Consider the following 72,089-nt stretch of genomic DNA (forward strand, 5'->3'; position numbering starts at 1 on the left):
TTTTCTTTTCAAGTTTCTTAACTATTTCTTGCTTGAGCAATTCTTCCTGAATTTTATGTAATTCTGCATGAGTTTTTGAATGGAGACCTTGAAGATGTCTAGTACTCAATGCAGTGACTCAAAGCTGTGTCTTGAAATCATCATTAATTAACATCTGATCAGCTTTGTCCAAGTGCTCAGCAAGAATCTTTTCAGATGGAACAAAGGTAACTGAGTTCCATTCCTTAGTCCACTCCTGTCCTCTAGGAGTTTCACTCCAAGGTACTGGTGCTTCTCCTCGTACAAACTTCTTGACTAGTTCAGATTTAGAAACAGTTTATAGAGGTGCATGTCCTGAAGGACCAGATTCATCAGCATCTGCATTTGGAGCAGCATCACCAGTATCATCAGCATTTGCAGCATCAGAACTTACAGAATCAGCATCTTCCTTTGGAGCAGCATCACCAGTATCATCAGCATTTGCAGCATCAGAACTTACAGAATCAGCATCTTCTGATAAAACAACAGTATGAGAAGCAATCGAGGCTTCAGCATCATCCTCTAAGTGCTGATCTATTTCCAAGTTCTGATCAACAGCCATATCCTGATGCTCACCTATATTCTGATCATCAGCATCTAGATGCAGAGAAGGTGTGGTAGACAATTCTGGAGTTTGAGTAGCATCAGTAACTGGTGTTGTTGATGGATTAATTATTGTTGGAGCTTCTAAGTAGAGAACCTCAGGCACAACCAGGTTTTGAATATCAATTTCAGCACTTGTGCCTGGGTCTACAGGAGATACAGTTTCATGTACAGGAGACACAGTAAATTCTGGTTCTTTTGAGATCAGAGATTCCTGATCTTCTTCCTTAGCTGCTGCTTCCTCATCATCTGAAGCTGGCCTTTTTGCTCTCTGTTTCTTGTATCTCTTTGAAGGTGGAGATTCCTTGGGAGGTTCAGCAGAAGTCATTCTTCTAAGCCTTTTGAGAAGCTTAGATCCCCCAATTCCAGAATCCTTCTGAGAAGAAACCTTCTCAGCTTCTGAAACCATTCCAAGTTTATTTACCAATCTTGTAAAAGTAGCTTCACACAGTGGTTTTGTGAAGATATCTGCTAGTTGTTGATCTGTTGGAACAAAGTGCAATTCCACTGTACCTTCATCTACATATTCCCTTATAAAGTGGTACCTAATGCTGATGTGTTTTGTCATTGAGTGTTGAACTGGATTACCTGTCATAGCAATAGCACTTTGATTATCACAGTATATAGGGATTTTAAAATATGTTAACCCATAATCCAGTAACTGATTCTTCATCCAAAGAATCTGTGCACAACAGCTTCCTGCAGCAATGTACTCTGCTTCTGCAGTTGATGTGGAAATTGACTTTTGTTTCTTGCTAAACCAACAAACCAATCTACCTCCAAGAAATTGGCAGATTCCACTTGTACTTTTCCTGTCAATTTTGCAACCTGCAAAATCTGCATCTGAATAACCTATTAGTTTAAAATCTGATTCTCTGGAATACCACAATCCCATATTAGCTGTTCCCTTAAGATACTTGAAAATTCTTTTCACAGCTGTTAAGTGAGGTTATCTTGGATCTGCTTGAAATCTTGCACAAAGACATGTAGCATACATGATATCAGGTCTACTAGCAGTTAGATAACGTAGAGAGCCAATCATACCTCTGTAATCAGTAATATCTACTGATTTACCAGTATCCTTATCTAATTTTGTTGCAGTGGCCATGGAAGTAGATGCACTTGAACAATCTTGCATTCTAAATTTCTTCAGCAAATTTCTGGTGTACTTGGTTTGACAAATAAAAGTGTCTTCTGCATTCTGCTTGACTTGAAGGCCCATAAAATAGCTAAGTTCCCCCATCATACTCATTTGATATCTTGACTGCCTCAGTTTGGCAAACTTCTTGCAAAGTCTATCATTTGTAGAACCAAAGATGATATCATCAACATATATCTGAACCAGAAGTAATTCCTTTCCATGGTTGAGGTAGAACAGTGTTTTGTCTATTGTTCCTCTGTTAAATCCACTTTCCAGAAGAAACTGAGCTAAAGTCTCATATCATGCTCTTGGAGCTTGCTTAAGGCCATAGAGTTCTTTATCAAGCCTGTAGACATGATTAGGATATTTGGGATCTACAAAGCCTGGATGTTGTTCAACATATACTTCCTCTAATTCTCCATTGAGAAAAGCACTTTTCACATCCATTTGAAAGACAGTAAACTTTTTGTGAGCAGCATAAGCCAAAAATATCCTTATGGCTTCCAATCTAGCAACTGGTGCAAATGTTTCATCATAATCAATTCCCTCCTGTTGAGAATATCCTTTTGCAACCAACCTTACCTTATTCCTTGTAATTATGCCATCACTATCAGTTTTGTTTCTGAATACCCACTTTGTACCAACAACAGATCTGTTCTTTGGTCTTGGCACTAGGGTCCAGACTTTGTTTCTTTCAAATTTATTTAACTCTTCCTGCATTGCTTGCACCCAATCAACATCTTGAAGAGCTTCTTCCACTTTCTTTGGTTCAATCTGAGAAAGAAAAGAATTATAAAGACATTCACTTGAAGTAGATGTTCTAGTTCTGACACCTGCATCAGGATTTCCAATTATTAAGTCAGGTGTATGTGATTTAGTCCACTTCCTTGCAGATGGAATGTTTTCTCTAGAACTGGATGTTCCCCCATGATCCATGCTATCTTCATCAACATTTTCTGATGCTCCCCCTAAATCTATGCTCCCTGAGTTGGATTCTTCAGAATTTAAGTTTTCAGAATTATCAGAACTTGGCTTATCAGAACTTGATGAATCAGAACTTGAAGAGCCAGATGTATGTTATGATGCTTCTTGAGATGTGGTTGTATCTTGAGTATGCTCCCCCTGCATAGGTGCATCTTCCTTTGGCGTAGTCACCACAGTTTCAATAACATCAGAGTTTAATCCATCAGAGTTTGCGGTATTAGGATTTAGACTGTCAGGATTTTCAGTATCAGAATTTAAGTCTTTATTTTCAAATCTCAGCTGATCATGATCATGAAATCTTCAAGTCCAGTAATCTTCTTATCATCAAAAGATACATTGATAGATTCCATGACCACTCTTGTTCTCAAGTTATAGACTCTGAAGGCTTTTGTGGAAAGTGGATATCCAACAAAGATTCCTTCATCAGCTTTTAGATCAAATTTGGATAGCTGTTCAGGATGAGTCTTAAGAACAAAACATGTAATAACCCCAATTTTTGGGAAATTTTTGAAACCCTTATGAATAGTGTTTTTGCTGAATGAGAAAACTTTTCATGCCACACTATGTAGGGGTTCTGATATGAATATTCTGAGATTTTATTAGTACTTTATATGGGATATAAGTGTATGTAAAGATCGTCAGAATCCAAATCCGAACACTTTGATTTTTCCCGGAAATACACTAGATACGGAAAGATTTGAGAAAAAGGTAACAGGATAAAAAGGATTTAAATTAAAGGATTATAGGAGAGGATCATAAAAGGAATATAATATATTGAGAAAGGTTAAGGGAACCTAAGTAATAAGATCCCGGGTATGATCCTTCAAACGATAAACGAAAACAAAAGTTAAGCGAACCGTATAACAGATCAGCGGTCATTAGGCAAACAATTAGGAAGTTAATCAAAGGGATTAGAGAGGATGATGTCACCCAACCAATGAGAAGAGGACAAGGAGGGGAGGATGACATCATGAGGATGACACAAGCATGACATGGGAAGGAAGGAGATGTGGTGGCTTTTTAACCACACAAAATCAAGGGCAACTAGGTAATTTACTAAAACAAACACAAAAATCAAACCAACCAAGCCAAGCAAATCATTTTTCATCAAAATCAAAAAGAAACCAAGGCATTGTTCTTCATGCTCTCGGCCAAAACAGAACCAGAACACTAAAACTGCTGTATCTCCTTCATTTCTCACTCAAATATTGTGTTCTATAGCTCATTGGAAAGGTATTAAGATGACCTACAACTCTTGTTCACAAGTCTCGTCCAAATAATCATGGTAAGACCCTCATTTTTACAGTTCTTTAAATCGTACTTTTAGAAACTTCAAAGCCTAACTTTGTGTTCTTGATTTCTTTGGAAAGATCAAGCTTGTAGGAGGCTCCCTAAGGCTTCCTAGCAACTTAACACCTCCCAAGGAAGGTATAAACTTCAAACCCTAGCCTTTACTTTATTTGTTAGTAAGTTTAATGGTTGGTGTTGTGAAATGAGAAGCATGGATTGTGATTATTAGTAGTTTGGTTTGATTTGGAAGTGTTTTTGGTAATTGAAGCTTGATTATAGTTCATAGGTCTTGATTGTGGTTGTTTGAGTTGAAAACCTTGGAGATTATGGAATGATGTGGTATGGTTTAGGTGAAGTTTTGTTGTATTGATGGTTATGAGTTGGTTGGTGGTTAATTGGAGTAGTTTAAACATTGGTAATCGCGTAAATATAGCCGTCGTAATGTCCGATTTACTTTAGACTGCTTTTGTTCATAACATTTGGACCCGAGAACTTCCTGCTAGATTATGACCATTTCCATGTTTAGATAGTTCATGTTACGAGCTTCGTTTTGATATGTAGTTCGTTTGATTCCGATGTACGGTTTAGGAGAAACGACCGTTTTAAGTAACGGCGTTTCGCGAACGAAACTTTTCCCCTCGCCTTACTTTGAAACATAGGTTAAAGACCAAAAAGGGTTAATTAGTTTATGAAACAATTATGGTAAGAGTGTTAGGCAGTTGGTAAGACACTCGCGAAGGAATCGCCTTAAAACTTGTAATGGTTAAATTATAAAAAATGGTGGAGCCGAGGGTACTCGAGTGACTTAAGAGAATCAGTAAGCGCAAAACGAGTGTTAGAGTCTGAGTTGGTTAGAGTATAGATTTACAAGTGACTTTGGTTTAATTCCAACTTACTTGTTGTTTATAGGTTACCAGACTCGTCCTGAGCCATTCGTAACCCCCAGTCGCTCAGGCAAGTTTTCTACCCGATATACTGTTGTTGTGATGTAAATATATGTATATGCATTATCTTGTGATAGTGCATGATTGTTATTAGCAAATTTTGCGATATATTGGAGCATGCTGATATGGTATATATGCATGTCTGTTTCGTAATCTGGTTATCTATCTGTTGATTTCAATGCTTATAGTTGCATAATACCTATGCTAGAAATAAGCAAGTAGTTGCGTATACCCTTAGTATAGGGGATAAAAGGTGAACATATTTCTAAACCGGGAGTCGATGTTCCCGAGTATATTATATATATATATATATTTATATATATATGGATATAGTTTTTAAAACTATGGATCGAATAAGGTTTATTCGATACCTTTATTTTACTTAATTGAATATTAATTTGAGTATTCATTCGAGGGCTTATGACTCAGTTTATATTATTATTGAATATTACTTGGATATTCATTTGAGGATGTATGACTCCTTTATTTTATGAATATTATTTATAGTATTCATTCGAGGTATTATGACTCCGCTTATTACTTAATAATATTCTTTATTGTATTAAAGAATAAGGTGTCGATAATCAAACTTACTTTTGATTATTCAAATAAAGATATTACTTTCGTATAAGTATATCTTTGATTATTTGCTATTCATTTCAAGTATAAGTTTTAATACTTCTACTTCAATTATTTTATAAAGATTATTCTTTATGGGAATATTATTTAAATAATAATATTCAGACATTTTCTAAATATTCTGGGGACTGATTTACTTCATTAAATCAGCTTCACTCCAAACATTCTTAAAAATGTTTTGCGAGTCTTCAAAATGATTTTTTTAAAAGTTAGAGCGGATCCCAAAACTCATTTTTTTAAGATCCTCCTTTCGAAGGGGATTTAAATACTCGCTCAAAACCTGAGGGATCCGGCTCTGTGGTGTGTTTTATATTCGCAACAAGGTTGCTGTTTTGATAAATGAATTGATTACTTACCCAATACTCGGGAAGTAAAATTCTTGGAACAAGTTAATCCATTAACAGGCATCGCCTGGGAAATATCGGTGAGTTCTCCTTTCCAAATAGATACGACTTCTTGGTGGAGCCGTATCAACAAGTTTCTACTTGGGGAAAGTGGGGACAAGCTTTACGTTTCAGAGTCATGGATTTCATCTGAACTAGGAGTGGCGTAAGTGGCCGAGTAGCGCCGGCCCAGCCTTATTATATTGGCCCAAATGGCCTGGAAGTTCCGCTAAGGCGGTCCATTCCTTAGGAGTTCAGTGTTCGGTTGACAAGTAAATCCGACAGGTTCTCCTCTACATGTAGAAAATGGTGGGGTTGTACTACTACGACTGATCATCGTAAGTGGTCTTCCTGGCGCGGCAAACTCCCGTAATGAGTTCATCATCCAATTGGATATTTCTGCAACATTACCCAGAGCACTTCGATAGAAAGGCTACGGTTGGGCGATTGTTGAGTATTGGCAGGGTCAAGTTTTCAAAATGATGTTTGCATCAAATGAAGTATCTCGTAACTTCATTTTATTTTGATGATATTTTAAAGATTTAATCTATTCAAATCTGGTCTTGTAGTCTCATCTACGTGATGAACTTTTGAAACTAATTATAACTTGAACGGTGGTAGTTCAAGTAGTATTTGGAAAAGATATAAGTATATTGGAGTATCTTGTAACTTCATCTTTTAAACTTATATCTAGTAAATGATTATCTTATGCATGACAAAGATTTTCAGAAAAACGTTGAGACAAGGTTAGATATATGAGATCACCTTGCAACAATATTTTTATACAGTTATACACTGGAACTCTGTGTATATTATGCATGGAAGAGGACTTCCAAGATTTTGAAAAGTATATATGTATATATACTGAATACTTTGCGACTTCATCGCATTAAGATATCAACTTGGTTCATTTCTTTTGACCAAGACTTTCATGAGTACTATGAGAAGGCTCATATATTGTTAATCATTATACATATTATTTTGGTGGGCTTGCTGCTCACCCTTGCTTTCTTCTTTCATCACACAACATCAGATAGACAAGATGAACAGGACCAAGCTCCCAATTCGCGAGCGGATAGGAAACGTTCTGCAACTTCCTATAGGCATTGAAGTCGCTGTAGCTAAGGTGGGAACTACTAATAGACTAGGCTTCAACTTTTGATGTACCAGATTTATGTATACTTATGAATTGTAATAATGGCAAAGAAAATGTAAATTTATTCAGAAAACCTTTAAAGGTGTATTGGCAGATAATTGTGGAATAAAATGACTTGTGATTATTTTTGGATGTTCATCTCTGAGACTATAACGTGTGGTGTGTGTGTTTATTGTGGGGTCACAGTACAGAGTAGTTGATTAATTATTAAGATTGGGTATTATTAAGGGAAATGGAACTCGTGACAACCCGGATCCCCGACCCCGGATTTGGGGGTGTTACAAAACACTTGCATCCAAATACGTGAAAATACTTCAGATTTGGCTTCTTTTTCTTCACCATCTCATATGGTGTCTTTCCATGCTTGTTAATTAGTGTTGCATTCTGAGTAAAACAAGCAGTCTGCACAGCTTCAGCCCAGAAATAGGTTGGAAGCTTTGCTTCATCAAGCATTGTACGTGCAGCTTCAATGAGAGTTCTATTCTTTCTTTCAACAACTCCATTTTGCTGTGGAGTTCCAGGAGCAGAAAATTCCTGCTTGATTCCATGGTTTTTGCAGAACTCTTCCATTATCAAATTCTTGAACTCAGTACCATTATCACTTCTTATTATCTTCACAGAATCTTTGACCAACTTATCCAGTTGCCTGACATGATCAATCAAGATAGATGCAGTTTCACTTTTTGTGTGCAAGAAATACAACCATGTGTATCTGGTGAACTCATCCACTATGACCATAGCATATTTCTTCTTTGCAATAGACATGACATTTACTGGACCAAATAGATCAACATGTTGTAGGTGATAAGGCTCAAGAATTGATGATTCAGTCTTGCTCTTGAATGAGGATTTCCTTTGTTTAGCCTTCTGACAAGAATCACAAAGGCCATCAGGAGCAAATACTGACTTTGGCAGTCCTCTCACAAGATCTTTCTTGACTAGTTCATTTATATTGTTGAAATTTAAATGAGAGAGTTTCTTATGCCAATTACAGCTTTCTTCAATTGATGTTCTACTCATCAGACAGATTGTAGAACCATCAGTACTTGTTGAAAGCTTGGCTTCATAGATGTTACCATGCCTATATCCTTTCAGAACAGCTTTGCCTGTAGATTTACTTACAACTTCACAGTGTTCTTCAAAGAAATCCACATGATAACCTCTGTCACATATTTGACTAACACCCAGCAGATTGTGTTTAAGTCCTGAAACCAGAGCTACTTCTTTAATGATAACATTCCCGAGATTGATATTGCCATATCCCAATATTTTTCCAATGTTGTCATCTCCATAAGAAACACTTGGGCCAGCCTTCTCCACAAAGTCTGATAGCAGGGCTTTATTTCCAGTCATATATCCTGAACATCCACTGTCCAGAACTAGGATATTTTTCCTGTTGCCCTGCAATCACAAAGACCACTAATGATTAGTTTTAAGGACCCAGACTTGCTTCGATCCTTTGGCCTTATTAAGTTTGTTAACATTTGCAGCGGATTTAGCATCAGAGTTTATGTTAACATTTTTCTTATCAGAATTTACACTATCAGACTTTGAATCAGAACTTACACTAGAAGGAACAGTGCTAACTTTCTTTAAAGAAGGTTTTATTTGATAATAATCATAGTACAAACTATGATATTCCTTACAAGTATAAATGGAATGCCATAAACTACCACAATGAAAACAAGGATTTTGTGGCTTATATCTAACAGACTGACTCTTAACTCCTGACTTTGAGGGTAAGGAGTTTATATTCTTATTCTTCCTGCAAAAAGAAGCCAGATGGTTAGAACTTCCACAGTTATGACATGTTTTTCTAGGAGCATCAGGAACAAACTTATAATCATTGCTTTTATTCACACCTTCTTTTCCATTCCTATTTTTCCTAGGTGATTTTACCTTGTTTGCATTCTTAACATCTTTCAGCTTATGCTTAAGCTGCTTCTTTGTCATTAAGCCTACGTTTACTTCAGTTGTCTTTTCCTGTTTTAGTTTGTCAGAAGTTATTTCCTTTTTAACTTCTGATTTCTCAGTATCAGATTTTACAGCTACAAACTTAACAGGTTTTAACTTGGGCTTTTGTTTAACAACTATAGGCTTAATATCTACAGTTCCTTTATCATTCTTATCATCTCCATAACCTAAGCCCTCTTTCCAGTTTTCACTACTTAACAAATTCTGAGTTATTCTGCCAGAGTTAGTCCAAGTCCTGATAATCTCTCTCTGTCATTTTCTAACTCAGCTTTTAGAGATTCATTCATTTTAAGCACTTCATCCCTAACATAGAAAGCATCATCTCTATCTTTCTGAGTTTGATGGAACATGACTAACTTTTTTTCTAAATAATCATTCCTCTTATTGCAAGCAAGATTTTCAGAAGTTAATCTTTCACATGTTAAAGTTTGATCTCTATAACTAATGAACATGGTTTTAAGATATCTTCTCAACTCATTAATATCATCAGTATGAAAGACATAAGTAGTTTGAGGTACCTTTAACTCAGCAGCTTCAGAACTGCTTTCAGCACTTGCCATATCAGCATTTGCCATCAAGGCATAATTCTCCTCACTTTTAGAATCTGAAGTGTCTGTCCAGCTTTTCTTCTTTGTGACAAGAGCCTTGCCTTTGTCACTCTTCACTTTCTTGCAATCAGGAGATATGTGGCCTTTCTCACCATAGTTGTAGCATTTGACATTTGTATAATCTCCTCTGTCAGACTTTCCTCCTCTGCCCTCAGATTTTATGAAATTCTTCTTATCAGAACTTGCACCTTTCCTGGAAAACTTCTTTCCCTTCCTGAACTTCCTGTATGCAATCTTTGTGATTCCTTTCACCATAAGAGCACACAGCTTCATCATCTCCTCATCAGCATCCGTCTCAGGCAAGCTTTCAGATTCCGAGTCATCATTATTATCAGAACTTGATGACTCAGTATCAGACTTTGTGAAGAGAGCTTTACCCTTGCCTTTCCTTGAGGTAGCTGCCTTGGGGGATTCTTCTTCAGCCTTAAGAGCAACTGTCCTTGACTTTCCTCATTTCCTCTTGCTTCTTTGTTCCATCTCAAGTTCATGAGTCTTGAGCATCCCATAAATTTCATCAAGAGTTGTTTCATCAAGATTATAGTTGTCTCTTATTGTTGTTGCCTTCAAATCCCAGCTTTCAGGAAGAGCCAACAGGAATTTAAGGTTTGAATCTTCAAGATCATACTCCTTATCAACTAGTGACAAATCATTCAAGAGTTTGACAAATATATCATATAAATCAGTCAATGACTCATTAGCCTTTGATTCAAAGTGTTCATACTCTTGAGTGAGTATTGTCTTCCTGTTCTTCTTAATCGTATCAGTTCCCTGACATCTTGTTTCCAAGGTATCCCATATCTCCTTTGCAGTCTTGCAGTTTATTACCCTGTTTGACATTACATTATTAATGGCACTATGCAGTAAGTGTCGTACCTTAGCATCCTTAGCAATTGATGCGATATCTTCAGCAGTGTAGTCACTCTTTTCCTTTGGTACTGACTTTGCTGCTTCACCTGCAACTGCAACAGCGAGCTTGGTTAGTTTGTGAGGCCCTTCCTTGATTCTATCAAGATATTCTGGATCTGTAGCTTCCAGAAACATGGTCATCCTCACCTTCCATATGGGATATTCAGATGGTCTCAATATGGGAACTCTAATAGTCTCATATCGGCTTTGAATTTGTGTCTTTGGAGGTTCTTCAGTTTTGGTGGGCTTCGTTGGAGTTTCTACTTCGGACATGATTGTTTTTGGATCATAAACTATTTGTGTGTTAACAGATAGGCTATGATACCACTTGTTAGGTCACACACACTGTAGAGGGGGGGGGGTGAATACAGTGTATAGCACAATCAAATCGAACTTTAATAACTCAAGTAACAGAAAACAAACTTTATTCAAAATAATAAACTCTGTTACAGTATGGAACTGTCCTCTCTCAGTGATGAACAAATATCACGAGAGCTGCTAGGGTTACAATGAATAATCTTCTCGATAATGATAACACTTATAGTGTAAACCCTATGTCTGTGTTTATATACTACACAGTTATAAGATAATCGCTAATTGATATGGAATATAATTCTGCTTCCTAAAATATATCAATCAGATATCTTTTCTTCCAAGTATTCTATTCGTCATAGAATTCCTTCTTCATGCATATCTCTTCTTATATTTGTCTCGATCTTCTCTTCTTGTAAATCAGCTGCCTTCCTTATCTGAACATTTCCTTTAAGTCCTGATATTATCTTCTGATAAATATCTCCTGAACCTTAAGTACTGATGACTTAAGTTCTGACTTCAGTATAAGTGCTGATTTCAGTTAAGTACTGATTTGTCCTGTTTAAGTAAGATCTGAAAACTAAACATAAATCACATTAGTCATGACATTATCAAATATATCTAACAAAGGTAAACAAGAAGATTGACTTTTAATTCAAGGAAAGAATCAAAGTGTAGAAGACCAAGGGTACAAAGGTTACAAGGATTGGTCTTCTGCTATGCAAGGCATGTAGGTTTGTATGACAAGCAATCTCATATCAAGGAACAGTATATGGTAGATATGTATTTATGGAGTAGTATCGGATAGGTGTGGTTCGTATCCATAAATTCAACAATCAAGGGTTTACAAGAAATCAGGCTCACGGCTCAAGATCAATAAGAATCAGGGTTTAGGGTTAAGTACTTCAAAGTACTTGCAATATAGAATAGGAATTACTTGGAATAATTGCAACATAATGAAAAGAGTTCAAAAGTATTCACAAGTATATTACAAGAAAGTTAAGGGACACTTGCCTTATCAATTCCCTTTCACTTCACTACCACTTGTCAATTGGTTCCCACTCACCTACCACTTGCTTTCCTTTTCTACGTTTCTATTCCTCTGTTAGACATCACATATACTCATCAACACTATTTCTCAACTCATTCTATTCGATACAAGCTTCTATCTACCCTTCGTTTCACCCAAATCCGACGTACGGATTAAAAGTTACAGCAGAAACGGTCAAACAATGCACAAACAATCATTTTATACAACAATCAGGTCACATATAACACATAGCGTGTAAGATATTCAATCCAAATAATTTTTCAAAGAAGATTCGGGGTCAAAATGATTTTCCAGGTATTTAATACGAATTTTTGAATATTTTTCGGAATTAAAATTGAACTCCGAATCATTTTATAATTAAATGATAGGGTTCGAACACCCGAATTTGACATTAAAATAATTTTAATATAATTATCGTGTCTTGAAAATAATTTAAAATAATATTTTAAAGCTCGAAACTATTTTTCAGAATTTTTAAATCAATTTTAAATAATTAAATCCAATTAGTAAATTAATTAAAATTGATTAATAATTAATTAAATTAATCAATCAATTAATATTAAATTAATCAATTAATTAAAATAATTAAAAACTAATTAAAATTAAGTAATAAAATAAATCAGGTTTATTTTTAAATAAATAAATAATTAAAATATTTTTTCTGAATTTAAAATAATTAAATAAACAATTTTCTGATTTTTAAAATAATAAAAATATCATTTTTAAAATAAAAATAAACAGAAATCCATAATTTGTAAAGTTTTAAAATTCCAGGGACTGAAATATAAATCTGGCCAAACTACAGGGACGTTTCAGTAATTTAACCATCCCCGTTGCCGGTTGCCGGCGATCGCCATTAACGACAATCCCGACCTTTTCCGGCGATACCCAAACCTGCCCAAAAACACTTACAAATTTACAGGGGATGAAGTAGAGGTTGCCAGGAACGTGAATATGCAAATCAAATCACCAGAAAAGTCGTGTATTCACCGGAAAACTCGACGGAAATTTCTGCCGCCGCTGAACCCGATTTTCCGATCTGCTAAACTACGGTTCCTTAAATCAACTAAAAATTACGAATCAATTTCATGAATGCATTGGTGGTCACAATTTCCACCCAGACTCAATGAAATTAAAACCCCTAATTTTGAATTAAAAATATTCAAGAACACAACCCTAGTTCTTCATTCAGAGAATCAAACATCAATTTAAGTATGTTATTGAACTCGGTTTTTGACATATAATATATCAAAATGACCAGGAAGAAAAGATCTACACGATTATGCCCATATCAAAAACATCAAGAACAAAAATTCATAATTTAATCCATAATTAATTTGAGTTAAAGTAATTAAATCAGAAAAATACCTTGATTTCTGGGCAAAAACAAATGGTTGATTCAGAAAGAATATTTCGAGAGTTTCGTTTTGATATATTGCACGCCCGAATCAGAGTTCGATAACGCCTTCGTTTGTGCGATTGATTTTCAAGAATACGGTGTTTTTATTAAGTTTTCTCTGTTTTTCAGGGTTTGTACTGTCTGATTATGATTTTGCGCGTGAAAATGAAATAAGAAAGGGATATTTATATTTACAGAATATTAGTACGTTCTGGATCGTGTTGGATCGATAAATACGTTTGTTTTGGATAAACATTATCCTTTTTGGATAAACACTATCCTGTTTTGGATAAGCACTATCCTGTTTTGGATAGACGTTATCCTATTTCAGATAATTATCAAAACCGGGCTTTTATAAAATGATTTGTACGAAGATAATGTTATCGAAAAGGGTTAGCGCGTCGAAAATATTGCGTCGGGCCGTGCACAGGTCAAACCGTAATCCGGATCGAAAAAGTCAAAACATGGAAAATGTTCGGAATTACGAGATTAGGTTAGGAAGGAGTTTTCAGAAGAGTTTCAGGTTGTAAAAACGTAAAAACGGTTGAGGTTGGACGATTCCCGGCTTTATAAAATAATTTTGTAATTATTCAGAAAATAATTAATAAATTCATAAATCAATATAAAATCATATAATACTCCAAAAATTACCAGAAAAATACCTTAATTATCTATATTTTATTATGGACATAATAAAATTAACATACATAGACTTTACCATATGAACATTTAAATAATATCACCAATCATCAAATAATTCACCAAAAATTACATAATAATCACATAATAATCGTTTATTGATAAAAATAATTACATGTCATGTCCCAGATATTACACAAGATATTCGGGGAAATATATATTCATATATAAATCCGCGAGGGGTGTTGCTACACTTCGGTAAATAAATTAACCGGCTACAATCTAAGAACAACAAAGTTCCTAGCTTCTACAAAGATCAACAAATTAAATCCTATGCAATGTTCTAGCTTTTGTTTGTCTAATAATTTAATTATCGGGTAACGTTTATAATGCCCCTATGAATATACAAGAGTTTAATCGGGTATTATAGCGTTACTCCGACGATAAGTTAAACGGATAATCAAAGTGCTTGAACTTCTCTGAAAATCTTTGCTTCTATTTCCACCAGTTCTTTTTGGGAGAGAAGATGAACTGAACAATTCTAATTGTTTGAATCTTCTGCTGCTATGTAGACTTGTATATCAATAATGTGTGGCTGAGGAGAGAGCTGAGATAATGGAATATTCCTTGTAACCTGCGACTAAGAAAATCAACTGGAGACTAGCTTCCATTTTATTCACAAACTCTTAACCTGCGACTAACTAAATAAAATAACCTGCGACCATCAAATTTTTGGTTGTTTTATTTCTTTTGATTACAGCCTGCGACCAATAATGGTTTCCAGGTTTGTTTTTTATTTACTTTCTTTTTCTTTTTGTATTTTTTTTTCTTTTTTCTTTTATTTTTTATTTTTTATTTTTCCTTTTTTTGTTTTGTTTTGTTTTTCTTTTTCTTTTCTTTGAAGTTTAAATTATAACTAAATTAATTTATAAAATAAACTTAAATATAACTTATATAACTATACTAATTTAGATTTATAAAATAAACTTATTAAGTTTATAAAATAAATTATTTTAAGTTTATTAAATAAATTATATTAAAGTCCATTAAATGAATTTATTTAGTTTAACAATTAAACTTTGAGCTTCGCCAATCCCTCGAGTAGTTTAGTTGTATCCCCGCACACCTTTTCTCGTACTTTAACAGAGAAACGTTCAATCCAAGTACGTTCCTCAACTTAACAATTATTCTAAAAATAATTCCCAGATTTCTTTCACGAGCTGTTGACGCCTAGTGCAACTGATCTGGTTCACAGACGACCAACCCCGATTCAAGTCTTCATATTATACCCTTGATTACATTGTTAAGCTTTCAACAAATTTATCGCTTCAAACACTGACTGTCAATAAACAACTGTACTTTCACTGGAATCCTTTCTGGTACTTTAGAAAATGTCTTCATTGTTACTACAATCTTGAATACTTCTTTCATTGTTCTTCACCGATGCTTGAGCATATAAATGGACTCCTGTCAATGAATATAACTCCAAGACCGCAGTTTTCTTTTTTAACCTCAACCTAGACCTTGTTTTCAATTCTTCAGATTTCTATGCTTCATACACTGTCTATCTTCAACCAGTGCTAATACACTGAAATCTTCTGGTAGCACTTATACACTGAATCTTCATCATTTCTGAAACCCTGAAAGTCTTTAACCTTTATTCTTCACTGAGGCATGAACATATTAATGAGCTTCTCTCAGTGACCTATAAACAGACTTCAAGCCTTCTTCTATCTTCTGATTCTTTGTATTTGCCCTGTCTTCATTTCTTCTGATTTCTTGTGTAGACGTAGTATTATTAACCTGTCTTATTTTAGTGTTGTTCTCGTGTTGAGTTATCACGTAACTGTTGATTTTTCTACGCAGTCTCACCAACAAAAGTCTTTGAAGTTTCCGATTCTCGAGGCTGGGGGTTGTTGTAGGAGTTGAAGTAGTCGGTTCATCACAGGGGTGTCTTGGTTTTGATCTTGGTTTTGAGTTTGAGTTTCTTCTTCTTGGCAATTTGGTGAAGTGGCCATTTGATAAACCTGATGAGAAATTATTTAGCAATACAATAGCATGGCATATGTAACAATAATGATTCTCTTAGGAATAGTTTTACAGGTTTTAAGTTTTACCCATTTGCGCATGCAATCCTATTACTACATAATTCTCTCACATGTTAGGGTTCTCACATGTCATAAGATTTATTATCATAAAGGTGTTAAATACAATTGCTTGGTAGACAAGTTATGTGAATAATTGCAAAAATTCAAGGATCAACAATAAAGAAATAAGGGTGCATAAATAGATAACTCAGATACAACATGTTCCGAATACAAGGTACAATAATATGGCAGGGCTAAACAAAGGAAAAACTGTAAAACATCCCCCTATCTACCCCTAACTTTAACCTAACTACTACTGATACAACTAACAGTAAGTTCTAAATCATAATACAATATAAAGGGATCCCGACTTCTGACAAAGTATCCCAAAGCCTACCGGCGCCGAAAAGAAATAACAACAACTACTACTACGGGCTCTACCAGATATCCCGTCTCAACTCACAACCCAACTAAACATGGAGATCAAGAACCTCCTTCAACACAGAAAACATCCAACGCAATATCTTATGAACTCTTCGGGCCTCGGCTTCCGCATCACTGTAAGATGGTCCCTCCTCCAAACGTCTACGGGCAACCTGCTCCACTATCTCAATACGAAAATGCCACTCGGGCTCTGGAACCAACATCTGCAGCCTAGACTCTTGGGCCAACCTATCTACTAGAAATCTCAACTCAGGTATGTGAGCGAACACAAAGTCATGGTCCCCAGCCCAATCATCACCAATATGGGTAGGTACAGGAACAACAAGCACTCTATCAGGATCCGGGGACTCGGACATAGGAGCTGGGGAATCTTCCCTAACCACTGGGGAATTAGGTACTGGTATCAGGGGAGAAACATGCATAGGGGAAACATTATCCTCAGACGAATCCTCCTCAGGGTCTGAACTAATGTATTGGGGTTCAACTGATGGGGGTGGAAAAGAGTCCACTGCTGAACCAGGAGGGTTGGCAAGAGGAGTCGAATCAAAACCACTATCATCTGAACTACTATCAGGGTCCTGAGATAAAACATAAAACAATATCCAAGAAACAACATTAGGGTTAAATAAAACCTCCAACTGACTCGATGCCCTAACTCTAGTTACCACCTTAACCTATTCACTTTACTTAGAGTATACCTAATAGTCTAACTCAACTCTATATGAGTCGAACACTCTTGTAATACTTAATTACCCAAAATACCCTTTTATCCTAACTTGTCTCAAGGATTAAATCATGTAGCTCTCATACCAAAATATGACGCCCTCAAACTCGGGGTTAGGAATGAGGACCCGCAACACTAATAAACTAATATAATAATAGCAAAAATATAATAAACCTCAAAGCTAACAGGATCTAAACAGGATAAAGTATGAGACAAGATTACAACTACCAACCAAAATAATATTATTACAACTCTTAATATAAATAAAACCAAATTATTCGATTCCGACTTGGAATCGACAGATAACCCAAAAGTATCTGATTTAGCTATTACACTTCTTACCAACGTATTGTCGTTTGCTCACATAGCATCTACCTAATCTGGCATCTGGAATCCCACGACACGATAGGGATCGCCAGGAACGCTCTTGCGAGCGGTGCGCCTAAGTCTGGTCATCTTCTTACTTAACTGCCATTTTTAGATCACACGAATAAATGAGCAAAGGAGCTCAGCAAGTAACTATATAAACAGTTCTAAATATCAACATAACATAATACCTGAGGCATTTTATTCCAATAAACTAGGTGGCAACTGTTAGGTCACACACAATATAGAAGGGGGTTGAATATAGTGTATAGCATCTGTGAAGGTTTGAGATATGTTCTGATAGAGGGTTGAGTAGGTTGAGGTGTATATGTGGTATGTGTTGATGGTTGTTGTGGTGTCTGGGTTGTGCTGGTGGGTTGAACATCAGGGTAAACAGATCTGTAGGTTTGAGGATCAGCATTTACCAGGATCTATTTTATAGACTGAGGTATCTGTAAGGGTCTAATCACCTTTTTCTTAAGGTCATCATTTACCAAGTCATTAAAAGCCCGTTTTGCAAGTTTAAAGGGTGTAATTAAAGTACTGGCTAGTTGGCGTTCATCAGCATAATAAAAAGTATATATAAGCTGACATAATCTAGCAAAGTATACTACATTCATATCCTCTGTCATCCTATCCCCTATGAAACCGAGCACAACGCTTGCAAAATCAAAATGTGTTTGGTGAATAATAATATACCCGATGTGTTGACTCATAATTGGAATGGCATCAAAGTTGGAACACTTATTGGTGAATACCTTAGTGATGCAGTCGAAGAAAAAGCTCTATTCCTTCCTGATATGTGCCCTTTTCAACTGTCCAAGCTTGGCCAAACTCTTCTCATATCCCAAATTGGCCATGAGCTGCTGTAGAACAGGTTCCTCCGCTGTTGAGAAAATGCAGCCTTCTGGTAAGTGGAGAGCTTTACGAACTGCTCCAGGAGTTACCACATGCTCAACATCATTCACTTCAAAAATAATGCTTGGAGTACCAGTACCACCACCATTATCAAAATGCCCAGTCCGCCAGAACGTCAGAACTTGTTGGCTTGAAATGACTTGAGGTTGAGTCAACACATACCCAATCTCACTGTGTGCTAGAAGATCTTGCACAAAGTGCAAATCAGATAGAGCTTCAGCATGGTTCAAGATTGCAGCATAGTTGTTGGGTACAAACTTGGCTCCATCTATAATCAAATCCTTAGGTGCCATGAGAAAAATTGAGAAATTAGGTTTCCTGTAAGGTGTTTGATAAAATGTCTGTATGAAAAAGCGTCAGGAGATGAGAGAGAATAGTAGTAAAAATAGAGAGATAAAATATGAAAGTAAATAAAAGATTTTAGAATCTTCTCTCTTTTACTTATATACAGTAGAAAAAGTAACCGTTGGACACCTGTCAGACATGCAGCAGTAAAGGATAATTAATGGGCACGGGAATACAGTAATCATTACTTACCACATGCAGTTTTTAAAGGAAAAACTGTTCCACTTACGAAGTAATCCCATTAATTAAGGTAGTTCAGTTTTATTTTAAAATTTAAAACTATTCCCACTTAATAAATTATTTTCACTGCGAGACCAATATTCTATAAAAATATGACCAATTAGAGTATGACCATAAAGAAACCAAGTAACAAATATTGACACATCAGAATCAGAACTTGATTTGTATCAGAGCTAAAACGGTCATCAGAATATGGGTAAATCGGGATGTAAAAATGCATCAGAATATCAAACGACTCAGAGACAAAATTTTGCATAAATATAAAAATTTCATTAATATATTGAGCAAATACATTTCATGAAATTTAAATTACATCACAAAATTACAAGATTGTCCTAAGCTACAAATCCTAACATCAATACCTTTTGTCCTAAGCTTAGAAGCCAGAAAAAGCTGACAGTGAAGAGAAACAGGGAGCATAAACTCTTTCTTCTTCCTACTCTCAACAATAAGAACAGCGAGATAAATGATTCGCTCCTGCTGTCGGAGATGACGGAGATATAGATCTCTTCGAACTGTTAACATATCACGTTTAATGATCTCTGGAAATTGAATCCAGAGATTGTGAGGGATGTTGTTGATATGGTATGGAGTTGGAATTCCATTTAGAAAAACATGTACTGTCTCAGTACCATAATTGTAAACCCAGCCAAACACAGCCATTTGTGGTGATAAGAATAAGACGAGAGTGAGTTTGTGAGAAAATGAGAGATGTGCTGGCTAGAATGAAGTGTTGGTTTATATAACCAATGGAATGTCAGGAGACGCAAGGAAAATTTAATGATTATCGGTAGAAATAATTCTACCTCATCTCCCTAGACTGATGAGATTAAAAACAACCATTGGAAGTGTAAAACAGGATTTAATGTGCACATGAAACAAGTAAAAATTACGGTGCATGGATGTGTACCACTAACCCTAATTGTATTGACTGTTAATATCTCACCCAAACATATTCTGATTTTAAATAAGACTATTTTAGATTTTAACCACAAATAAGTCAAGTATAGAATCAGAGTGTAATATCAGAACTTAGACTTATATCAGAACTTAACAGTCATCAGAACATGATTTCTTAACTCGAAAAGTAAATGCCTATTTCCGCAACTCTTCACACAAATTCTGATTTCATTTCTTCAAAACTTAATCATCAGAACTTCCATCATAACTTGTCCTCAGAATTTATGCAATCTGACACACAAATTGTTCATCTAAAACATCATTTATCACCACAGTAATTTTCATCATTCATATGGAGTGTATGTGTGTGCAGTAAGCTAAATATCAGATAGAGAGATTAAAGTCTGATTCACTTCAATACATCTTAAAAATAAGGCATAACTAAGAACTTTGCTCAAAACCTGTCATGATTCTGAAGTCTACTTTAGAATGAGTTCATGCATGAGTCCACCTCAACTGTTTTGTGCTCATTTTATGCATTTTTTGAAATTCCATTTTACAGTGGCTTCTCAGTGTAAGTGAGTCACGACTGCTTATCAGAATTTATGCAATTATCAGAGTATTTCTCCAGTAATCATAGAGTGTGAAAAGTCACCAAGAAAAATATTTATTTTTGCTTTTCCGATGCATATTACTTAATACCAGCAATGCACTTGGGTCTTCCATTCCACAGTTTTTACTCTTGATCTCAAATGAGTACCTGATATTTATTCTTTTTCTTTTCCTTTTCTTTTGATAAGTGAGGCTTATCAGCAATTAGTACATTCACCAGATTTACTAACATCAGAACTTAACAGATGAGAAGCATTATTCTAGTTGTTTACTTAGTAATAAGATAAACAAAGTAAACTTAACTAAGCTCAATATCAGAATTTGCTTGTGTCAATAGATTTCCACATAAATAATTACTTCTAACATGGGATTTGTTAATATATTAAAGACTACTAGGTCAGCATCTAGCATATTTATCCTCATTGGTTTAAATAATCATAGAAACATTCATATCACTATCAGAGTTTAGAAATTTACATCAGACAACAATCAGTACTTAAGCAATTATCAATAAGGCACATAATACACAAAGATAGTAATATCTGTAAATACTGATCATAAAGTCTGATGCATCAGAACAAAAGCTAAGCAGATTTAGAGAAAGAACCTGAAACCATTCTAAGTTCATTTACCAATCTTGTAAAAGTAGCTTCACACAGTGGTTTGGTGAAGATATCTGCTAGTTGTTGCTCTGTTGGAACAAAGTGCAATTCTACTGTACCTTCATCCACATGTTCCCTTATGAAGTGGTACCTAATGCTGATGTTCTTTGTCATTGAGTGTTGAACGGGATTACCTGTCATAGCAATAGCACTTTGATTATCACAGTAGATAGGGATTTTAAAATATGTTAACCCACAATCCAGTAACTGATTCTTCATCCAAAGAATCTGTGCACAACAACTTCCTGCAGCAATGTACTCTGCTTCTGTAGTTGATGTGGAAATTGACTTTTGTTTTTTTCTAAACCAAGAAACCAATCTTCCTCCAAGAAATTGGCAGCTTCCACTTGTGCTTTTCTTGTAAATTTTGCAACCTACAAAATCTGCATCTGAGTATCCTATTAGTTTAAAGTCTGATTCTCTAGGATACCATAATCCCAGATCAGCTGTTACCTTAAGATACTTGAAAATTCTTTTCACAACTGTTAAGTGAGGTTCTCTTGGATCTGCTTGAAATCTTGCACAAAGACAGGTAGCATACATGATATAAAGTCTACTAGCAGTTAGATAGAGTAGAGAGCCAATCATACCTCTGTAATCAGTAATATCTACTGATTTACCAGTATCCTTATCCAATTTTGTTGCAGTGGCCATGGGAGTGGATGCACTTGAACAATCTTGCATTCCAAATTTCTTCAGCAAATTTTTGGTGTACTTGGTTTGACAAATAAAAGTGCCTTCTTCATTCTGCTTGACTTGAAGGCCCAGAAAATAGCTAAGTTCCCCCATCATCCTCATTTGATATCTTGACTACATCAGTTTGGCAAACTTCTTGCAAAGTATGTCATTTGTAGAACCAAAGATGATATCATCAACATATATCTGAACCAAAAGTAAGTCATTTCCATGGTTGAGGTAGAACAGTGTTTTGTCTATAGTTCCTCTGTTAAATCCACTTTCCAGAAGAAACTGAGCTAAAGTCTCATACCATGCTCTTGGAGCTTGCTTAAGGCCATAAAGTGCTTTATCAAGCCTATAGACATGATTAGGATATTTGGGATCTACAAAGCCTGGAGGTTGTTCAACATATACTTCCTCTTCCAATTCTCCATTGAGAAAAGCACTTTTCACATCCATTTGAAATACAGTAAACTTTTTGTGAGCAGCATAAGCCAAAAATATCCTTATGGCTTCCAATCTATCAACTGGTGCAAATGTTTCATCATAATCAATTCCCTCATGTTCAGAATATCCTTTTGCAACCAACCTTGCTTTATTCTTTGTAATTATGTGACGCCCTCAATCTCGGGGTTAGGAAATGAGGACTCACACACCTCTAATCTAATAATTAAATATGCATAAACCCCGATTAACTATTAACAGGATCAATAGGATAAAGTATGAGACAAAATTACAACTACCAATCACAAAATATAACTTACAAACCCAAAATACTATTAAATAATCAATATCGATTCCGGCTGGGAACCGACAGATAACCCATTGTATCTTTAGACACCTCTTTCTAGGCGCGAGCTCACTCATAAAAACCACTACCTGCTCTGGCAACCGGAAGCCCTCAACACGGTAGGGACCACCAGGTACGCTCTTACGAGCAGTGCGCCTAAGCCTGGCCATCTTCTTGCTTAACTGCCATGGTTAGATTAAGACAAAACAAATGAGTATAAAACTCAGCAAGTAACTATATAGCAGTTCTATAATATCAAATCTCAATATACATTGAACCAACTAGGGCATTCTACTTTAATTAATCTAGGTGGCAGATTTCCATTATTTTTTCTTTGGGATAAGGAAAGGTATCTGAAGAATAGTAGGGCTTTCAAGAAACAAGGCTCGAAACAGGACGAAAGCCGACATTCATCACAAATCATTATAGGATCAAAATAGATCTTTTGATAGAGGAAAGCAACAGTATTTCAAGATAGAATCAATCATATGATCAACAATTTCAAGAATCAGGGTTCTCGAGCTTTAAGCTCCACAATAACATAATCAAATCTTTTCAAGGCAATATAAACCATTTACATTTCCAAAAATCAATTTACTGAATAAAAGTTTCAGTTCCCTTTTAAATAATCAATTAGAACCCTTGATTGGATCACTTTATCTTTCCATTTCATTATATACGGGTGATCAGCCCGTATCGACCTCCATTCCGGTCTTTAAGGTACCAATCGGCATAATTTCAGCCTTAAATTGGACTAGTCCCACTAGCCTCTTACCATGACTGGACTAGTCCCACTAGCCTCTTACGTCTCAATCCAATCCATCAAGAATTCATTTAGAAAACCTTGAGTTGGAAAAACAAATAGGTTTTCTAAAATTCATTTTATCATTACCAAACATTTGAAATCATTCGGACTCTTTCAAGTCGAAACTCATTCTTAAATCAAATTTTAAAGAAACAAAGTTCAGGGAGTGAATCAAAGACACGCAAGGAACAATTAACAAGAATTCTGTGTCAAGGATAACAAGGCACCAAATTAGAAGGATAAACATTGATTTAGGGATCAATAGGGTGATCAAGAGAAACATAATATCATTAAACAGGGTTAACAAAGATAATCAATAGGTTCACTATGATTCATGGCATTATAGGTAACTTGAACAGAAAGGTCAGGTTATCAATGAGTGAAATTAATAGGCTTATCAATAACAGGTTATCAAGAACAGGGATTCTTTAAATCAATAACAGGGTTTCATAAAACTAGGGTTTCATGCTTAAACAGTTCAATACTCTACATGGTATGAACAACATTTCCTTTATAATCATTTATACAAGTAATCAGAGTTACTTGCCTGAATTTGCTTTCCTGAGGGTTGAACTACTGCCACCTAGTAAATCCTTTCCTTTCCTAGCCTGAATGCCCTCACGCTCCGAATCTACAATAAAACCAAAATCTTAATTAGATTCCCAACTCTCGTTCCCGGAACGATCACACTATACGATAACTCGATTATATCCTTGACTCGAGCATACGAATATAGCTTATACATATAAGCACATAGCATTTAGCACATAGCATAATCCTTTCTCGTAGCTTTTATATCCTTATATACTTAGCAATCAAAGCGTACTCGCTTGACCTTGGCTATTTCTCAAATCAAACTAACACGACTCTTTTACGAGTACAAGACCTATTCACAACCAAACATTTACGTTCATAACCATCACTTATATCAATCAACTTAGTTCCCTTTTCTTTTGCTCCTTAATTCGAGCCACATACTATAATCAAGCAACAAATTCCTAAATATTTACTTATACACTTTCAATCATCCTTTTAATCATAAAAACCAATTAATTTGACTTTCATTCCTTATGGCCTATTCGGCCTTATCACACAAAATTAACCAAATTCTCACTTTAACTCACATACATACACACAACTCATTCAAAGCTATTAAAGTATCATCCTTCTTCATTTTAATCATAAAAATTCGAGCAAAATCATACATACTTGCGCGCATGTAATTCAATTTTAACTTATCATGATATCAAACACTTTATCTTTATCAAGTAAGCCAACTAAATTTCTTAACACAATCGATTTTCACCTAAATCACAACATGCATCCATTCATTCATCAAATTAGTCCCTTTTTAACTTAATTTAATTCGGCAAAACTCAATTTTACTTCTAAAGGACAACTCAATGACATGCACATCTTGATCCTCTTTAAAACTAGCATGCAATCACTTTTAGGCCATTTATACTTAGTGTTTACCAAGATTATCTCACAAAATCAATTTCCTTTCTTATTAACACAAAAATTCGAACCTAAACTTAGCATGCAACAATAATTTCATTCCTTTTTAATCTAATAACAATCCATCATCATTTTAAACAAGTTAATTCAAATCAAACAACTTTAAAGATTAAAACCATTCGGGTTTTTTTTCAAAAACAATCATGCAACTTGATATTCTTAATCCTTGAATCACAAATCCACCTATATTTCAACATCAAATCAATAACTCATGCATTTCAACACAATCAACTTGATTCCTTTAAAATAGTAAGGGCCATTCGGCCTTTTAATCAAATCACCACATGCAAACATAAATAAGTGATCTTAAGGTTCTAGAGCTCAGTTTTTAACATCATAGCTCACCACCGGTTCACCGGAGTTCATCATCGGTGGCGGTGGCTTCACGGTGGTGCCCTCATTCGAGGGTGTCCAACCACGAAACCCTCGATTTCTCAAAATAAATGCATCAACACCACATGCAAACTGATTTCAGCACAATAATCATAGGATACGAACTAATCAAGCAAGCCCTCGGTTCTTGGCTCAAAACCGAACCCAAAAACACACACACACTTCGGCATACAAGCCTAATCACACACATGCACATACTTCTACCTATACATAAGTGTTTAGCAAGAAGAATTAGGGATGATTGATGAGTTTGATCAAGGAAAAAGGAGGTATACCGAGATAGATTGAAGAGAGAGCCGAGAGAGAGTTGTTCGAGTGAGAGAGAGAGAGAGTGAAAGAAAAAGAGGAGAGAAAAGAGTGAGTGCACGGAAAAGAAAGAAGAAAATGGGGAGGAAGGAGTAATTTATACTCCACCAACACAAGGGAAAAATGGTAATCTAATAACTCCCTTTTTAATTTGCACTTTCTTTCTCTTTTTACTCAAATGGAATGAAATTCAAAATAAAAATATTTATCTCTCGGAAAGTCGAGGATTATTGAAAATGACAATTTTAACACGTAGGTCTCGAAATTAGCTTTTTATCCATTACTCATAATAAGAATTTGAGCGAACGGTTGATTTTATATGAATTTCGCAAACTTGCTTTAATAAATACAATTTCCACATAAAATTGATTTAAAAATGCAAAGATCAACAATCAAATTCACTTATTATTTTTTAAAAAGTCTCTAGGATCATTACGAAGGTAACAAAACAAATCCCATGTTTTTATCCTTCTCGGATGATTTTATAAAAATGCGCGAAGGTTAATTAAACCTTTACTTAAATCACGTAATTCCTTTAAAATTCACAAAATTGACACAGAACACATATTCATGCACACAGTCAAGCAATCACACACATATAGTCACATAACGACTCAGGTCTGATCATAGAATCTATCCCTCTTTAATCTTTATCCTCTTTTACGCGTACCGGGTCACGTTCAGCCTGACGGCCCAACGCTCAGCGTTTCGATTACGCTTCTCATTATCTTTGCCAATCAACACATCTCTTAAGACGAAATACTTTATTCATTCACTTCACATATAACTCTCATTTTATATTATTTAATTCCATATTAGGACGGGTTCCGTTCTACCTGACGGCCCGACACCAAGCTTAATTTCTAAGCTGACTCTTTATATTGGAACGTTTTTATTCACGCTCCTAAACTCTAGTATACAGATAAGACAAAAAAAATCAGCACTTAGTCACATAATTATAATCTCAACACATAACACATACTTTATTTTCTTAATTACGACGCAAAATTCTCAGTCGTTACAATCTACCCTCCTTAAAAGGATTCTGTCCCCAGAATCTAATCTAAGCAAACAGATGGGGATACTTTTCTTTCATTTCGCTTTCTAATTCCCAAGTCGATTCTTCGACTAACGGATTTCTCCACAACACTCTAACTAGAGGTACAACTTTATTTCTAAGCGTCCTTTCTTTTCGATCCAAAATTCGCACTGGTTGTTCTACATATGATAAATCTGGTTGGATTTCCACTAGTTCCAACTCGATCACATGGCTTGCATCAGGATTATACTTTTTCAGGAGAGATACATGAAACACATTGTGCAGATGTTGCATTTGCGGCGGCAGCGCCAATTCATACGCCACTTTCCCAACTTGTCGCAATACTTCAAATGGTCCAATGTACCTTGGACTCAACTTTCCTTTCTTTCCAAATCGAGTTAAACCTTTTCAAGGAGGTATCTTCAACAAGACTTTGTCTCCAGTTTCAAATTGCTCATCTTTTCGTTCTTGATTCGCGTACTTTGCCTGTCGGTCTTGAGCTGCAATTAATCTCTTTCGTATCATTTCAACCTTTTCCTTCGTTTGCTGAACTAGCTCTGGGCCAATTAACTTGCGCTCGCCAACTTCGTCCCAATAATTAGGGGATCTACACTTTCTTCCATACAACGCTTCATAAGGCGGCATGCCAATACTTGCGTGATAACTGTTGTTATAGGAAAACTCAATTAAGGGCAAATGATCGTCCCAATTTCCTTTGAAATCTATTGCGCAGGTTCGCAACATGTCTTCAATTATCTGAATTGCCCTTTCACTTTGTCCGTCTGTCTGCGGATGATATGCTATAACGACTCGTGTATTTTTGAATTATTTAAATGTGTGATAATTATGAAAATTATTAAATTAAAATATGTGTATTGGTTTTGACCGCTATGTGTTGTTTGATTGTTATCTAGGTGTGATTTATGATGTATTGGGTTGTCCGCGCGATTAATTATGGGATCATATTGAATTGTTTTCACTTTCAAAAGTGGATTTAGTGCAAATTTATTTGCATAAATATTGGGAATATTTTTAAAATTGTTTTTATGATTTTATAATTACAATAATTATTTTTAGGAATTTATAAAATTGAGAAATCAATATTTCATTAATTATTTATCTTTAAATGATTTTCTAAGTATGTTTAATGGTAAAATCCATATTTAATTCTAAAATTCTTCAAAAATTGTGAAACTCGTATTTATTTAAGTTTGGAATATTCTGAGAATTTTAAAATTATTTTATAAATTTTCGGGATTAATTTCACCCGCACGTTGTTTCAGTTATTTGTTAAAAGTGGGTATAAAGAGCGTTTTAGAAATTATTTTAAAATTTCGAAAATTGCATTTTCATTTACTTCGGGATATTTCTAATATTTTAAGACTATTTTCGTGAATTTTAGAATTTGTTTTAAGAGCAGCTCGGTTCGTTAATCGTGAAATGCGGGTACGAGTTGCGTTTCAAAAAATGCTTTAAAAATTATAAAAACCTTATTTTATTAGTTTCGGGATATTTATAAAATTTTAAGAATATTTTGGGATCATTTGGGGTAATTTTCATTCTCAAGTTGTTCCGTTAAGAGATTAAAGATGATATAATATTGGGCTTCCAGATCAGAGAGACACGTGGCAAGTGTTTATGAATTAAACAAAAACGTGTCATGTTTTTACAAACTGATATATTATTAGTATTATTCTATTACAACAGTATCCTCTTCCTCCCTCATTTCAGTATCTCTTTCTCGATCTCTCAATCTCTCATGCCCCCTTTTCGTTTTGCCTCTCTGATTAGTTGAATTACATCTCGTTTCCCCTCCTTTCTTACCTTCCCGTTTGTTCTCTGTGCCTCTCGTCGATGCTCCTGTGCCGCTGTTATTTCCGGTAATCGGCCGCTGCCTGTTTTCTTCTTTTCCGATGGGTGTATGTACTGTATATATGTGTACATACGTGTGTGTTGTCAAGTGTGTCTGCGTGTGTTTGTTTCTTTATGTGTGCTCAGTCTGGGTATATGGCCGTGTAGTTTCCGGCCATTTCTGTGTCGCTGTTGTGCGGTTGTTCTGGTGCGTGCGATTGCACGCGGACAATTTGAGTTCTCTTAATTAATTATTTAATTATTTTACTTTCTGCAGACATAATTTTGACTAGTATTCGTGATATAATCCTCGTGCGGAAAATTATTTAATCGGTGAAATACGCGTTGGAAACCCGAATTAATCGGGTACCCGCGGATTTTACAGCCGTCCGCGATGAATTTCGATGAGCGGACGGTGGACTGTGATGATTATATTCTGAGTCCTAATTTAACAAATAAATGTAAAATGCGAATAATAATAGTATTGAATTGACGTTTGGGAAATTGTGAATATTGGTTGTTGTGAATTATTGTGGTGAAGTGACGTCGAATTGTTCGACGGGTTAGTCAGATAAATAAAGGAAGTACTGCCCAATTTCCGGAAAACTGAACTACGGGAACGTATTCGATGATTATCGGGATGTTGAGTGACTGTATATATATATGTGTGTGTGTGTGTTTTATACGAAACTTGATTGTATGATGTGATAAAATATTTTACCAAATCGATAATCCTGATTTTGTAAAATAAAGAGTTTATGTATTTTCCGAAAACGAACACCGAACCAATTTTCGAGATTATGAACCCTACTTGTTGCGTGTGTTATCATAATATACATAATTACGAGTCGGATTTGAAAATAGTTGGGTAGAATTGGTATCGAGGATATGTCAAGCATACCTAGACATCTAACGTAGGGTATTTCGACCCTGTAGGTTATAGTCGGGAACCTGAAAGTGGAAGATGGACTAAAGATAACCTAGTGGCCAGTCGATGAGCTCAGTAGAGTTTCAACAGAAAGACCTGAGTGTCGAAGGCGAATCCAATGGGATCTAGTGGTTGGACGTTAAAGCCTGAGCGACAGAGTCGGCTCAGAGTTGATAAGTAATAGTTATAAAGCCTTGTAAGGCAAGTTTTTCTGAACTTTTCTTCAAGATATATTACCAATGTTTTCGAATTATTTCATAACATGTCGCTATTAATCAAACTAACTCCTGTTTTATATTGCAAGTGCTTTAAACTATTAAACCTTGAACCCTGATTTTCTTGATCTTGAGCCGTAAGCCTTATTCTTTGTAAACCATCCTTTGTTGATCCTCAGATACAAATCACACAAATATGATACTACTTCCCAAATGTATAACTACCAAACACCAAACTGAAACAAAATTGTTTGAAAACACAGAAACTTTTATACTTCAACCATTATTTAAAACCTCAAAGAACTATACCATGAAAAACCATTATTTGTCTAATACCTGATCCTTTTACAGGTTGAAAACCGTTTCTCGTACATACCTTGATATACCCTTATGATACTCATGGAACGCATTATGCTTTTGTACAAATACTTTATTAATGCGGATTATGATCTTGCTTATTGAATTACATTGTTTATTACACTGAATTGTTTTAGAATTGGATAGTTTTCTTATGAACCAGATTCGTGGTCAGACCAGATTCGTGGTCGAATTAGGCCAATGTGTGCCTTGGATCCAGTAATTAGAGCAGTGTTGTGTGCTTTGCTCGGGGTTAGTGCGTGACTGATCAGCAGCCTAACCTTGGTTTTAAAACTTAAAATGAATATCCAATTCTAATGATTAGTTAAAAAAAGAAACTTGATTCATCTGAATTATCTCACTTGATCATTGTTTAACCTCAGTTATCGTTATTATGACTTGCTGAGCTAGTTAGCTCACTCTTGCGAATATTTTTATGCATTCTACAATTAAGAAAGATATGGTTGCTAGCGAGGTTTCCCAGTTCAATGTACGAGCTAGGATTCCAGATTGAGTTGGATCGAGCTAGCAAGAGCTCATTGCGGTAGTGAGATAGTAAGATTGTAAGAATAATTTTTATTATCAGTTGTAAGTTAAATTAGTTGGGATTTGGTCCATTGTAATAAAATTTAAGGCTGTGGCTTGTTTTTATACTTTAACCTGTTGCGATCCGTGGTTATATAAAGAAGGGTCATTGCAATTAATATTTCATATACAGGTTGATATATTGTGTTTATGTTGTGGACCCCAAACTTCTGACCCGGGTTTGGAGGGCGCCACAGGTTGGTATCAGAGCTACAGGTTATAAGTCACTGAAACAAGCCTAGATTGTCAAGATTGGGTAGAGGGTTAGGATTAGGAATAGGAAATAGAAAGATAAGACGTTATGAGGCTGAGTGCGACTATATAATGGATCTCTGGCACGATTCGTGTTGTGACTCGGGATTCTTAACTTGCGACGTGATCTCCGGACAATGGCAATGGTAGATCCTGACTTCTCTGTATCATCTGATCGTTTGGAGTTTTCCGTTCAAGGATCGTCATCTTCTATCAGATTTGATTTGCACCTTGTTCTTCCATCGGTATTAATGGTACTACCCTCCGTTATGATGGTTGCACTTCTTCAAGCTATTCTACGCTAATTTTTCTGCCTCTTGATATGAGATTACCTATTCAAGAACCTCCATCTGGTTATTCTTGTTTCACTGGACATTCGGCTATGAGTGTATCTCTTTAGTTTACCCTCTATCCTGTTCTATACCCCCAGTTTAGAACTTGTCCTATGAAGCGATTGTACCTACAAGGATGGATTCGAGAGCTACAGCAAATGGTGAGCGCTTGAGTTATAAATAAAGGTGAGACGAAGTTTAGAGAGGAGATTTAAGTGTTTCAGAGGATAGCTGTTATCGGGTTAAAAGAAGCCCTTAGTGACTAAGCCACCGGTGAATAATTATGGGATGAACTAGATGAATTTTGAAAGAGTAAGAGAGAAAAGTATAAACCTGGAATTTTTGTAAAATTAAATGATGATGATATGATAAATGCGAGATGTAAAGTAGTAATGTGATGTGATACGAGCAAACTTTGTTATGTGAAATAGGCTTATTGACAATTGGATAGCCTGTTTTACTTAACTACTGCAACGATAATGTCGGGAATATTACCAGTATGGGAGCTTTGATGTAAAGCTACAAATAAGATAACCTGCAACGACAATTGAAGTTTTCGTCGATTGAGGAAGGCAAATGGACACGATAAAGGAGAAAAGGTAGATTGGAGTGAACGAACTTTTATGTGATTATTTCTTTAATATGGCACCTTATTATAGGTCAGAAGGACAGCAACCAACTCATATAGTAAGGACAACCAGGTTTGTGATTTTCCAAACATTTTAAACAAATTTTTGAAAAAGATCTTCCTTTACAAATTTCTAAATGTCTTTTTGAATAAAATGATTTTTAAACATTGGTTGTCAAGTTACTACTTGAGTTTCTTGTTTGTTAGAAAGCCCAGATTACCTATAAGGATGTTGTTTCAGACTTAGTATTGCTAATTTCGAGAACGAAGTAACCTATGATTATGAAGAAGTTGATTATTCCTAACAGTAAGTGCAAGTATTGGTTGATAAAATTTACAACATAATCAGCGTACGGAGTAACTGTACATTCAATTACTAGGACTATCAAAGTTCGAAGAAATCATTGATTCAACAGAAGCCGGAGCGTGATCGAAGAAGATTGCAAAGATTTCCAGACCTCTCTAAAAGAAGAATATTATTAACAAAAGGATCGTTATGTCATATGGTTCGGTATTCTAAATTAATAGAGGAAGCCCGAAGTTATCAGATAAGAACACCATTATGATCGAATTATTAAAGTATTATATGTGTAGGTGCGATGTTAGCAATGTAAGACTTAATAAGTAAGAATCTACCATAATGCTTAATTTGCAAAGACATTTCAGCGTACTTTTTAAAGTTGTTATATGACACAATTGGGATATGATCGAACAAGCTCGAAAGATGAATACAAGTGAAATGTGAATGGTGACCAATGGTATCGTTCTTGTCTTCAATATTACACCGTATATTCCTTTTTCATTCCTAAACAAGTATGAACTTCTCTTCTTAAATAAACTCTTTGCTATGATATCAAAAAGGAGGATATTGCATTCCTTTCAAATTTAATTATTTCCCTCAAGTTTTGCTTTCTGATTTGGGACAAACAGTGTTATGGTGAGACACTTTGTCAGAATGATGAAGAGTCGGGTGGGACGCTACCTAATCATGTGCTGTATGCCATATGGTATGAAAGACTGGCCATCTTAAGTGCCAATATGGTTGTCTCGTTCATATTCAAATCCTCATTTCTTCTTTCTTTTCAACTCTAATTTTTGTTGAATTGTGAATCCTCCTAGTTATTTCGTTGTACTGTCGTTCTTTGCAAGAGTTTTTCCGACGGAAACCAACGTATTATGGACCAAGCGGGCAAAGTTCCATCTACCTCTCACGCATGGAAAGCAAACAAGGGCATATGACGAAAATTGCAAATCACTAGCCCAGTCAGAGATGCACTAAGAGTCAAGGGAATCTACTCTAATGAGGAATACGTCTCCAAGAACGAGAAACTGTGATGACATAAATGATTAAGGTGAATACCTTATGTGTTAAAGTATTAAAAGATGTGAGAGAAACTTAATTGTTTATCTCTCAAAGTTTTGTTGATAAGATGAATTACCCTGTTGATTTGATAAGATTGTGATTAAAGGACTAGCAAGTCAAGAACGTGTAGTTGTTAAATAAGTGAGTACCAATGGTGAAATTGAGATTCCTGGCAATAAGTTGTGCATAATTGATATCATGGAAGATAAGAGGATTTGATATTATTCTAAGGAATGTATTGACTACTAAAGCATGATGTCCAGACAGACCGTCGTGATGAAAAGATAATTCTGAGGATGCCAAATGAGAAGGTGAGGAGGTTCAGAAGATGAAAGAAGGTAAAGAATTTGTTAATGATGATTATGATGATCAAGATATGAGCATTATGGTGATTATGGGATACATAAAAGTCAGAAGCAAACAAAATTTAAAGATTTAATAGCAATTAAGGAGTTTCAAGATATGTTTTAGATGAGTTATCAACATTTCTTCCCGATAGAGAAAGAAAGATCGTGATTGACTTAATGCCTGAGACGAAGCCAGTGACTACGGCCTTACCCAAAATAGAACCAGTTAAAATAAGGAAGTTAGAAAAGTAGACGCAAGAGATATTCGAAGAAAAAGCGATTAGACCTAGCATATCCTATAAGGTGCACCAGTACTAATTATTAATAAGAAAATGAAAGTATGAGATTATGCGTCGACTAGCAAAAGCTCAACAAGTTTACTATCAAAAGCAAGTATCTGTTACCTTGACCCAATGATTTGTTTGATCAAACGAAGGAAGCAAAGTACTTTTATAAGACTAATTTAAGACTTGGTATTTCACCAATTAAAGATTAAACCTATGGATGTATCAAAGATAAATTTTCAGAACCAAGTACTGTTCTCGTATTGTCATTTGGATTAACCAATATATCAGTGATATTTGAACTTGATGGACAAAATCTTTAAGGAATATCTGGATAAGTTGTAGTTGTATTACTTAAATTCAACAAAGGACCATTCGAAGCATTTAATGACAACTGGGGAGTCGGAGAAGAAAGAAATTATATGTAAAGTCTACAAGGTAAAAGTTTTAATGGCAGAAAGCATAAGTAATCAGTGAGGAGGAGACCAAAGGAGATCTAGTAGAAATCAAAGTTACTATGAATGAAGAAAGGCCAAAATGTACCAATAAAAGCAAGGAGTTCTACCATGGACCAGTTATTGAAAATTTGTGCAAGATTTCTTGAAAGTTGCAATACCTTCGACGAAGCTAACTAGGAAAAGCAAGAAATTTATATGAAATGGAGAGGGGTAAAGAAATTTTTGTGGAGTTAAAGGAAAGACTGGTTACATCACCTGCTTTATCATTTCGAAAGTATCAAGGAGGTATGGTAGTTATAGTGATGCTTCTCATAAGAGAGTAGGATGTGTGTTGATGTATCACAATAAAGTTAGTATATATGCACCCAGACAACCGAAACCTTATGAGCAGAAGTATCCTAATCATAAATGGGACTAATAGTAATAATATTTGTTTTGAAAGATTGGAAAACATGATATGTATGAAGAAAGGTGTAAGATCTATATGGACCATAAGAGGTTAAAGTATGTATTCACGAGAAAAAGCAAATATAGAGGCAAGCAATAAGCAAAAAGGAGAGAACGAACATAGAAACTGTACCAGAAGAATTATCTATGGAATTTTAGAAGTTGGAATTGGAAGTCAGAGTTTATAATCCAAAAAGGAGCAAGGATGGATAGTATGACCTTTCAGTCGAAGTTGTTAAGGGAAATATAAGGAGATGTCAAGAGAAGATAATGGATCACGATGTTAGCAGTTAGTAAAAGGAAATTTATACGCCCAGGAGAACGAGCACGATATCCCCAGGTTTTCTTCCAGCACTTGAATGCTACAAGTAAAAGGATTAAGAAATGAGATCCCACAGGGAATTTACAATATAAAGTATTTAATCTATTGAAGAGATGCCAAGATGTACGGAAATTTAAAGAAAAATAGTGATAACCAGGTATAAGAAGGGAATTTCAAGATGAATTAGGGAATGTTGGATATGTCGAAGAATTAAGGCGAAGTATGAGAGGCCTAGTGGATAAGGCAGACCCAGGGAGTGGTTTTACAAGAAGCGAATCGTGAAGTGTACCAATGATGTTAAGGAGAAGAAGGAATGAAATTATGAGAGTATGTACTGATTATCGGGAGTTTAACAAAACAACGAATAAGAATAAGTGACCCCTATAAAGAATTGACTACTTATGAGAAATGTGATATGTATCAAGGATTAACTTAAAATCCGACCTGAGAACATAACAAAGATTACGATCAAAATGAGTTAAGAGCATTGCAAGATCTGGTGATATTATGTGAAATAACAAGCGTAACAGTTGGCTATAAGGAATTAAGGAACATGTTGTATAAGGAATACTCAGATAAGTAAATTGTATTTATTAAAAACATCCTCAGCTATTCAAGGAATAAGAAAGTATGTGTGGAATGCCCAAGGATTTTTCTCCAAAGATCAGAAGGAAAGCAACTATACGTTGAGTCTTCAAGAATGAAATTTTGACTAAGATTAACCAAAGATTCTGAATTAATCCATTAACAACTACCTAAGCAAAGCCGTATGGTAACAGATGCCTTATGCCGACAGAAAGGATTGTATGTAATTAAGACCACCGAGGAGTTAGTAAACGAATTGGAAAGAGTGGAATCTGAAGTTCAAATACTTAAAGATGATAATACGTGAATATATGAGATTACTTTTCAGCCTTAACTAATGGAAAAGAGTAAGAGATGTTTTAATGTCTGGAAACCAAGTTGAAAACGAGCACCGCCTATCATCCTTAAACGGAAGGTCAAAGTACGGAAGTGGTTCAGGAACTATAAGATATGTTGAGAGGTTGAGTTTTAAGGAAACATTGGAATGACCATTTATCAGTGATGTCAGCTTTGGAATACCACTTTACCAAGCTTCATATAAACGCAAGTGTAGGTCCCCATTTTTATTAAAATAAAGTGGGAGAAAGAAAGCTATCAAATTCTAAGTTAAATCGGCACACCAAGAGCGTAGTGATATTGATTGAAGCAGCTTGGAGTAGACAAGAAAAGAAGGCGAAATTGTATCGAGAGAGAATATGAGTATAGAAATAGGACCAGTAGTGTTAGTAAAAGTGTCGTCTTGAAAGAGATTGGATAAGTTTGAGTAGAAGGGATAAGCTAAGTCCTAAAATTAGTGAATCATTCGAGGTATTGATAAATATAGATAAAGTTCTTCATGAGTTGATATTACCGTCGTAACAGTGTGTACGTATAGTGTGTTTGACCTGTTAAAGTTAAAAAAGATAAGTACCTGATTTGAAGTAAGTAATTGATCAGGAGCCAATAGGGCTCTTGTCCAAGTTTGTTTTGCATATAATGTTCAATCCAAAATCTTGATCGTTAAAGGTAAGTCATTGGAAATAAGTGTATATCTATAGTAAGTATGTTTGAAATCTTCGAGTAGAAGAGTTTACTTGGAAACTAGAGTTAGATATGCTTGACAAATATCCTCACTTGTGTAATTAGACCAGATTCCGAGGACAGAATCTTTTTAAGGGGGGGAGGATATAACGACTCGTGTATTTTTGAATTATTTAAATGTGTGATTATTATGAAAATTATTAAATTAAAATATGTGTATTGGTTTTGACCACTATATGTTGTTTGATTGTTATCTAGGTGTGATTTATGATGTATTGGGTTGTCCGCGCGATTAATTATGGGATCATATTGAATTGTTTTCACTTTCAAAAGTGGATTTAGTGCAAATTTATTTGCATAAATATTGGGAATATTTTTAAAATTGTTTTTATGATTTTATAATTACAATAATTATTTTTAGGAATTTATAAAATTGAGAAATCAATATTTCATTAATTATTTATCTTTAAATGATTTTCTGAGTATGTTTAATGGTAAAATCCATATTTAATTCTAAAATTCTTCAAAAATTGTGAAACTCGTATTTATTTAAGTTTGAAATATTCTGATAATTTTAAAATTATTTTGTAAATTTTCGGGATTAATTTCACCCGCACGTTGTTTCGGTTATTTGTTAAAAGTGGGTATAAAGAGCATTTTAGAAATTATTTTAAAATTTCGAAAATTGCATTTTCATTTACTTCGGGATATTTCTAATATTTTAAGACTATTTTCGTGAATTTAGAATTTGTTTTAAGAGCAGCTCGGTTCGTTAATCGTGAAATGCGGGTACGAGTTGCGTTTCAAAAAAATGCTTTAAAAATTATGAAAACCTTATTTTAATTTATAAAATTTTAAGAATATTTTGGGATCATTTGGGGTAATTTTCATTCTCAAGTTGTTCCGTTAAGAGATTAAAGACGATATAATATTGGGCTTCCAGATCAGAGAGACACGTGGCAAGTGTTTATGAATTAAACAAAAACGTGTCATGTTTTTACAAACTGATATATTATTAGTATTATTCTATTACAACAGTATCCTCTTCCTCCCTCATTTCAGTATCTCTTTCTCGATCTCTCAATCTCTCATGCCCCCTTTTCGTTTTGCCTCTCTGATTAGTTGAATTACATCTCGTTTCCCCTCCTTTCTTACCTTCCCGTTTGTTCTCTGTGCCTCTCGTCGATGCTCCTGTGCCGCTGTTATTTCCGGTAATCGGCCGCTGCCTGTTTTCTTCTTTTCCGATGGGTGTATGTACTGTATATATGTGTACATACGTGTGTGTTGTCAAGTGTGTCTGCGTGTGTTTGTTTCTTTATGTGTGCTCAGTCTGGGTATATGGCCGTGTAGTTTCCGGCCATTTCTGTGTCGCTGTTGTGCGGTTGTTCTGGTGCGTGCGATTGCACGCGGACGATTTGAGTTCTCTTAATTAATTATTTAATTATTTTACTTTCTGCAGACATAATTTTGACTAGTATTCATGATATAATCCTCGTGCGGAAAATTATTTAATCGGTGAAATACGCGTTGGAAACCCGAATTAATCGGGTACCCGCGGATTTTACCGCCGTCCGCGATGAATTTCGATGAGCGGACGGTGGACTGTGATGATTATATTCTGAGTCCTAATTTAACAAATAAATGTAAAATGCGAATAATAATAGTATTGAATTGACGTTTGGGAAATTGTGAATATTGGTTGTTGTGAATTATTGTGGTGAAGTGACGTCGAATTATTCGACGGCTTAGTCAGATAAATAAAGGAAGTACTGCCCAATTTCCGGAAAACTGAACTACGGGAACGTATTCGATGATTATCGGGATGTTGAGTGACTGTATATATATATGTGTGTGTGTATGTTTTATACGAAACTTGATTGTACGATGTGATAAAATATTTTACCAAATCGATAATCCTGATTTTGTAAAATAAAGAGTTTATGTATTTTCCGAAAACGAACACCGAACCAATTTTCGAGATTATGAACCCTACTTGTTGCGTGTGTTATCATAATATACATAATTACGAGTCGGATTTGAAAATAGTTGGGTAGAATTGGTATCGAGGATATGTTAAGCATACCTAGACATCTAATGTAGGGTATTTCGACCCTGTAGGTTATAGTCGGGAACCTGAAAGTGGAAGATGGACTAAAGATAACCTAGTGGTCAGTCGATGAGCTCAGTAGAGTTTCAACAGAAAGACCTGAGTGTCGAAGGAGAATCCAATGGGATCTAGTGGTTGGACGTTAAAGCCTGAGCGACAGAGTCGGCTCAGAGTTGATCAGTAATAGTTATAAAGCCTTGTAAGGCAAGTTTTTCTGAACTTTTCTTCAAGATATATTACCAATGTTTTCGAATTATTTCATAACATGTCGCTATTAATCAAACTAACTCCTGTTTTATATTGCAAGTGCTTTAAACTATTAAACCTTGAACCCTGATTTTCTTGATCTTGAGCCGTAAGCCTTATTCTTTGTAAACCATCCTTTGTTGATCCTCAGATACAAATCACACAAATATGATACTACTTCCCAAATGTATAACTACCAAACACCAAACTGAAACAAAATTGTTTGAAAACACAGAAACTTTTATACTTCAACCATTATTTAAAACCTCAAAGAACTATACCATGAAAAACCATTATTTGTCTAATACCTGATCCTTTTACAGGTTGAAAACCGTTTCTCGTACATACCTTGATATACCCTTATGATACTCATGGAACGCATTATGCTTTTGTACAAATACTTTATTAATGCGGATTATGATCTTGCTTATTGAATTACATTGTTTATTACACTGAATTATTTTAGAATTGGATAGTTTTCTTATGAACAAGATTCGTGGTCAGACCAGATTCGTGGTCGAATTAGGCCAATGTGTGCCTTGGATCCAGTAATTAGAGCAGTGCTGTGTGCTTTGCTCGGGGTTAGTGCGTGACTGATCAGCAGCCTAACCTTGGTTTTAAAACTTAAAATGAATATCCAATTCTAATGATTAGTTAAAAAAAGAAACTTGATTCATCTGAATTATCTCACTTGATCATTGTTTAACCTCAGTTATCGTTATTATGACTTGCTGAGCTAGTTAGCTCACTCTTGCGAATATTTTTATGCATTCTACAATTAAGAAAGATACGGTTGCTAGCGAGGTTTCCCAGTTCAATGTACGAGCTATGATTCCAGATTGAGTTGGATCGAGCTAGCAAGAGCTCATTGCGGTAGTGAGATAGTAAGATTGTAAGAATAATTTTTATTATCAGTTGTAAGTTAAATTAGTTGGGATTTGGTACATTGTAATAAAATTTAAGGTTGTGGCTTGTTTTCATACTTTAACCTGTTGCGATCCGTGGTTATATAAAGAAGGGTCATTGCAATTAATATTTCATATACAGGTTGATATATTGTGTTTATGTTGTGGACCCCAAACTTCTGACCCGGGTTTGGAGGGCGCCACAGGTTGGTATCAGAGCTACAAGTTATAAGTCACTGAAACAAGCCTAGATTGTCAAGATTTGGTAGAGGGTTAGGATTAGGAATAGGAAATAGAAAGATAAGACGTTGTGAGGCTGAGTGCGACTATATAATGGATCTCTAGCACGATTCATGTTGTGACTCGGGATTCTTAACTTGCGACGTGATCTCCGGACAACGGCAATGGTAGATCCTGACTTCTCTGTATCATCTGATCATTTGGAGTTTTCCGTTCAAGGATCGTCATCTTCTATCAGATTTGATTTGCACCTTGTTCTTCCATCGGTATTAATGGTACTACCCTCCGTTATGACGGTTGCACTTCTTCAAGCTATTCTACGCTAATTTTTCTGCCTCTTGATATGAGATTACCTATTCAAGAACCTCCATCTGGTTATTCTTGTTTCACTGGACATTCGGCAATTAATATTTCATATACAGGTTGATATATTGTGTTTATGTTGTGGACCCCAAACTTCTGACACGGGTTTGGAGGGTGCCACATATGCCGTACTCATTTTCAACTTCGTTCCCAAATGATCATGGAATTGTCACCAAATTCTCGAATTAAACCTTGGATCTCTATCAGACATGATAGATACAGGAACTCCATGACGCATCACGATCTCATCCAGATACAATTTGACCAACTTCTCTAATGAAAACCTTTCGTTTATCGGCAAGAAATGTGCTGACTTTGTCAACCGATCGATTACCACCCAAATCGCATCGTGATTTGACTTGGTTTTAGGTAATCCTACCACGAAATCCATCGCGATATGTTCCCATTTCCATTCAGGTATGTCCAGTGGCTGAAGCAATCCACTTGGCCTTTGATGTTCCGCTTTAACTCTTTGGCACGTGTAACATTTACTTATCCATTCCGCAATTTCCTTTTTCATGTTTGGCCACCAATAATTTTCTTTTAAATCCTGGTACATCTTCGTACCCCCAGGGTGAATTGAAAATCTCGAGTTATGCGCTTCTTGCAAAATCTCGTGCTTTAGTTCCACAATATTAGGTATCCAAATACGTGAGTTAACACGGTATATCCCTATTCTATCCTTTTGAGCTTTAATTTCTTCTCCCGTCAACTTATTCCTTTCGCGATTCATCACTTGCTCTTGACAGCATCGAATCTTTTCCAAAATTTCAGGTTGAAACAGCATTGCATAAATAACTTCATCTCCATATTCTGGAGTCTGCACCTCTATTTCCATTTTGTCAAAGTCCTTGATTAATTCTTCCGATGACGTTAACATATTCAACCTTTCCTTTCGACTTAAAGCATCAGCTACCACGTTTGCCTTTCCAGGATGATAGTTTATAGCACAATCATAATCTTTGATCAATTCCAACCACCTTCTTTGTCACATATTCAGTTCTTTCTGAGTAAAGATATACTTTAAGCTCTTATGGTCCGTATAAATCTCGCACTTTTCCCCGTACAAATAATGCCTCCAAATCTTAAGGGCAAATACAATTGCTGCCAATTCCAAATCGTGCGTTGGATACTTTTGCTCATGCGGCTTGAGTTGCCTTGACGCATATGCTATTACCTTCCCGTGTTGCATTAACACGCATCCAAGTCCTTTATATGAAGCATCACTGAATATCACAAATTCCCCTTTATCATCTGGTAATACCAACACTGGGGCGGTTACCAATCTCTTCTTTAACTCTTGGAAACTTTCCTCACACTTTTCTGTCCAAACGAACTTCTCGTTCTTTCTGGTCAACTTTGTCAACGGAACGACAATCTTTGAGAAATCTTGCACAAATCTTCTATAGTATCCGACTAATCCCAGAAAACTTCTGACTTCCGTCGGAGTCTTGGGTCTATCCTAATTCATTACAACTTCTATCTTGGCTGGGTCCACTTTAATTCCTTCTTTATTGACTACATGACCAAGAAATTGCACTCCCTTTAGCCAAAATTCACACTTTGAAAACTTTGCATACAGTTTCTCTTTTCGCAGAATTTCCAAGGAAATCCTCAAATGCTCCTTATGATCTTCTTCCGTCTTGGAGTAAATCAGTATATCGTCGATAAACACAATCACGAACTTGTCCAAATACTGCTTGAACACTCTGTTCATAAGATCCATAAATGCAGCTGGCGCATTCGTTAAGCCAAATGCCATCACCAAAAACTCATAGTGTCCGTATCTTGTTCGGAACGCTGTCTTGGGTATATCTTCCGCTTTGATCTTTAATTGATGATACCCAGATCTTAGATCAATTTTTGAAAAACACGAAGCTCCTTTCAATTGGTCGAACAAGTCATCGATCTGCGGTAGAGGGTACTTATTCTTGATCATCAACTTATTCAGCTCACGGTAATCGATACACAATCGCATGCTTCCATCCTTTTTCTTTACAAACAACACCGGTGCGCCCCACGGGGATACACTCGGTCGGATTACTCCTTTGTCCAACAACTCTTGCAACTGAGCTGCCAATTCCTTCATTTCAACCGGCGCCATGCGATAGGGAGCTTTCGATACTGGTTCCGTACCAGGAGCCAAGTCAATCATAAACTCGATCTCTCTGTCTGGAGGTAGTCCAGGCAATTCATCACGTCCGGAAAATCTCTTACTACCGGAATATCGTCGATCTTTACAGATTCTTTTTCCACGTCTACGACATTAGCCAAATAAACTTCGCATCCTTGATGTATTAATCTTCTCGCCTCAGTAGCCATTAGAAATTTCTTCTCTTGCCTCTTTCCTTTAAATATCACTTCCTCACCATCCTTGGTTCTTAACTTCACTTTCTTACTTTTACACTCTATTTGCGCCTCATAGTTTGACAACCAATCCATTCCTAGTATAACCTCAAATTCTCCTAACTTAAAAGGAATTAAGTCAGCAGAAAAGTGCCGACCTTCTATAGACACATCACAATCAGGGCAAATCTTATTAACAACAACTTTTTCAGAGATAAAAGATCCAGTTGCTCCAGAATCCATCAAAACTTTTACTTCTACTGAGTTTATAACAAGCATACCTGCTACCACGTCCACATTTTGCACCGCATCTTTCATTGTCATGTTAAAGGTTCTAGCTCTAGGTTGAGCTGATGGTGCTGGGAGAGACGGCGGTCCAGTAATTCTGAGAACATTAGCCTTCTGCACAGGCTCCTTGCAATTTCTAGCCATATGGCCCACTTTGCCACACTTGAAACAGGCCAAATCAGGTTTCCTTACTCTATTTGAACATTCTGTAGAATAAAGCCTCTTCTGGTTGCACTTAAAACATATTATGTCTAGCTTATTACACCTCCCTGGGTGTCTCTTTCCACCGTTCCCGTATTCTTGCATCTGGGGTCTGCTATCCTTTCCTGGTTGTCCAGCTTTCTGGAAACGATTCTTCTGAGCTCCATTCCCGGGTCTAAACTTCTGGAACTTTTGGTTCTGACCTCCACCATTCTTCCCAAACTTCCCTCTGAACTTTGAGCTTCCTTGCTCTTGCTCAGAGCTTTCAAACTTCCTCTTTCTTCCTTCATTTTCTCTTCGAGCAGCTTCCCGCTCACCTTCCACTATCATTGCTTTCCGAACCAATGCAGCATAGTTCTTGATCTCCAACATTGCTATTTGACTCCTAATCCACGGCTTAAGTCCCTGCTGAAACCTCTTAGCCTTCTTTGCTTCAGTATTCACGTACTCAGGTACGAACCTTGACAATTCCGAAAACTTCACCTCATATTCTGCTACCGACATTTCCTCCTGTCTAAGATCCAAGAATTTCATCTCCAACTGATCTTGCATATAGCTTGGCAAATACTTTTCCAGAAACATCTCGGTAAACTTCTCCCAAGATAAGTCTTTGCCTTCCAACAACGCCTTAGACGACTCCCACCAGAAACTTGCTTCATCTTTCAGATAATAACTTGTGTACTGAGCTTTCTTATCATCCTTAACTTCTGCTAACTCAAAGGCTTTTTCCATCTCTCTCAACCACGACTGCGCTTTAATCGGGTCTGGCAAACCTAAGAACTCTGGAGGATGAACAGATTGAAAGTGCTTGAAATTTCCAACTTTTGGGGTCACAGGTTGTTGCAAAAGTTGAGCAAGTATGCTCATCATAGTGGTTTCTGGGTTTATTTCTGGGTCTTGGGTGGGAATTTCTTCTTCTTGGTGATATGGTGAGTTGGCCATTTCTTACAAACCTGATTGAGCAATTATTTAGCAATACGATAGCATGGCATATATATAACAACAATTCTTTATGAAATCTCTTTTGTGGGTTTTAAGTTTTACCCAATTTGCACATGCAATCCTATTACTACATAATTCTCATATCAGTGTTGTTTTATCATGGCACGAAATAGGATTTTATGATCTTTAAACATGGTTATACGGAAACATGGTTGTATTTAAAACATGGCATTGAGAACATTTTATAAGATAATCAAGGTGCACAAAGGAAAGCAAGATAATAGATTTATTTAATCAAAGGTTACATAGGGAATATTCTGGATATTAGGGTTCTGAAACAAGGTACAATAAATAGCAGGGTTAAACAGAGGAAAAACTGGAAAACATCCCCCTATCTACCCCTAACTTCCAATTACTACTACTACTACACTGGTCTGAAATACAACGAGATAAATGAAAAAGGGATCCCGGCATCTGACCAAGTATCATAAAGCCTACCGGTGCTGAAAACAACAACAATAATCTACGTGCTCAACCAACAGTCCCGTCTAATCATCTAGAATCTCTCTCAACACAACCAACATCCAGCGAATGATCTTATGCAGCCTCTGGGCCTCAGCATCAGCATCACTAGTGCATGGTCCCTCATCCAATCTCCTCCTGGCAACCTGCTCTACCAACTGAATCCTAGCTCTCCACTCCTCCATCACCACCGAAGTCCTCTGCCTAGAGTCTCGAATCAACCTATCTACCAGAGCTCCCAACTCAGGAATGCGGGAGTACACAAAGTCTCGGTCCTGGGCTAACTTGCCACCAACACTGACAGGACCAGTCTTAGGCATCTCCGACTCTGGCTCAGGGGTAGGGGTTTCTGAATCTGGCCTCAGGGGTGAAATCTGCAAGGGGATCTCACTACTCTCAGAAGGGTCCTCCTCTGGGTCTGAACTAACATACACAGGCTCCTCTGGAGAGGGTGGAACGGGGTCCACAGGGGTACCAGTCAAGCTAATCTCTGAGTCTGAGTCACTACCACTACTAGGATCCTGAGAGAAAACACAAAAAAGCAACCAAGAAACAATGTTAGGGTTAAATAAAGCTTCCAGCTAACTCACACCCTACCTCTAGTTTCCACTTTACCAATCAACACTTTCCTTAGACTATTCCTAATAGTCTAACTCAACTCTACATGAGTTGAACTCTCTCGTGATATAGATATATTCCCAAAATACCTTTTTTTTAAAACCTAACTTGTCTCAGGGACTAGATCCTGTAGCTCTGATAACAACTTGTGACGCCCTCAATCTCGGGGTTAGGAAATGAGGACTAACACACCTCTAATCTAATAATTAAATATGCATAAACCCCGATTAACTACTAACAGGATCAACAGGATAAAGTATGAGACAAGATTACAACTACCAATCACAAAATATAACTTATAAACCCAAAATATTATTAAATAATCAATATCGATTCCGGCTGAAAACCGACAGATAACCCATTGTATCTTTATACACCTCTTTCTAGGCGCGAGCTCACTCATAAAAACCACTACCTGATCTGGCAACCGGAAGCCCTCAACACGGTAGGGACCACCAGGTACGCTCTTACGAGCAGTGCGCCTAAGCCTGGCCATCTTCTTGCTTAACTGCCATGGTTAGATTAAGACAAAACAAATGAGTATAAAACTCAGCAAGTAACTATATATCACTTCTACATTCTCAAATCTCAATATACTTTGAACCAACTAGGGCATTCTACTTTAATTAATCTAGGTGGCAGATTTCCATTTTTTTTTCTTTGGGATAAGGAAAGGTATCTGAAGAATAGTAGGGCATTCAAGAAATAAGGCTCGAAAAAGGACGAAAGCCGACATTCATCACAAATCATTATAGGATCAAAATAGATATTTCGATAGAGGAAAGCAACAGTATTTCAAGATAGAATCAATCATATGATCAACAATTTCAAGAATTAGGGTTCTCGAGCTTTAAGCTCCACAATAATATAATCAAATCTTTTCAAGGCAATATAAACCATTTTCATTTCCAAAAATCAATTTACTGAATAAAAGTTTCAGTTCCCTTTTAAATAATCAATTAGAACCCTTGATTGGATCACTTTATCTTTCCATTTCATTATATACGAGTGATCATCCCGTATCGACCTCCATTCCGGTCTTTAAGGTACCAATCGGCATAATTTCAGCCTTAAATTGGACTAGTCCCACTAGCCTCTTACCATGACTGGACTAGTCCCACTAGCCTCTTACGTCTCAATCCAATCCATCAGGAATTCATTTGGAAAACCTTGAGTTGGAAAAACAAATAGGTTTTCTAAAATTCATTTTATCATTACCAAACATTTGAAATCATTCGGACTCTTTCAAGTCGAAACTCATTCTTAAATCAGATTTTAAAGAAACAAAGTTCAGGGAGTGAATCAAAGATACGCAAGGAACAATTCACAAGAATTCTGTGTCAAGGATAACAAGGCACCAAATTAGAAGGATAAACATTGATTTAGGGATCAATAGGGTGATCAAGAGAAACAGAATATCATTAAACAGGGTTAACAAAGATAATCAATAGGTTCAATATGATTCATGGCATTATAGGTAACTTGAACAGAAAGGTCAGGTTATCAATGAGTGAAATCAATAGGCTTATCAATAACAGGTTATCAAGAACAGGGATTCTTTAAATCAATAACAGGGTTTCATAAAATAAGGGTTTCATGCTTAAACAGTTCAATACTCTACATGGTATGAACAACATTTCCTTTATAATCATTTACTGTAATATCCCATATTTTCAAATCTTATTATTATAATTATTTGGAATTATTTATGTGATTTTACGTGAATTTTGGTGAATTATCTGATAAGTGGAATTGATGTTTGGATGTTTAGATGTGATATTATTTGAGTATTTGAATTATTATAAGTCCAGAATAAAATATAGATAATTGTGATATTTTTCTGGTAATTTTTGGACTGTTAGATGATTTTATATTAATTTATGAATTATTAATTATTTTCTGAATAATTACCAAAATTATTTTATAAAGCCGGGAATCGTCCGACTTCAACCGTTTTGCATTTTTACAACCCGAAACTCTTCCGAAAACTCCTTCCTAACCTAATCTGGTAATTCCGGATTACGGTTTGACCCGTACGCGTCCCGGCGTACAATTTTCGATACGCTAATCATTTTATAGATCGATAAAAAAAAATCCCTTTTCTCAAAAGGCGAGATATTATAACCTTATTTTCGTATAAAGTGTTTTATAGGAAGTTCTGTTTTGATAATTATCCAAATATGATACGTGTTACGTGTTTAAAATGTATTTATATGAATCGATCCGTAATTTATACGCGTGGTTACTTGCGTTACTCGTTTTATGTGAGTCTGGTTGTGTTTTATAGATATTCGGGGATTTCTGTTAATTTAGGAATCGTCTCTGTGTTTTAAAAATTAACGAACCAGGACCCACCGGGACGTCAAACCCTACAAAATTCGTGTTTTTATTTATATAAAATCAATCGTATTTCAAATACCCAGTATTTCTACAATTTTGAAATATTCGTAATTTTTGGGGAATTTTGATACGAATTTTACATTTTACTGTTTTTAAAATTATTCCCCGTAATTATAATTTTGGGACTTAATTATTTTAATTATGGGAATAAAAACACCCTTAATTGATTTTAGGGGTATTTATTTTCCAAAAATATAAATAGCTGCAGAATTTCCATTTTATTGATTTTTTTTAGAAAATATCAGAAAAATAGAAAAGCCAAGAACAAGTTCTTGGGGGTGAAAATCCGTTCCTAAACTTTATTTCATGATTTCTGGAGCTACAGATCATGGTTTTTGATGCTCTATACACCAAATCGAAGCTCGTAAAGAGCCCTTCAATTTGATACTGATATCATCGAGTAAGGTTCAATATTCTGCAAAATCGTTTTAATCATGTTTATCGGATTTCGGGGTCCTTTGTTTCTGTTATATTTTGATTAATTTTGATGTTATAATTAGTTTCAGCATAGTGTTTACAATCGATTCGAATCATTTTTAGTGATGTTTTAGATTGGAAATTGATAAGTCGAGTTTTAGTTTTAAACTCGTTTTTGTTTTTGATTTTCTGGATTAATCGTGCCTGGGTTATCAATTTTAATTATGTGATTGAATTGGTGGGAGTTTTAGCTTTAAATTCATATATTATTCGTTATTTTTGGTGCTGGATTGGTCGATTTTCACTGTTTCGCCGGAATAAGAGCTCGGGTCGCCGGTTTTCATGGCTTCCCAGCCGGCGATGTCGCTTCCCAGTGGTGTGTGGACTGTTGTAGGTCGAATTAAATGATTGAAGGTGTGTAAGATTTGGTTGGGGCGAAAAAACGTGCAGAATCGAGGTGATTGGGAAGGGAGTGGACAGCCGGAACCTGACCGGAGTTCGGGCTCGCCGGCCGGAATCAGGAAAACCCAGATTCCCGGCGGCTTGTTCTTGAGCTCCGGTGACCCGACCCGGCTGGGTTTAATCCTGACCCGGGTTCAATCTATTTTTCCCCAATTGCAATTTTAGAAATCTGTTTGTACATATTTTCTTTTAAAAATAATTCAAAATTCATTTCTGTTTTTAAAAATCATTTACTTTTAATTTTAAAAAAAATCATTATTTTAATTCTGAAAATTTATTTTTAATTTAAAAATAAATCCAAATTATTTAGTTAATTAATTTTAGTTGATAATTAATTATTTAATTAGTCAATTAATTTAAATATTAATTGATTAATTAATTTAATTAGTTATTAATTAATTTTAATTGATTATTTAATTAGATTTAATTATTTGTTTTTGATTTAGAAATTCCGAAAAATAGTTTCGAGTTTTAAAATATTATTTTAAATTATTTTCCAGGCACGATAATTTTTATAAAATTATTTTCGAGTGTTCGAGCCTTATTATTTAGTTATTAAATGATTCGGAGATCCGTTTTTATTCTGAAAAATGTTCAAAAATTCATAATAAATCAACCGTTTGTCCGTTTAATACGAAATGAACGCGTACAAACTCAGAAAAATATTCCGCTTTCAATAAAAATACTTTCGAGACCCAAATTCTTTTGTTTCGAAATGTCGCTTGTTTTGCAAGTTAGTTCTGAGTTGCTTATTTATCTAAAAGTCATATTTTTGACCAAATGTCATTTTTAAGCGTACCGAGTCGAACCTTTTGACGAACCGAGTTATATTTGATGTGAATTATGTGATACGTGGATTATGTGATTACGTGCAATGTGAATTATGTGCGTACATGGGTCAAGATTCCTGTATTTGTCTGTCATAATTATGTGTGGGCTATCGTATGGGTAGACGATAGGATTTTGACGCATAGTTCGTCAAGTAATTATCATTTAGACAATTAAAGTTGTATCTTTTAATTATAGATGCGGATCATTCGAGTTGATCAGGACAAGACGTTGGATAAAGAATGAGATGGAATGGTATTGGGCATCTGGCTTCTAGCAATCGCAGGAGCAGCATATCAGTCAAGTGTTGAAAAGAAGGACGGTGATGTTTTAAGACAGAATTTCAGAATAGATGCGTCTTTGCGAGTGTGACTAACTACTAAAACCCAAAGGCAAGTACCCCTGACTTCACTTATCATTCAAGTGACATTTAATTCGATTCATATTATGCAAGTATCCCTATCATCACTTATTGTTCAAGTGATATTTATTTTAAATCTTATCATGCAAGTGTTGCTTTTCCTATTCTCAGTTTAGAATCGATAAATGTTTTACATATCGCTGAATTATCATGCAAATATTCTTCTGCTATTCTATGTTCAGAATAGCTAAGTGATTTTACTTATCAACTTATTGGATTTACAAATGTTTTGGATTTTGAGAAAGATGACGTTGTTTTGGTTTTTCTACCCAAGTAAATGGGGGAATAAAAGTTTTTAAGGGTGTCGAGTATTATGACCCCTCTCAATAAAATATTTTTAAGATTGGATGGTTGCGTAAGAGGCCGTGGCGGCGGTCCAGTGTGAGCTATGTGTTATACAGGATATAACACCTTGCTAGGCCGATATGTGCCTTGGGTGCCCCTTTGTTTAGTTGGATATGCTTCGGCATACCGGTGTTGCTCCGCGGCTGATCACCGGCGGCAACACACCGTCGTTCGAGGATTCCAATCTAAATTATGATATTGTTTTGATATTCATAGAATAAATGATTTATCAACTGTTTCTGTTTTGGATTAACGGTGAAATGCAGTTTTGATTCAGATTCTGATTTATGCTGATACTTATGTTGTTGTTAAATATCAAATGTGGTATTAGTACAGATGATTGGGGTTGACTTCAGTATGGAATGTTGTTAGCATCAAAGTTCGTATTGATATCTAATTTGATATGACAACAAAATAAGTATTAATCTCAAGAGTTTGGTTTTGAGTAAAGTTTATGATTCAATCCATAATCATTGTTTCATGTTATTGTGGTTTACGATATTTCCGTAAACACTGTTTTACGAGTTTTATTCTCGTTATGATTCAAAGTATTGCTGAAGCACGTCGCTGGAAAATATAAAAAGGGTTTTTGAATACAATTAAGGAATCAATTATGAGGTTCCACTACTATAATTTTATGATTCAGCAATTATGATTTTTAAATGTTCTGCACTGATGCAGATGTCGGTTTATATCAAAACGACCCTATATATGTTATAATTAACTTGCTGAGCATTTCTTTCGCTCATACTTGCCTGTTTTCAAATTTAACCTCCAGTGAGGATTAGCTTGCGCTGTTTAGCTGCGTAATTCGAGGAAGCAAAGAAGAAGCTTTTGGAAGGTGGTTGGTCCAGGGTTTACGGACTAGTGTAAGTTTTATTGTATAAAGTTGTTTATATTATATTATATATAGTTGTATATTTTATTTGGGCCTAGTATACTTCATTTCGAAGTTATACTAGTGGGTTTAGTTTTGAGTTGGAATTTATTGAAAAGAGTTTTAAAAGAAAGCGAAAAATTTATTTGTGGAATTTGGATATCTTGTTTCTAGAACTGTAACCTTAAAAGATCTTGGATTAGTTTGGGGTCATTTATGATAATTATCTTCCGCTGGCATTTGTTTATTTAATTAAACAGGTTATTTTGGATTGAGGTTTTATAGTGACGACCAAATCCTCTGACCCCGGATTTGGGGGCGTTACAGGTTGGTATCAGAGCCGAGGTTATAGTAAACTAGAAACGAGAGTGTGTAGGAGTGTGTATAGCTATGTGAGGACGTTTGAGCTCATATCGAGTTCCTGTTGGACTATCAGATATAGTACCAACGAGTAAGTTAAGATAAGGCGTATTCGTTTGAGATGATTGTGCTGAGCTGGATGGAACTCCGGAAAGCTGCAAACTTCTATGGTGGAATCTTCCGAGGCTACTACGATTCGACGACGATGAAGATTATCAATATCTTGTGAACGTGAAGAAGTGTCTAGAATTGGGTGACGAGTCAACAGAAGAATTCAAATAGAAGATAAATATTAAGACCTTGGTAATACCTTCTCTTTTATAATTCCTTTTGACATCTCTCAAAAAGAAGTAATTGTTAGAGGATATATTCCCTAACACTCATTGTCAATCATATATGTGTTTTAAATGTGCCAGAGGCTGTCGTGAAACCTATTTTTCAGGTTTTGATAGCTCTGTCAAGTTATGATAATAAATTCCACTTTTCTAATTTGGTGGATAGTTTCTTGGTAATGTGACACCACTTGCTCATTTGGTGCCAAAAATTTTGTTCTCTGGATTCTATTCCTTCAGAATTATCAGCTTTGAAATCCTTTCAGTTTTATTCATTTGATTTTCAATTCCTTTGATATTTTTTTTATTCTGACTGAGATGAACAACCCTAACTATAGGGGACGCAAGGTATACCTGTCTGTGTGATAGGAGTTGGATGGGACGCCATCACTTGTGTGTATTGTGAATACATGAAGGTTAACAACCTTTAGTAGTGTCTTAATTTGGACACGCAATACCAAGTTCGTTTGATCATATTGATCTCTCAGTTATTCTTTTATTTCAACAATACTTTTTCACAAATTCAAATTTTGGTCCCGTTATGGTATCAAATTCTCTTCTTTTTGAAATTCTATGATTTTATCATCTCAAATATTCAAAGGTATGCCAATCAAGTTAAGTTGAGTATCCTGTTCAAGTCAAAGTAAGGCGGTGTGACGGAAAGTTGGTTAGAAAACCCTTAGTGCTTTCTTCTGCTGATTCCGAGGACGGAATCCTTATAAGGTGGGTAGATTGTAATATCCCATATTTTCAAATCTTATTATTATAATTATTTGGAATTATTTATGTGATTTTATGTGAATTTTGGTGAATTATCTGATAAGTGGAATTGATGTTTGGATGTTTAGATGTGATATTATTTGAGTATTTGAATTATTATATGTCCAGAATAAAATATAGATAATTGTGATATTTTTCTGGTAATTTTTGGACTGTTAGATGATTTTATATTAATTTATAAATTATTAATTATTTTCTGAATAATTACCAAAATTATTTTATAAAGCCGGGAATCGTCCGACTTCAACCGTTTTGCATTTTTACAACCCGAAACTCTTCCGAAAACTCCTTCCTAACCTAATCTGGTAATTCCGGATTACGGTTTGACCCGTACGCGTCCCGGCGTACAATTTTCGATACGCTAATCATTTTATAGATCGATAAAAAAAAATCCCTATTCTCAAAAGGCGAGATATTATAACCTTATTTTCGTATAAAGTGTTTTATAGGAAGTTCTGTTTTGATAATTATCCAAATATGATACGTGTTACGTGTTTAAAATGTATTTATATGAATCGATCCGTAATTTATACGCGTGGTTACTTGCGTTACTCATTTTATGTGAGTCTGGTTGTGTTTTATAGATATTCGGGGATTTCTGTTAATTTAGGAATCGTCTCTGTGTTTTAAAAATTAACGAACCAGGACCCACCGGGACGTCAAACCCTACAAAATTCGTGTTTTTATTTATATAAAATCAATCGTATTTCAAATACCCAGTATTTCTACAATTTTGAAATATTCGTAATTTTTGGGGAATTTTGATACGAATTTTACATTTTACTGTTTTTAAAATTATTCCCCGTAATTATAATTTTGGGACTTAATTATTTTAATTATGGGAATAAAAACACCCTTAATTGATTTTAGGGGTATTTATTTTCCAAAAATATAAATAGCTGCAGAATTTCCATTTTATTGATTTTTTTTAGAAAATTTCAGAAAAATAGAAAAGCCAAGAACAAGTTCTTGGGGGTGAAAATCCGTTCCTAAACTTTATTTCATGATTTCTGGAGCTACAGATCATGGTTTTTGATGCTCTATACACCAAATCGAAGCTCGTAAAGAGCCCTTCAATTTGATATTGATATCATCGAGTAAGGTTCAATATTCTGCAAAATCGTTTTAATCATGTTTATCGGATTTCGGGGTCCTTTGTTTCTGTTATGTTTTGATTAATTTTGATGTTATAATTAGTTTCAGCATAGTGTTTACAATCGATTCGAATCATTTTTAGTGATGTTTTAGATTGGAAATTGATAAGTCGAGTTTTAGTTTTAAACTCGTTTTTGTTTTTGATTTTCTGGATTAATCGTGCATGGGTTATCAATTTTGATTATGTGATTGAATTGGTGGGAGTTTTAGCTTTAAATTCATATATTATTCGTTATTTTTGGTGCTGGATTGGTCGATTTTCACTGTTTCACCGGAATAAGAGCTCGGGTCGCCGGTTTTCATGGCTTCCCAGCCGGCGATGTCGCTTCCCAGGGGTGTGTGGACTGTTTTAGGTCGAATTAAATGATTGAAGGTGTGTAAGATTTGGTTTGGCGAAAAAACGTGCAGAATCGAGGTGATTGGGAAGGGAGTGGACAGCCGGAACCTGACCGGAGTTCGGGCTCGCCGGCCGGAATCTGGAAAACCCAGATTCCCGGCGGCTTGTTCTTGAGCTCCGGTGACCCGACCCGGTTGGGTTTAATCCTGACCCGGGTTCAATCTATTTTTCCCCAATTGCAATTTTAGAAATCTGTTTGTACATATTTTCTTTTAAAAATAATTCAAAATTCATTTCTGTTTTAAAAAATCATTTACTTTTAATTTTAAAAAAATCATTATTTTAATTCTGAAAATTTATTTTTAATTTAAAAATAAATCCAAATTATTTAGTTAATTAATTTTAGTTGATAATTAATTATTTAATTAGTCAATTAATTTAAATATTAATTGATTAATTAATTTAATTAGTTATTAATTAATTTTAATTGATTATTTAATTAGATTTAATTATTTATTTTTGATTTAGAAATTCCGAAAAATAGTTTCGAGTTTTAAAATATTATTTTAAATTATTTTCCAGGCCCGATAATTTTTATAAAATTATTTTCGGGTGTTCGAGCCTTATTATTTAGTTATTAAATGATTCGGAGATCCGTTTTTATTCTGAAAAATGTTCAAAAATTCATAATAAATCAACCGTTTGTCCGTTTAATACGAAACGAACGCGTACAAACTCAGAAAAATATTCCGCTTTCAATAAAAATACTTTCGAGACCCAAATTCTTTTGTTTCGAAATGTCGCTTGTTTTGCAAGTTAGTTCTGAGTTGCTTATTTATCTAAAAGTCATATTTTTGACCAGATGTCACTTTTAAGCGTACCGAGTCGAACCTTTTGACGAACCGAGTTATATGTGATGTGAATTATGTGATACGTGGATTATGTGATTATGTGCAATGTGAATTATGTGCGTACATGGGTCAAGATTCCTGTATTTGTCTGTCATAATTATGTGTGGGCTATCGTATGGGTAGACGATAGGATTTTGACGCATAGTTCGTCAAGTAATTATCATTTAGACAATTAAAGTTGTATCTTTTAATTATAGATGCAGATCATTCGAGTTGATCAGGACAAGACGTTGGATAAAGAATGAGATGGAATGGTATTGGGCATCTGGCTTCTAGCAATCGCAGGAGCAGCATATCAGTCAAGTGTTGAAAAGAAGGACGGTGATGTTTTAAGACAGAATTTCAGAATAGATGCGTCTTTGCGAGTGTGACTAACTACTAAAACCCAAAGGCAAGTACCCCTGACTTCACTTATCATTCAAGTGACATTTAATTCGATTCATATTATGCAAGTATCCCTATCATCACTTATTGTTCAAGTGATATTTATTTTAAATCTTATCATGCAAGTGTTGCTTTTCCTATTCTCAGTTTAGAATCGATAAATGTTTTACATATCGCTGAATTATCATGCAAATATTCTTCTGCTATTTTATGTTCAGAATAGCTAAGTGATTTTACTTATCAACTTATTGGATTTACAAATGTTTTGGATTTTGAGAAAGATGACGTTGTTTTGGTTTTTCTACCCAAGTAAATGGGGGAATAAAAGTTTTTAAGGGTGTCGAGTATTATGACCCCTCTCAATAAAATGTTTTTAAGATTGGATGGTTGCGTAAGAGGCCGTGGCGGCGGTCCAGTGTGAGCTATGTGTTATACAGGATATAACACCTTGCTAGGCCGATATGTGCCTTGGGTGCCCCTTTGTTTAGTTGGATATGCTTCGGCATACCGTGTTGCTCCGCGGCTGATCACCGGCGGCAACACACCGTCGTTCGAGGATTCCAATCTAAATTATGATATTGTTTTGATATTCATAGAATAAATGATTTATCAACTGTTTCTGTTTTGGATTAACGGTGAAATGCAGTTTTGATTCAGATTCTGATTTATGCTGATACTTATGTTGTTGTTAAATATCAAATGTGGTATTAGTACAGATGATTGGGGTTGACTTCAGTATGGAATGTTGTTAGCATCAAAGTTCGTATTGATATCTAATTTGATATGACAACAAAATAAGTATTAATCTCAAGAGTTTGGTTTTGAGTAAAGTTTATGATTCAATCCATAATCATTGTTTCATGTTATTGTGGTTTACGATATTTCCGTAAACACTGTTTTACGAGTTTTATTCTCGTTATGATTCAAAGTATTGCTAAAGCACGTCGCTGGAAAATATAAAAAGGGTTTTTGAATACAATTAAGGAATCAATTATGAGGTTCCACTACTATAATTTTATGATTCAGCAATTATGATTTTTAAATGTTCTGCGCTGATGCAGATGTCGGTTTATATCAAAACGACCCTATATATGTTATAATTAACTTGCTGAGCATTTCTTTCGCTCATACTTGCCTGTTTTCAAATTTAACCTCCAGTGAGGATTAGCTTGCGCTGTTTAGCTGCGTAATTCGAGGAAGCAAAGAAGAAGCTTTTGGAAGGTGGTTGGTCCAGGGTTTACGGACTAGTGTAAGTTTTATTGTATAAAGTTGTTTATATTATATTATATATAGTTGTATATTTTATTTGGGCCTAGTATACTTCATTTCGAAGTTATACTAGTGGGTTTAGTTTTGAGTTGGAATTTATTGAAAAGAGTTTTAAAAGAAAGCGAAAAATTTATTTGTGGAATTTGGATATCTTGTTTCTAGAACTGTAACCTTAAAAGATCTTGGATTAGTTTGGGGTCATTTATGATAATTATCTTCCGCTGGCATTTGTTTATTTAATTAAACAGGTTATTTTGGATTGAGGTTTTATAGTGACGACCAAATCCTCTGACCCCGGATTTGGGGGCGTTACATTTACACTAGTAATCAGAGTTACTTGCCTGAATTTGCTTTCCTGAGGGTTGAACTACTGCCACCTAGTAAATCCTTTCCTTTCCTAGCCTGAATGCCCTCACGCTCCGAATCTACAATAAAACCAAAATCTTAATTAGATTCCCAACTCTCGTTCCCGGAACGATCACACTATACGATAACTCGAGTATATCCTTGACTCGAGCATACGAATATAGCTTATACATATAAGCACATAGCATTTAGCACATAGCATAATCCTTTCTCGTAGCTTTTATATCCTTATATACTTAGCAATGAAAGCGTACTCGCTTGACCTTGGCTATTTCTCAAATCAAACTAACACGACTCTTTTACGAGTACAAGACCTATTCACAACCAAACATTTACGTTCAATAACCATCACTTATATCAATCAACTTAGTTCCATTTTCTTTTGCTCCTTAATTCGAGCCACATACTATAATCAAGCAACAAATTCCTAAATATATACTTATACACTTTCAATCATCCTTTTAATCATAAAAACCAAGTAATTTGACTTTCATTCCTTATGGCCTATTCGGCCTTATCACACAAAATTAACCAAATTCTCACTTTAACTCACATACATACACACAACTCATTCAAAGCTATTAAAGTATCATCCTTCTTCATTTTAATCATAAAAATACGAGCCAAATCATACATACTTGCGCGCATGCAATTCAATTTTAACTTATCATGATATCAAACACTTTATCTTTATCAAGTAAGCCAACTAAGTTTCTTAACACAATCGATTTTCACCTAAATCACAACATGCATCCATTCATTCATCAAATTAGTCCCTTTTTAACTTAATTTAATTCGGAAAAACTCAATTTTACTTCTCAAGGACAAATAAATGACATGCACATCTTGATCCTCTTTAAAACTAGCATGCAATCACTTTTAGGCCATTTATACTTAGTGTTTACCAAGATTATCTCACAAAATCAATTTCCTTTCTTATTAACATAAAAATTCGAACCTAAACTTATCATGCAACAATAATTTCATTCGTTTTTAATCTAATAACAATTCATCATCATTTTAAACAAGTTAATTCAAATCAAACAACTTTAAAGATTAAAACCATTCGGGTATTTTTTTCAAAAATAATCATGCAACTTGATATTCTTAATCCTTGAATCACAAATCCACCTATATTTCAACATCAAATCAATAACTCATGCATTTCAACACAATCAACTTGATTCCTTTAAAATAGTAAGGGACATTCGGCCTTTTAATCAAATCACCACATGCAAACATAAATAAGTTATTTTAAGGTTCTAGAGCTCAGTTTTTAACATCATAGCTCACCACCGGTTCACCGGAGTTCATCACCGGTGGCGGTGGCTTCATGGTGGTGCCCTCATTCGAGGGTGTCCAACCATGAAACCCCCGATTTCTCAAAATAAATGCATCAACACCACATGCAAACTGATTTCAGCACAATAATCATAGGATACGAACTAATCAAGCAAGACCTCGGTTCTTGGCTCAAATCCGAACCCAAAAACACACACACACTTCGGCATGCAATCCTAATCACACACATGCACATACTTCTACCTATACATAAGTGTTTAGCAAGAAGAATTAGGGATGATTGATGAGTTTGATCAAGGAAAAAGGAGGTATACCAAGAGAGATTGAAGAGAGAGCCGAGAGAGAGTTGTTCGAGTGAGAGAGAGAGAGAGTGAAAGAAAAAGAGGAGAGAAAAGAGTGAGTGCACGGAAAAGAAAGAAGAAAATGGGGAGGAAGGATTAATTTATACTCCACCAACACAAGGGCAAAATGGTAATCTAATAACTCCCTTTTTAATTTACACTTTCTTTCTCTTTTTACTCAAATGCAACGAAATTCAAAATAAAAATATTTCTCTCTTGAAAAGTCGAGGATTATTGAAAATGACAATTTTAACACGTAGGTCTCGAAATTAGCTTTTTATCCATTACTCATAATAAGAATTTGACCGAACGGTTGATTTTATATGAATTTCGCAAACTTGCTTTAATAAATACAATTTCCACATAAAATTGATTTAAAAATGCAAATATCAACAATCAAATTCACTTATTATTTTTTAAAAAGTCTCTAGGATCATTACGAAGGTAACAAAACAAATCCCATGTTTTTATCCTTCTCGGATAATTTTATAAAAATGCGCGAAGGTTAATTAAACCTTTACTTAAATCACGTAATTCCTTTAAAATTCATAAAATTGACACAGAACACATATTCATGCACACAGTCAAGCAATCACACACATATAGTCACATAACGACTCATGTCTGATCATAGAATCTATCCCTCTTTAATCTTTATCCTCTTTTTCGCGTACTGGGTCACGTTCAGCCTGACGGCCCGACGCTCAGCGTTTCGATTACGCTTCTCATTATCTTTGCCAATCAACACGTCTCTTAAGACGAAATACTTTATTCATTCACTTCATATATAACTCTCATTTTATATTATTTAATTCCATATTAGGACGGGTTCCGTTCTACCTGACGGCCCGATACCAAGCTTAATTTCTAAGCTGACTCTTTAAATTGAAACGTTTTTATTCACGCTCCTAAACTCTAGTATACAGATAAGACAAAAAAAATCATCACTTAGTCACATAATTATAATCTCAACACATAACACATACTTTATTTTCTTAATTACGATGCAAAATTCTCAGTCATTACAATCTACCCTCCTTAAAAGGATTATGTCCCCATAATCTAATCTAAGCAAACAGATGGGGATACTTTTCTTTCATTTTGCTTTCTAATTTCCAAGTCGATTCTTCGACTAACGGATTTCTCCACAACACTCTAACTAGAGGTACAACTTTATTTCTAAGCGTCCTTTCTTTTCGATCCAAAATTCGCACTGGTTGTTCTACATAGGATAAATCTGGTTGGATTTCCACTGGTTCCAACTCGATCACATGGCTTGCATCAGCATTATACTTTTTCAGGAGAGATACATGAAACACATTGTGCAGATGTTGCATTTGCGGCGGCAGCGCCAATTCATACGCCACTTTCCCAACTTGTCGCAATACTTCAAATGGTCCAATGTACCTTGGACTCAACTTTCCTTTCTTTCCAAATCGAGTTAAACCTTTCCAAGGAGATATCTTCAACAAGACTTTGTCTCCAGTTTCAAATTGCTCATCTTTTCGTTCTTGATTCGCATACTTTGCCTGTCGGTCTTGATCTGCAATTAATCTCTTTCGTATCATTTCAACCTTTTCCTTCATTTGCTGAACTAGCTCTGGGCCAATTAACTTGCACTCGCCAACTTCGTCCCAATAAGTAGGGGATTTACACTTTCTTCCATACAACGCTTTATAAGGCGGCATGCCAATACTTGCGTGATAACTGTTGTTGTAGGAAAACTCAATTAAGGGCAAATGATCGTCCCAATCTCCTTTGAAATCTATTACGCAGGTTCGCAACATGTCTTCAATCGTCTGAATTGTCCTTTCACTTTTTCCGTCTGCCTGCGGATGATATGTCGTACTCATTTTCAACTTCGTTCCCAAATGATCATGGAATTGTCACCAAAATCTCGAATTAAACCTTGGATCTCTATCAGACACGATATATACAGGAACTCCATGACGCATCACTGTTATGGATTAAAACTAATATATATATAATTGATGTATTTAATACTAAGGAACGTGAGCTTCGAGGCTCGATTTGACTGCTCTTGTGTTTCGTGACTCAATCTGCCTTAACAAGATGCCTACGTACCTTGCTGATTGCCAAGGATCAAGTCAAAAAACGTAGTTCTGATTTGTGGGGTAAGGCCCCTTATATAGATGTGGGCGTCCTTGAATTGAACTTGGTATAGGAGACTTGGTGGACAAGCCTCTGAATTAGGATAGACTTAGGAGTCCTAGGAAGTAGGAAGCTGATTCCTTATCCTTTTAGGTCCCCTTGAGGCTAATCTATAAGGATTTATATCCTTATCGGGACTCTTCTCAATAGCTGATTTTTCCCTTATTAATTAATTACGAAATTAATTAATAATCAGGGCTTTTGGGCCTTTTTTATTCCACCAGGCCTGATCTGGTCCATCAGGCTTAACCTTTCTGGTCTGAATATTATACATCTTATTATTGGGCCTATCAGCCCATTAATTATAAAATTAGGACTTATTTATCCCTATCATTTGCCCCCCAACTTTTGGGAAACATTGATTAGGTTTCGCAGAAGTTAAGTCTATTCATTCCCTTGCAGGGTTTCGTTTTTGCGTAAAGTGTGGAGCGACCTACACGTTTACAACGATTTTTCCTTTTATTCACGAATTATCTGAATTTCCAGGAATTTTTCCCTTAATTCCGGGATTTATCCTTAATTTTCTGGATTTTTCCCTTAATTTCTGGGATTTATCCTTAATTTTCCGGATTTTTCCCTTAATTTCTGGGATTTATCCTTAATTTTCTGGATTTTTCCCTTAATTTCTGGGATTTATCCTTAATTTTCTGGATTTTTCCCTTAATTTCTGGGATTTATCCTTAATTTTCTGGATTTTTCCCTTAATTTCTAGGATTTATCCTTAATTTTCTGGATTTTTCCCTTAATTTCTGGGATTTATCCTTAATTTTCTGGATTTTTCCCTTAATTTCTGGGATTTATCCTTAATTTTCTGGATTTTTCCCTTAATTCCGGGATTTATCCTTAATTTTCTGGATTTTTCCCTTAATTTCCGGGATTTATCCTTAATTTTCTGGATTTTTCCCTTAATTCCGGGATTTATCCTTAATTTTTTTTTTCTTTTCTCTTTTTTTTTTTTTTTATGCAGATTTCGAGCAGAAAATTTTCGAGTAGGAAATTTCAATTTCGGTCAGGATTTTCGGTCAGGAGTCCTAGTTTTGACCGAATTAACTTCCCTTGGTTGCTCAGGTCGATAGAAATTCGGGCAGGATCCATTCGACCAGGATTTGGCCTTGCTTTCTGGTCGACAATCTTCTCAGGGTTAAGAAAAGAGGATCAGGATTTTCGGTCAGGATTTCTACTTTTGACCGAATTATCCCCTTTTTGATTGCCCAGGTCGACATTAATTCGGGCTCGAGGATTTCGATCAGGAATCTTTCACAATTTCTTGTAGAATTGGTCCTGGTTCTGGTCGAATTAAGGCCGTTTTTTACCCCTGATCGACAGGTTTTCGACCTCAAGCCATTCGACCAGGATTTCTTTATGTTTTCTGGTCGAATGGATCAGCAATATTTACATAATAATTTTTTTTTTGCATATACTTTAGATTTTGGGCCCTTAAATCTGGGCTAAATTTGTTGGGCTGATCTTTGGGCATATTTTTTCAACTGGACTTTGGCTCATGGGCATGATTTAACCCTATTTAAATATAGTGGGCCTTATCCCTGGGCCTCTATCTTATGCCATCCCCCTTTATTGGGCCCGTTTTCAACAGCACTCCTTTTTCGAGGCTTCAACAAAATTTTGGGCCCATTTTTATTGGTTTATCTGGGTTTTGCATTTGGGCCCTAATTCTTTAATTAACTGGGCCCTTTTCTGGGCTTAAACTTGGACCAGACTATGTCCTGGGTCTTTGGCATTTGGTCCCATTGTTTTAACAGGGCTTCTCTTCCACTTCTCTTCCACCCCCTTTTTTTTAACTTGGGCCATTTTGCTGAGCCTTTCAAACACTTGGGCCCTTAACTGGGCTTGTTTATTTCCTCAGGAATATTTTTGACTGAATTAACCTTCTTTTCTAGCCTTGGTTGAAGCTTTTTCGATCAGGATTCATTCGATCAGGTTCCTTACTTACCTCCTGGTCGACAAATTCTCTTGGTGTTAGGATTCTTCGATTTGAATCTTGACTCTTTCGGTCAGGAACTAGGATTTTGACCGAATTAACCCTCTCTCTTAGCCTTGGTCGAAGCCTTTTCGACCTCAACTAATTCGACAAGGATTACAACATGAAACCTGATCGAATTGGGTCAAGAATTTAGGATATATCACTTTTTGTGACTCCATATGTTTGATTTGGGCCCTAAGTCTGGGCTTTTCTTTTTGGCTTTTTTCCAACTTTTGGTCCTTTTGTTGATTTTCTTTAGAAAATCCTGGATTTGAGCATTGACACTGGGCTTCTTGGGCCCCTAAACACTTGGATTTTCTAGATTTATCTAGAGTTTCTAGGTGTTTTTTTTTTTTTTTTTTTTTGAAGATAATACTCATCTATATTTTCTTCCAGACTTTGGACCCCGGTGCAGGACTTTGATTTGAGCATTTGGTCCCTTATCTGGGCTTGATTTACTTCCAGGCCCAACAAGACTTTCATTATTTCTTCTGAATTGGGCCTTTTTATTGGGCTTTCATATCATGTGCTTAATTTACTTGCCATGCCATAGAGATTCAAATATATTTTGAAAATTTTCTGAATTTCATAAATTATTGGGATTCATCCCTTACACAAGTCTTTAATAAACCTCAAAATAAAGTCAAAACATGTAAATCCTAAGCAAACAAAGCTTCAAGATGCTTTTCAACCTACTTGTCACCTTGACAAGTGAGAATCGTACTTCGATCATCTCACACATAGTAAACCTTCAGGTTTTGTGCATGCCAGGTCCTCGGGACTTCAAAACCATCCATAGTTTCCAGCTTGTAGGTTCCTCTACCCTGAACACTCTTGACTCTGTACGGCCCTTCCCAATTCGGGGCAAGCTTTCCTTTTTGTCCTACACCAGATGCTTCTATCTTCCTCAAAACTAGATCGCCTTGTTTAAAAAACCTTTCTTTAACCCTTAGGTTGTAGTAGAATGAAGCCTTTTTCTGATATTCTACTATCTTTGTATGTGCCCTATCTCGCACTTCATCGATCAGATCCAGGGCTAACCTCTGCCCTTCCTCATTTTCTTCTACGTTGAAAGCCTGAATCCTTGGAGAGGAATGTGATATCTCCACGGGAACTACTGCTTCCGCCCCATATGCCAACATGAAAGGAGTTGCATCTGTCGTGACTCTACAAGTAGTCCTGTAGGCCCATAATATTGGAAGTATCTCATCTACCCAATTATTTCTTGACTTCTCGATCCTCTTCTTTAGTCCATCCAGGATTATCCGATTTGCTACCTCCGCTTGCCCATTGGCTTGCGGGTGAGCCACAGAGGTGAACCGTAACTCAATTTCATTTTCTTCGCAATACTTCTTGAATTCCTCGTTGTTGAATTGTGTTCCATTGTCAGTGACGAGGATACGGGGAATTCCATATCGGCACATAATGTTTTCCCACAGGAATTGTGCAACCTGCTTAGTTGTGATTTTGGCCAAAGGTTTGGCTTCGATCCACTTGGTGAAATAATCAATGGCTACAATCAGAAACTTCCTTTGTGCTGTGGCCGTAGGAAAAGGCCCTAGAATATCCATCCCCCACATAGCAAAGGGAATAGGTGAGTTGATAGAGGTCAGCATCTCGGGGGGTTGTCTGGCGACTGGTGCATGCTTCTGACAATGATCACACTTCTTTACATATTCTTTGGCATCAGCCATCATTTCTGGCCAATAGAAGCCTAAACGAGTTATCTTATGAGCCAAGGCCCTGCCCCCCAAGTGTTGCCCACAAATACCTCCATGCACTTCCTCAAGAGCTAAGCGTGCCTCATCGGGCCTGAGACACCTCAAGTAAGGAACCACGAAAGATCTTTTATATAGAATCCCATCTATCAAAGAGTACCTTAGTGCTCGAACAGTTAACTTCCGTGCCTCAATTGTATCGCTTGGCAACCAACCGGTCTGAATGTGAGCCTTGATGGGATCAATCCATGACGTCCCCAAGCCTACGGGAGCCACAAGCTTAATATCTATGCTTCGTGTCTTCAAAACACGGAAGTACACACTTCCTGAACTTTCTTCAATCTCAGATGAAGCAAACTTTGATAGCGCATCTGCTTTAGCATTTTCTTCCCTTGGAATGTGTTCAACATGGCATTCATTAAATTGGGTCATCACAGCCCTTACTAGGCGAACATACTTTGCCATCGTATCATCCCTTGCTTCAAATTCTCCCTTTACCTGGGATATGATCAACTTCGAGTCTCCACGGACCTTTAAGTTTTTGACTCTAAGTGTCCCAGCTAGACCAAGGCCAGCAATCAGGGCTTCATACTCTGCCTCATTGTTTGTGGTTGGGAAGTCTAGCTTCATGGCATACTCAATTAAGAATCCATCAGGGCTTTGCAAAACCAACCCTGCTCCACTGGAATTTGTTTTTGATGCTCCATCAAAATAGAGAACCCAATATTCTTTCTCCTTGTCCCCATTGTCGACTCCCTTGTCTTGAGGTGTGGTATCTTCCTGCCCCCCGACTTCTTGGTTGGGTATGGTACATTCCACCACGAAGTCAGCTAGTGCCTGGGCTTTTATGGCCATACGTGGCTTATACTTGAGATCGAACTCTCCCAACTCTATTGCCCACTTAATCAGTCTCCCACTTGCCTTGGGACTGTGAATGATATTTCTCAGTGGCTGATTTGTTAGCACTTCAATTTGGTGAGCTTGAAAATAAGGACGCAGCTTTCTTGAAGCCATTACCAAGGCTAAAGCGAATTTCTCAATGGCTGAATAATTCAACTCAGCACCATGCAAAATTTTGCTGACATAGTATACGGGTTTCTGGACTTTCAGTTCCTCCTTAACCAACACCGCGCTCAAGGCGCTTTCTGAAACAACCAAGTACAAGAATAAAACTTCACCCAGGACTGGCTTGGCCAACAACGGGGCCTGGCCCATATACTTCTTTAACTCTTCAAATGCCTTCTGATTTTCCTCACTCCATACAAAGTCTTTAATGTTCTTTAATGACTTGAAGAATGACAAGCACTTGTCTCCTGACTTGGAGATGAATCGTCCTAGCGCAGCAACCCTTCCTGTGAGTTTCTGAACATCCTTGACAGTTTTTGGGGGTTCCATGTCCAGGATTGCCTTTATTTTATCGGGGTTAGCCTCAATTCCCCTCTTTGAGACCATCAATCCCAAGAATTTTCCAGATCCTACTCCGAAAGCACACTTCGTGGGATTCAACATCATCTTGTGGTACCTCAGGACCTCAAAAGCTTCCCTCAAATGGGTTATATGATCAGTCTTTACTAGACTCTTGACTAGCATGTCATCAACATAGACTTCCATAGTCTTCCCAATAAGATCCTTAAAAATTTTATTCACCAACCTCTGATAGGTGGCTCCTGCATTCTTGAGACCAAACGCCATAACAAGATAACAATAAACACCAAAGTCAGTGATAAATGATACCTTTGGAATGTCATCCTTATGCATTTTGATCTGGTTGTATCCGCTAAACCCATCCATGAAACTCAGCATCTCATGTCCAGCGGTGGCATCAATCAAAGTATCAATTCTAGGCAGCGGAAAACAGTCTTTGGGGCATGCATCATTCAGATCGGTGAAGTCTATACACATCCTCCACTTTCCATTAGCCTTCTTCACCATTACAGGGTTTGCTAACCACTCCGGAAATTGAATCTCCTCAATGAAACCAGCCTCTAAGAGCTTTTCCACTTCCTGCTTTATAGCCTCTTGTCTTTCCGGGGCAAAATTTCTTTTCTTTTGTTTTACTGTCTTCCGGCTTGGATCCACGTTTAACTTGTGAGTAATTAACTCCGGGTCTATGCCTGGCATATCAGCTGCTGACCATGCAAACACATCACTATTTTCTTGCAAAAATTTCACTAACTTCCCTCTAAGGGGCTCCTCTAATGTGGCTCCAATGAAAGTCATCCTCTCAGGATTCTTGGGATCTAAAGGAACCGAAACCAATTCTTCTGCTGGCCTTCCTCTATTCTCATCATTTTCTCGAACATCCATATCTTCAATAGGAAGAACCTGCCCCCCGACTCCATCTGCCCTCAAAGAGGCCACATAACAGCTTCTAGCCATTTTTTGATCTCCTCTCTCTTCTCCAATCCCGTTTCGGGTGGGAAACTTCATGATTGAATGGTAGGAAGAGGGGACTGCCTTGAAGGCATGTATCCCTGTTCTCCCCATGATAGCATTATAAGTTGAACTAGCCTTTACCACCACAAAATCCAGCATCTGCGTTGCTTGCCTTGGCTCCGTACCTATGGTGGTTGGCAATTTAATTATCCCTTCCACAGGACATTCTACTCCAGCAAATCCATATATCGGCATGTCGGTTGGTGTCAACTGGGAGTCGTTATACCCCATCCTTAGAAAGGTGTCGTGGAGCAAGATATCCACAGAAGCACCATTATCCACAAGGACCCTCTTAACCGGGCTATTTCCTATTATCGGCGTTATGACCAGCGGGTCGTCATGGGGAAACTTCACACCCCCTAGGTCGGAATCATCAAAAGCCAATGTTACTTCTGTCCTGGCCCTCTTCGGGGCTTCTCCAACAATATGCATAACCTCTCTAGTATATGCCTTTCTGGAATTTTTGGACAATCCAGCAGCAGTTGGACCTCCAAAGATCATGTTTATCACAGGCCCTCGAGGTCTCGGCCCTCCATAAATGGTGTTTATAACTGGTCCTCTAGGTTGGGGGTTTCGCCCCTGATCGTCTTGGTCCCTCCTACGATCTTCAAAGTTCTTCCTTCCATTATTATTTCTGTCCCCTCCATCTCCAGTATACTTGTTCAATCTTCCTTTTCGAATCAAAAACTCAATTTCATCTTTCAATTGCCTACACTCATCGGTGTCATGGCCAACATCTTTGTGAAACCTGCAATACTTGCTCTTATCTAGCTTGGCTGGATCGGCCTTCAAGGGCTTAGGCCAACGAACATCTCGATCTTTCTCGATCTCCATCAAGATCTGGCTTCTGGGAGCATTCAGCTTAGCGTATTCGGTGAACTTTTGCCCAGGTCCTCCCTTCTTGGGGGTTGAATCAGGGTTTTGTTCGGTTTTAGGATACTTATCCTTAGCGATATACTCCAGATCAGTTTTCCGCTTCTTGCCTCCAGTGGGCTCATTACTTACTACGGTCTTCCTCATGCTTTCTTCAACCTTGATATACTTCCCTGCCCTCTCTTGGAGCTGCAACATATTTTCAGGGGGACGTTTGGCCAAGGACATCTTGAAAAACTCATCCCTAGTTCCTTGTTGCAGTGCTATCATAGCTACCTTATCATCAAGGTCTGGGACTTTTAAAGCCTCCTTTGTAAAACGATTCAGGTAATCTCTCAAGGATTCCTTAGCTTCTTGCACAATACTCATAAGAGATGCTGAACTTTTCTCATGGACTTTTCCACTGATGAACTGCTTAATAAAAGCCTGACTTAACTCTCTGAACGATCCAATAGAGTTTGGGGGCAAGCGACTGTACCATCTTTGAGCCATACCTGACAGGGTTTGAGGGAAGGCCCGACACTTTATAGCATCATTCACGGGTTGCAGCAACAGTGCATTAGAGAATGTCCTAACATGATTAGCGGGGTCTCCCGTGCCATCATAGGCTTTGATAGTGGGCATCTTGAATTTCCTTGAGATATGGGCATTCATTATCTCTTCTGTGAAGGGTGGAGTTGGATCATCAGGATCTCCAAGGGGAAGGAGATTGCTTGGATCAGTTCTTGGGACAACAGCCCTTCTTCTTACCGGACCATCCAGGTCTATGACAGGAGGAGGATTTCTCCCCCTAGGAGATATCTCGGGTCTGGTGGCCTGGTGAGCCTCCAAATCACGCCTCAGCCTTTGGATTTCAGCCTCATGAGCCCTGATCCTTTCCTGCACTTCTTGGGGATTCGCCCCTGGGGTGCTTTGGGGGCGTTGCCTTCCATCGGTCATTGGCTCTTTTCTAGGATGCCTCCTTCTCGGGGCCACTTCATCATCCGAAGATTCGGAGTCTCTCTCAGTATAAGGACCAGAAAATTCCCGATCCTCAGGAATAGGACCCAAACCTCGTATATAGGGGGGTGACTGCCCTCGTGCTTTGCCTCGCCTAGCATATCCGCTTCCTCCAACCTCAGGGCGAAGGGGCATCCCATAAGGGGGGTTAGTGGTAACAATAGTTGAATATTCATACCCGACGGGTCGAGAATTCACAGGTATATGTATTTGTTGAAGTTGAGGATTCGTACCTTGAATAGTCGGGGGAGTTGTCCCTTGTGGCTGAGGATGAGTTGCCCCTGTCTGGGCTTCCCCCTGAGTAGATGCATAAGTTGAATGGGGAGGAACCTCCACGGTTGATGAAATCACCTGGGTTGTCTCTGATGGTGTTCCTTCCTCTAGAGCTCCAATTGTTCTCCGTGTTCTCGCCATGGTTGTTGTTGCTTCCCCACAGACGGCGCCAAATGTTATGGATTAAAACTAATATATATAATTGTTGTATTTAATACTAAGGAACGTGAGCTTCGAGGCTCGATTTGACTGCTCTTGTGTTTCGTGACTCAATCTGCCTTAACAAGATGCCTACGTACCTTGCTGATTGCCAAGGATCAAGTCAAAAAACATAGTTCTGATTTGTGGGGTGAGGCCCCTTATATAGATGTGGGCGTCCTTGAATTGGACTTGGTATAGGAGACTTGGTGGACAAGCCTCTGAATTAGGATAGACTTAGGAGTCCTAGGAAGTAGGAAGCTGATTCCTTATCCTTTTAGGTCCCCTTGAGGCTAATCTATAAGGATTTATATCCTTATCGGGACTCTTCTCAATAGCTGATTTTTCCCTTATTAATTAATTACGAAATTAATTAATAATCAGGGCTTTTGGGCCTTTTTTATTCCACCAGGCCTGATCTGGTCCATCAGGCTTAACCTTTCTGGTCTGAATATTATACATCTTATTATTGGGCCTATCAGCCCATTAATTATAAAATCAGGACTTATTTATCCCTATCAATCACGATCTCATCCAGATACAATTTGACCAACTTCTCTAATGAAAACCTTTCGTTTATCGGCAAGAAATGTGCTGACTTTGTCAACCGATCGATTACCACCCAAATCGCATCGTGATTTGACTTGGTTTTAGGTAATCCTACCACGAAATCCATCGCGATATGTTCCCATTTCCATTCAGGTATGTCCAGTGGCTGAAGCAATCCACTTGGCCTTTGATGTTCCGCTTTAACTCTTTGGCACGTGTAACATTTACTTATCCATTCCGCAATTTCCTTTTTCATGATTGGCCACCAATAATTTTCTTTTAAATCCTGGTACATCTTCGTACCCCCAGGGTGAATTGAAAATCTCGAGTTATGCGCTTCTTGCAAAATCTCGTGCTTTAGTTCCACAACATTAGGTATCCAAATACATGAGTTAACACGGTATATCCCTTTTCTATCCTTTTGAGCTTTAATTTCTTCTCCCGTCAACTTATTCCTTTCGCGATTCATCACTTGCTCTTGACAGCATCGAATCTTTTCCAAAATTTCAGGTTGAAACAGCATTGCATAAATAACTTCATCTCCACATTCTGGAGTTTGCACCTCTATTTCCATTTTGTCAAAGTCCTTGATTAATTCTTCCGATGACGTTAACATATTCAACCTTTCCTTTCAACTTAAAGCATCAGCTACCACGTTTGCCTTTCCAAGATGATAGTTTATCGCACAATCATAATCTTTGATCAATTCCAACCACCTTCTTTGTCACATATTCAGTTCTTTCTGAGTAAAGATATACTTTAAGCTCTTATGGTCCGTATAAATCTCGCACTTTTCCCCGTACAAATAATGCCTCCAAATCTTAAGGGCAAATACAATTGCTGCCAATTCCAAATCGTGCGTTGGATACTTTTGCTCATACGGCTTGAGTTGCCCTGACGCATATGCTATTACCTTCCCGTGTTGCATTAACACGCATCCAAGTCCTTTATATGAAGCATCACTGAATATCACAAATTCCCCTTTATCATATGGTAATACCAATACTGGGGCGGTTACCAATCTCTTCTTTAACTCTTGGAAACTTTCCTCACACTTTTCTGTCCAAACGAACTTCTCATTCTTTTTGGTCAACTTTGTCAACGGAACGGCAATCTTTGAGAAATCTTGCACAAATCTTCTATAGTATCCGGCTAATCCTAGAAAACTTCTGACTTCCGTCGGAGTCTTGGGTCTTTCCCAATTCATTACAGCTTCTATCTTGGCTGGGTCCACTTTAATTCCTTCTTTATTGACTACATGACCAAGAAATTGCACTTCCTTTAGCCAAAATTCTCACTTTGAAAACTTTGCATACAGCTTCTCTTTTCGCAAAATTTTCAAGGAAATCCTCAAATGCTCCTTATGATCTTCTTCCGTCTTGGAGTAAATCAGTATATCGTCGATAAAAACAATCACGAACTTGTCTAAATACTGCTTGAACACTCTGTTCATAAGATCCATAAATGCAGCTGGCGCATTCGTTAAGCCAAATGCCATCACCAAAAACTCATAGTGTCCGTATCTTGTTCGGAACGCTGTCTTGGGTATATCTTCCGCTTTGATCTTTAATTGATGATACCCAGATCTTAGATCAATTTTTGAAAAACACGAAGCTCCTTTCAATTGGTCGAACAAGTCATCGATCCGCGGTAGAGGGTACTTATTCTTGATCGTCAACTTATTCAGCTCATGGTAATCGATACACAATCGCATGCTTCCATCCTTTTTCTTTACAAACAACACCGGTGCGCCCCACGGGGATACACTCGGTCGGATTACTCCTTTGTCCAACAACACTTGCAACTGAGCTGCCAATTCCTTCATTTCAACCGGCGCCATGCGATAGGGAGCTTTCGATACTGGTTCCGTACCAGGAGTCAAGTCAATCGTAAACTCGATCTCTCTGTCTAGAGGTAGTCCAGGCAATTCATCAGGAAACACGTCCAGAAAATCTCTTACTACCGGAATATCGTCGA

Source organism: Apium graveolens, chromosome 6 (genome assembly GCF_009905375.1).
Source record: "Apium graveolens cultivar Ventura chromosome 6, ASM990537v1, whole genome shotgun sequence".
NCBI lineage: Eukaryota > Viridiplantae > Streptophyta > Magnoliopsida > Apiales > Apiaceae > Apium > Apium graveolens.